Genomic DNA, 68,207 nt, shown 5'->3' with positions numbered 1-68,207 from the left:
TCTGTGCTCTTTCACTCCTCTCTCAGTTCTGTACTCTGTGCTTTTTCACTTCTCTCTCTCAATTCTGTTCTCTGTGCTCTTTCACTCCTCTCTCTCAGTTCTGTACTCTGTGCTCTTTCACTCTTCTCTCTCAGTTCTGCACTCTGTGCTCTTTCACTTTCCCTCTCAGTTCTGTACTCTGTGCTCTTTCACTCCTCTCTCAGTTCTGCACTCTGTGCTCTTTCACTCCCATCTCTCAGTTCTGCACTCTGTGCTCTTTCACTTCTCTCTGAGTTCTGCTTTCTTTTCTCTTTCACTCCTCTCTCAGTTCTGCACTCTGTGCTCCTTGTCTTCTCTCTCAGTTCTGTACTCTGTGCTCTTTCTATTCTATCTCAGCTCTGTACTCTGTGCTCTTTCACACCTCTCTCTCAGTTCTGCACTCTATGCTCTTTCACTTCTCTCTCAGTTCTGCTTTCTTTGCTCTTTCACTGCTCTCTCAGTTCTGCACTCTGTGGACCCTCTTCTCTCTTAGTTTAGCACTCTGTGCTCTTTCACTCCTCTCTCAGTTCAGCACTCTGTGCTCTTTCACTCCTCTCTCAGTTCTGAACTCTGTGCTTTTTCACTTCTCTCTCTCAGTTCTGCACTCTGTGCTCTTTCACTTTTTCTCTCAGTTCTGTACTCTGTGCTCTTTCACTCCTCTCTCAGTTCAGCACTCTGTGCTCTTTCACTCCTCTCTCAGTTCAGCACTCTGTGCTCTTTCACTCCTCTCTCTCAGTTCTGTACTCTGTGCTCTTTCACTCTTCTCTCTCAGTTCTGCACTCTGTGCTCTTTCACTTTTTCTCTCAGTTCTGTACTCTGTGCTCTTTGACTCCTCTCTCTCAGTTCTGCACTCTGTGCTCTTTCACTTTTTCTCTCAGTTCTGTACTCTGTGCTCTTTGACTCCTCTTTCTCAGTCCTGTGCTATGTGCTCCTTGCTTCTCTGGCTTAATTCTCTTGCTCTGTGCTCTGTAACTATCTTTACCAATTCTGTACTCTGTGCTCTAGACCCTTCAATACTTTTTCTGCCTTTACCCCTTTCCACCAGGTTCTGCACTCTGTGCTCTTTTTTCTCAATCTAAATTCTACACTATGTTCCTTCTATCTCTTTTTTGTGTACTCTGTGCTTTATTTCTCAGTTCTACATTATTTCTCGTTCTGCAATCTGTGATCTTTAACTTTCTCTCCTAATTCTAAGCTGTGTGCCTTTTCACTTTTTCTCATAGTTTTTAACTCTGTACTGTTTGCCTCTATTTTCCAGTTCTGTACTTTGTGCTCTTGACATTTGTCTCCCAATCCTGCACTCTGTGCTCTTTGCTTCTTGGTCTTAATTCTGCACTCTGTTCTTCCTCTCATTGCTCTATGCTCTTTGTCTTCAGTCCTGCACTATGCACCTGTACTGTTCTGCCTTCTTTACTCTTGATCAATTCTGTAGTCTGTGTTCTTGAACTTTCTCTCCAGATAATGCACTCTGTGCTCTTCCAATTCTGCACTCTGTGCTGTTTTAGTATCTGTCTTAATTCTGCATTCTCCTCTCTCAATGTTCTGTGCTCTGTGCCCGTCTTTCCTGGTGCTACAATCCGTGCCCTTGTCTTTCTATCCTTCTTCAGCTCCCTACGTCTTGACCTTTACCTCCTGGGTCTGAACAAGGTGCTCTTTCACTCCTCTCTCAGTTCTGTACTCTGTGCTCTTTCCCTTCTCTCTCAGTTCTGTACTCTGTGCTCTTTCACTCCTCTGTCAGTTCTGCACTTTGTGATCTTTGTCTTCTCTCTCTTAGTTCTGCACTCTGTGCTCTTTCACTCCTCTGTCTCAGTTCTGCCCTCTGTGCTTCTTGTCTTCTCTCTCTCTCAGTTCTGCTTTCTGTGCTCTTTCACTCCTCTCTCAGTTCTGCACTCTGTGCACTTCATTTTCTCTCTCAGTTCTGTACTCTGTGCACTTTCTCTTCTCTCTAAGTTCTGAACTCTGCTCTTTCCCTCCTCTCTCAGGTCTGTACTCTGTGCTCTTTCTCCTCTCTCTCAGTTCTATACTCTGTGCTCTTTCACTCCTCTCTCAGTTCTGCACTCTGTGCTCTTTCACTCCTCTCTCAGTTCTGTGCACTTTCTCTTTTCTCTCAGTTCTCCACTCTGTGCTCTTTCTCTTCTCTCTCAGTACTGTACTCTGTGCTGTTTCTCTTCTCTCTCAGTTTTATACTCTGCTCTTTCACTCCTCTCTCGGTTCTGCACTCTGTGCTCTTTCTCTTCTCTCTCAGTTCTGTGCTCTGTGCTCATTGTCTTCTCTCTCTCAGTTCTGCACTCTGTGCTCTTTCACTCCTCTCTCAGTTCAGCACTCTGTGCTCTTTCACTCCTCTCTCAGTTCTGCTTTCTGTGCTCTTTCACTCCTCTCTCAGTTCTGTACTCTGTGCTTTTTCACTTCTCTCTCTCAATTCTGTTCTCTGTGCTCTTTCACTCCTCTCTCTCAGTTCTGTACTCTGTGCTCTTTCACTCTTCTCTCTCAGTTCTGCACTCTGTGCTCTTTCACTTCTCTCTCAGTTCTGCTTTCTTTTCTCTTTCACTCCTCTCTCAGTTCTGCACTCTGCACTCTCTTCTCTCTCATTTCAGCACTCTGTGCTCTTTCTCTTCACAATCACTCCTGTACTCTATGCTCTTTCTCTTCTCTCTCAGTTCTGTACTCTGCTCTTTCACTCCTCTCTCAGTTCTGTACTCTGTGCGCTTTCTCTTCTCTCTAAGTTCTGAACTCTGCTCTTTCCCTCCTCTCTCAGGTCTGTACTCTGTGCTCTTTCTCCTCTCTCTCAGTTCTATACTCTGTGCTCTTTCACTCCTCTCTCAGTTCTGCACTCTGTGCTCTTTCTCTTCTCTCTCAGTTCTGTACTCTTTGTTCTTTTTTTCCAGTCTCTCAGTTCCATACTCTGTGCTCTTTAACTCCTCTCTCAGTTCTGCACTCTGTGCTCTTTGTCTTCTCTCTCTCAGTTCTGTACTCTGTGCTCTTTCACTCCTCTCTCTCAGTTCTGCACTCTGTGTTCTTGACCTTTCTCTCTGTACTCTATGCTTCTTTTTCCTAGATCGGCACTCTGCTCTTTGCTTTTCAGTCTTAATTCTGTAAACTATTGTTTCTCTATTTCTTTTCTGATCTGTGCTCAGCATTCCCAATTCTGCACACTGTGCTCTAGACCCTTTTCTCCTATTTCTCAGTTATGTACTCTGTGCTTTTTCTTCTCTCTCTCACTTATGTACTCTGTGCTCTTTCACTCCTCTCTGAGTTCTGCACTCTGTGCTCTTTCACTCCTCTCTCTCAGTTCTGCACTCTGTGCTCTTTCTCTTCTCTCTCAGTTCTGTACTCTGTGCTCTTTCACTCCTCTGTCAGTTCTGAACTTTGTGATCTTTGTCTTCTCTCTCTTAGTTCTGCACTCTGTGCTCTTTCACTCCTCTGTCTCAGTTCTGCCCTCTGTGCTTCTTGTCTTCTCTCTCTCTCAGTTCTGCTTTCTGTGCTCTTTCACTCCTCTCTCAGTTCTGCACTCTGTGCACTTCATTTTCTCTCTCAGTTCTGTACTCTGTGCGCTTTCTCTTCTCTCTAAGTTCTGAACTCTGCTCTTTCCCTCCTCTCTCAGGTCTGTACTCTGTGCTCTTTCTCCTCTCTCTCAGTTCTATACTCTGTGCTCTTTCACTCCTCTCTCAGTTCTGCACTCTGTGCTCTTTCTCTTCTCTCTCAGTTCTGTACTCTGTGTTCTTTTTTTCCAGTCTCTCAGTTCCATACTCTGTGCTCTTTAACTCCTCTCTCAGTTCTGCACTCTGTGCTCTTTGTCTTCTCTCTCTCAGTTCTGCACTCTGTGCTCTTTCACTCCTCTCTCTCAGTTCTGCACTCTGTGTTCTTGACCTTTCTCTCTGTACTCTGTGCTTCTTTTTCCTAGATCTGTACTCTGCTCTTTGCTTTTCAGTCTTAATTCTGTAAACTATTGTTTCTCTATTTCTTTTCTGATCTGTGCTCAGCATTCCCAATTCTGCACACTGTGCTCTAGACCCTTTTCTCCTATTTCTCAGTTATGTACTCTGTGCTTTTTCTTCTCTCTCTCACTTCTGTACTCTGTGCTCTTTCACTCCTCTCTCAGTTCTGCACTCTGTGCTCTTTCACTCCTCTCTCTCAGTTCTGCACTCTGTGCTCTTTCTCTTCTCTCTCAGTTCTGTACTCTTTGCTCTTTCTCTCCTCTTTCAGTTCTGTACTCTTTGTTCTTTTATTCCCCTCTCTCAGTACCATAACTTGTGCTTTTTCACTCCTCTCTCAATTCTGCACTCTGTGTTCTTGACCTTTCTCTCTGTAATCTGTGCTTCTTTTTCCTAGATCTTCACTCTGTTCTTTGCTTTCCAGTCTTAATTCTGTACACTATTGTTTCTCTATTTCTTTTCTGATCTGTGCTCAACATTCCCAATTCTGCACACTGTGCTCTAGACCCTTTTCTCCTATTTCTCAGTTATGTACTCTGTGCTTTTTCTTCTCTCTCTCACTTCTGTACTCTGTGCTCTTTCACTCCTCTCTCAGTTCTGCACTCTGTGCTCTTTCACTCCTCTCTCTCAGTTCTGCACTCTGTGCTCTTTCTCTTCTCTCTCAGTTCTGTACTCTTTGCTCTTTCTCTCCTCTTTCAGTTCTGTACTCTTTGTTCTTTTATTCCCCTCTCTCAGTACCATAACTTGTGCTTTTTCACTCCTCTCTCAATTCTGCACTCTGTGTTCTTGACCTTTCTCTCTGTAATCTGTGCTTCTTTTTCCTAGATCTTCACTCTGTTCTTTGCTTTCCAGTCTTAATTCTGTACACTGTTGTTTCTCTATTTCTTTTCTGATCTGTGCTCAGCATTGCCAATTCTGCACATTGTGCTCTAGACCTTTTTCTCCTAGTTCTCAGTTCTGTACTCTGTGCTCTCTCTTCTCTCTCTCAGTTCTGTACTCTGTGTTCTTTTGTTCCCCTCTCTCAGTTCCGTACTCTGTGCTCTTTCACTCCTCTCTCAGTTCTGCACTCTGTGCTCTTTCTCGTCTCTCTCTCGGTTCTGTACTCTGTGCTCTTTCACTCCTCTCTCAGTTCTGCTTTCTGTGGTCTTTCACTCCTCTCTCAGTTCTGCACTCTGTGTTCTTGACCTTTCTCTCTGTACTCTATGCTTCTTTTTCCTAGATCGGCACTCTGCTCTTTGCTTTTCAGTCTTAATTCTGTAAACTATTGTTTCTCTATTTCTTTTCTGATCTGTGCTCAGCATTCCCAATTCTGCACACTGTGCTCTAGACCCTTTTCTCCTATTTCTCAGTTCTGCACTCTGTGCTCTTTCACTCCTCTCTCTCAGTTCTGCACTCTGTGCTCTTTCTCTTCTCTCTCAGTTCTGTACTCTGTGCTCTTTCACTCCTCTGTCAGTTCTGAACTTTGTGATCTTTGTCTTCTCTCTCTTAGTTCTGCACTCTGTGCTCTTTCACTCCTCTGTCTCAGTTCTGCCCTCTGTGCTTCTTGTCTTCTCTCTCTCTCAGTTCTGCTTTCTGTGCTCTTTCACTCCTCTCTCAGTTCTGCACTCTGTGCACTTCATTTTCTCTCTCAGTTCTGTACTCTGTGCGCTTTCTCTTCTCTCTAAGTTCTGAACTCTGCTCTTTCCCTCCTCTCTCAGGTCTGTACTCTGTGCTCTTTCTCCTCTCTCTCAGTTCTATACTCTGTGCTCTTTCACTCCTCTCTCAGTTCTGCACTCTGTGCTCTTTCTCTTCTCTCTCAGTTCTGTACTCTGTGTTCTTTTTTTCCAGTCTCTCAGTTCCATACTCTGTGCTCTTTAACTCCTCTCTCAGTTCTGCACTCTGTGCTCTTTGTCTTCTCTCTCTCAGTTCTGCACTCTGTGCTCTTTCACTCCTCTCTCTCAGTTCTGCACTCTGTGTTCTTGACCTTTCTCTCTGTACTCTGTGCTTCTTTTTCCTAGATCTGTACTCTGCTCTTTGCTTTTCAGTCTTAATTCTGTAAACTATTGTTTCTCTATTTCTTTTCTGATCTGTGCTCAGCATTCCCAATTCTGCACACTGTGCTCTAGACCCTTTTCTCCTATTTCTCAGTTATGTACTCTGTGCTTTTTCTTCTCTCTCTCACTTCTGCACTCTGTGCTCTTTCACTCCTCTCTCTCAGTTCTGCACTCTGTGCTCTTTCTCTTCTCTCTCAGTTCTGTACTCTTTGCTCTTTCTCTCCTCTTTCAGTTCTGTACTCTCTGTTCTTTTATTCCCATCTCTTAGTTCTGTACTCTGTGCTCTTTCACTCCTCTCTCAGTTCTGTACTCTTTGTTCTTTTATTCCCCTCTCTCAGTACCGTAACTTGTGCTTTTTCACTCCTCTCTCAATTCTGCACTCTGTGTTCTTGACCTTTCTCTCTGTAATCTGTGCTTCTTTTTCCTAGATCTTCACTCTGTTCTTTGCTTTCCAGTCTTAATTCTGTACACTGTTGTTTCTCTATTTCTTTTCTGATCTGTGCTCAGCATTGCCAATTCTGCACATTGTGCTCTAGACCTTTTTCTCCTAGTTCTCAGTTCTGTACTCTGTGCTCTCTCTTCTCTCTCTCAGTTCTGTACTCTGTGTTCTTTTGTTCCCCTCTCTCAGTTCTGCACTCTGTGCTCTTTCTCGTCTCTCTCTCGGTTCTGTACTCTGTGCTCTTTCACTCCTCTCTCAGTTCTGCTTTCTGTGCTCTTTCACTCCTCTCTCAGTTCTGCACTCTGTACACTTCCTCTTCTCTCTCAGTTCAGCACGCTGTGCTCTTTCACTCATCTCTCTCAGTTCTGCACTCTGTGCTCTTTCACTCCTCTCTCAGGTCTGTGTTCTGTAATCTTTCTCCTCTCTCTCAGTTCTGCACTCTGTGCTCTTTCTCCTCTCTCTCAATTCTGCACTCTGTGCTCTTTCTCCTCTCTCTCAGTTCTGCACTCATTGCTATTTCACTCCTCTCTCAGTTCTGCACTCTGTGCTCTTTCTCCTCTCTCTCAATTCTGCACTCTGTGCTCTTTCTCCTCTCTCTCAGTTCTGCACTGTGCTCTTTCACTCCTCTCTCAGCTTAGCACACTGTGCTCTTGTCTTCTCTCTCTTAGTTCTGCACTCTGTGCTCTTTCACTTCTCTCTGTCAGTTCTGCACTCTGTGCTCTTTCTCTTCTCTCTCTCAGTTCTGCACTCTGTGCTATTTCACTCCTCTCTCAGTTCTGCACTCTGCGCTCTTTGTCTTCTCTCTCTCAGTTCTGCTTTCTGTGCTCTTTCACTCCTCTCTCAGTTCTGCACTCTTTACACTTCCTCTTCTCTCTCAGTTCAGCACGCTGTGCTCTTTCACTCCTCTCTCAGTTCTGCACTCTGTGCTCTTTCTCCTCTTTCTCAGTTCTGCACTTTGTGCTCTTTCACTCCTCTCTCAGTTCTGCACTCTGTGCTATTTCACTCCTCTCTCAGTTGTGCACTCTGTGCTCTTTCTCCTCTCTCTCAATTCTGCACTCTGTGCTCTTTCTCCTCTCTCCCAATTCTGCACTGTGCTCTTTCACTCCTCTCTCAGTTTAGCACGCTGTGCTCTTGTCTTCTCTCTGTCAGTTCTGCACTCTGTACTCTTTCTCTTCTCTTTCAGTTCTGCACTCTTTGCTCTTTCTCTTCTCTCTCAGTCCTTTTCACTTTTCTCTCTCAGTTCGGCACTTTGTGCTCTTTTTCTGTTCTCTCTCAGTTCTGCACGCTGTGCTCTTGTCTTCTCTCTCTTAGTTCTGCACTCTGTGCTCTTTCACTCCTCTCTCAGTTCAGCACGCTGTGCTCTTTCTCTTCTCTCTCAGTTCTGTTCTCTGCTCTTTCACACTTCTCAGGTCTGTACTCTGTGCTCTTTCTCCTCTCTCTCAATTCTGCACTCTGTGCTATTTCACTCCTCTCTCAGTTCTGCACTCTGTGCTCTTTCTCCTCTCTCTTAGTTCTGCACTTTGTGCTCTTTCACTGCTCTCTGTCAGTTCTGCACTCTGTGCTCTTTGTCTTCTCTCTCAGTTCTGCACTCTGTGCTATTTCACTCCTCTCTCAGTTCTGCACGCTGTGCTCTTTCTCCTCTCTCTCAATTCTGCAGTCTGTGCTCTTTCTCCTCTCTCTTAGTTCTGCACTCTTTGCTCTTTCACTTCTCTCTGTCAGCTCTGCACTCTGTGCTCTTTGTCATCTCTCTGAGTTTTGCACTCTGTGCTGTTTCTCCTCTCTCTCAGTTCTGCACTGTGCTCTTTCACTCCTCTCTCAGTTCAGCACGCTGTGCTCTTGTCTTCTCTCTCTTAGTTCTGCACTCTGTGCTCTTTCACTCCTCTCTGTCAGTTCTGCACTCTGTGCTCTTTGTCATCTCTCTGAGTTCTGCACTCTGTGCTCTTTCACGCGTCTCTCAGTTCTGCACTCTGTGCTCTTTCTCTTCTCTTTCTCTTCTGTGTTCTTTGCTTCTCTGTTTCTTTCTTCCCTCAGTTCTTTCTCTCTCTTCTGTGTTCTATGCTCTACCTTTCACTTTTTTTTCGGCACTTTCCCTCTTAACTAGATTTGAACTCTCCCAGTTGTGCACTCTGTGCTCTCGACATTTCTCTCTGAATTCTGAACTCTCTGCTCTTTCCTTATCAGTTTTAATTCTGCATTCTGTGTTTTTCTCCAATTGCTCTGTTCTCTATGCCTCTCTCCCATTTCTGGACTCAGTGCTCTTTGCTTCTCTAGCTTAATTATCTTGCTCTGTGCTCTGTGCCTATCTTTACCAATTATGTACTCTGTGCTCTAGACCTTTCAATACTTTTTCTGCCTTTTCCCCTTTCCACCAGGTTCTACACTCTATGCACTTTATTCTCAATCTTAATTCTACACCCTGTTCCCTCTATCTCTCTGTTGTGGGCTCTTTGCTTTATTTCTCAGTTCTGCACTATTTTTTATTCTGCAATCTGTGATCTTTAACTTTCTCTCCTAATTCTAAGCTGTGTGCCTTTTCACTTTTTCTCATAGTTTTTTACTCTGTACTGTTTGCCTCTATTTTCCAGTTCTGTACTTTGTGCTCTTGACATTTGTCTCCCAATCCTGCACTCTGTGCTCTTTAATTCTGCATTCTCTTCTCTCAATGTTCTGTAATCTGTGCCCGTCTTTCCTGGTGCTACAATCTGTGCCCTTTGTCTTTCTCTCCTTCTTCAGATCCCTGTGCTCTTGACCTCCTGGGTCTGAACAAGGTGCTCTTTCACTCCTCTCTCAGTTCTGCACACTGTGCTCTTTCACTCCTCTCTCTCAGGTCTGTACTCTGTGCTCTTTGTTTCTCGGTCTCAATTCTGCACTCTGTTTCTCTCTTTGTTCTCTGCCTTTTGTCTTAATTTCTCAGTTGTGCACTATGTGCTCTTTTCCTTTCTCTCACTGCTCCACAGTCTTTGCTCTTGTAGTGTGCTCTCACGAGGCACCAGTTCTGTAGGGTTTGGGCATTTACTGGGACAATTATTAATTGTAACAGTAAATCACAAAATGATTCTTTTAATGGCTTTAGAATCCAACCATGCGATATAACTCAAACAACGCACACACACAGGTACTAATACACGAGGATACATTTATTAATACATAGAATATGCATGTAAACCTAATAGATCTTATCGATAGGGTTATCAGAATACAAAAGGTATATATTCAGTCAGTTACGAAGAGTTACATATATCAAGAGGACATATGTTTGGTATATCATTCATTTAGACCGTTTCATAAAGTGAACTTGGTTACAACTTCTACATTAGATACTGAAAACAAGTACATAACTCTTAGGAATTAAATTGATATCAACTGGTTGGGATAACAATTGAATTCTCGAGCTGTAATGCATTGAAGTTGAATACTCATCCAATCTTTGGGGATCCAGATCTCCTGCGGACTCAAAGAAGCAGCTGCAGGCTTGTTGCTGTCCAATCCGCGCTCTCTGGCTCGGTGCCAGGCTGTGCTGTGCGGCTTGCGACGGTGCGCTGTTGATGCTCACTGACCGGCTAGTTAGTTTTGGCTGAAACTAGCAAGAGTTTGTGCACAGGAGAAAAGATGACTGTGGGTCCCAGCAAGTCAGGAAGAGGACCGGTTCGTTCCTGATGAAGCACTAGTTCTGAATACTGATTCAGCTGTCCACAGTTCTGACCTGTTCACGAGGCCTGCTGCTGGTGCTAACCTCGGGTGGATCCTCTGGTTACTCTCTGGCAACCTCCGCTCTAGACTCTTAGAACAGAGGAAAGTTCTGGCACTCGGACACACTGGCCGTTCCGTGGTTGTCCGGGCTGAGTCTCAGGATGGTCAGGAGGCATGCTGCGAGAATGTCCTGCCCTTGGGAGCCATTCTGCTCCTGGCCGTCCTGCCCTGGAATTGTCTCGCACCCCTGGAATTCTCCTTAGAGATTCTCCTTAGAATTTCTCCTACTGGAATAGTCCTAAGAATAGTTCCTGAGCTCTGTGTTGCCTGTTTTTACCTGGAGGAACTTCAGCTCATTCATTGGCTGAAAGTTTCATGGGCATCAGAGTCCCACGTAGGTTACTCGGCCCTACCAGTCCCTGATTGGTTGATCAAGGTGAGATATGAGTCACTTACTCCTGACACTTAGGAATGCAGTCCAGATGTCCATCTGGCACTCCCTAGACAGATAGGCACCAATGGATGACCATTGATCATGATAGCCAGGCTTAGCTAAGTGCATCCCCCTTTGGGAGCTGTCCCTTATCAAAAGAAAACATCTTTAAATCAGCCTGCATGAATAGCTTCTCTGTGGCTGCACCACAGAGATGAAGAGAGATGGGGCCTCATTTGGGAAAGCACAGCAACACTTAATTCTGTCTTATTAACAAGCATTGCCGCTACACTCTTAACATTTTTCTTCCAGCCCTGTGCTCTAGACCCTTGTCTCCTAGCTCTAAACTCTGTGCTCTTTACTTCTCTGTCTTCGTTCTCCGTTCTGTTCTCTTTCTCTCTTCGTTCGGCTCTCTGCGCCCCTCTGTCCCAGCTCTGTACTCTCCTCTATTTGGTCTTTCTCAGCAAATTCTGTACTCTGTGCTCTTTCCCTCCTCTCTCAGTTCTGTACTCTGTGCTCTTTCACTCCTCTCAGTTCTTTACTCTGTGCTCTTTCACTCATCTCTCTCAGTTCTGTACTCTGTGCTCTTTCACTCTCTCTCTCAGTTCTGCACTCTGTGCTCTTTCACTCATCTCTCTCAGTTCTGCACTCGGTGCTCTTTCCCTCTCTCTCTCAGTTCTGCACTCTGTGCTCTTTCACTCCTCTCTCAGATCTGCACTCTGTGTTCTTGACTCTCCTGTCCCATTTTTTTACTCTGTGTTCTTGACCTTTCTCTCAGAGTTCACCACTATGTGCTTTTTCACTTTTTCTCATAGTTTTTAACTGTTAATTTGCTTCTATTTCCAAATGCTATATTCTGTGTTCTTGACCTTCAGCTCCAGATTCTGTCGTCTTTCTGTTCTCTCATATTTCTGCACTCTGTGCTGTTTCCTTCTCTGTCTTAATTCTGCATTCTCTCAATGTTCTGTGCTCTGTGCCCTTCTTTCCTGGTGCCACAATCTGTGCCCTTTGTCTTTCTCTCCTTTTCAGCTCCCTGTGCTCTTGACCTTTACCTCCTGGGTCTGAACAAGGTGCTCTTTCACTCCTCTCTCAGTTTTACACTCTGTGCTCTTTCAGCTCTGTACTCTGTGCTCTTCCATTCTTCTCTCTTGGTTCTGTACTCTGTGCTCTTTCACTTCTCTCTCAGTTCTGTCCTCTGTGCTCTTTCTCTTCTCTCTCTCAGTTCTGTGCTCTGTGCTCTATGCTCTTTTGCTTCTCTCTCAGTTCTGCACTCTGTGTTCTTGACCTTTCTCTCTGTATTCTGCACTCTGTGTTCTCTTCTTTGCTTCTTGTTCTTAATTTGTTCTTTCTATCCCTTCTCTCATGGCTCTGTGTTCTGTGCTCTAGACATTCTGCTGCTTTTTCTGCCCAAGATCTTCGGTCTTTACTCACTCTTCCACCTCTGTGCCCTGTGCTTGATATCTTTCTCTCATAGTTCAGCACCAGGTTCTTGTTTCATGTTCTCAACACTGTACTGCTTGTTTCTGTTTCCCAGTTCTGCACTCTGTGCTATTTTCCCTTCTCTCACTGTTCGGCTCTCTTTGCTCCTGACCTTTCTCTTCCAGTTCTGAACTCTGTGCTCTGTGCCTCTTTTTCCTAGATCTGTACTCTGTGCCCTTTGCCTTTCAGTCTTAATTCTGCACTCTGTTGTTTCTCTGTTTATTTTCTGCTCTGTGCTCAACATTGCCAGTTCTGCACAGTGTGCTCTTGACATTTCTCTCCCCGTTCTGAAAACTCTTTGCTCTTGTCTCTGTGCTTCTTCTCACTGTGCTTTTTGCTTCTCAGTCTTAATTCTGCGTTCTCTTTTTCTCTTTAGTAGTTCTGTGGTCTGTGCCCATCTTTTCCAGTTCTGAAGTCTGTGCTGTAGACCATGTGCAACCTTTTCTTGCCAGTATCTGCACTTTGTGCTCTTGATTCTTCAATGCTGTTTGCTTGTTTCTCAAGGTACCTAACTCTGTACTCTTTTCCTTTATCTACCAGTTCTGCACTCTGTGATTTGTGTCTTGGTCTTAATTCTGAATTCTACTCTTTCTCTCACTATTCTGTGCCCTGTGCCCTTCTTTCACAGTGCTACAATCTCTGCCTTTTGTCTTTCTCTCTCCTTCTTCAGCTCTCTGTGCTCGTGACCTTTCCCTCTCAATTGTGTTCTCTGTTCTGTTTGCATTTCTCTTCAAGAGTCTGTGCTCTTGGCTTTAAATTCCAGTCCTGCACTCTGTGCTCTTTGCCATTTTGCTCCTAGTTCTGAGTTCTGGGCTATTTTTCATTGCTGGACAGTGTCCTTCTCATGACTGGACACGCTGATCTGTGAGTGGAAACACATGTCTGAGACTGGACTGCATAATCTGTGACTGAACACAGTGATCTGTGATGGGACATGCTGATCTCTGGCTGGACACCCTGGTCTGTGACTGGACTCCATGATCTGTGACTGGACACAGTGATCTGTGATAGGACACCCTGGTCTGTGACTGGACACCATGATCTGGTCTGTAACTGGACATGCTGTCAGTGCCATGCTGTACCTCTGTAATGCTGGAACTTACTCCAGTCCTGTGTACCCCTCTGTACGGACATGTGCTCTCCCTGTGTGTTCTCAGAGTGTTCTTGGGGTTCTCCACCATGGGTCTGAACCCCACACTCACCAAGTGTATCTGAGCACCAAATAAACTGCTGTTCTCTCCAGTTGGCGTGTCCCTCTGCTTCCTCTTCATCCCCTGTCCCGGGATGAGCAGGAGAGACTCTCCCATCTGTTCAGAGCAGAGCCCTTCAATCCTGCTGTACCCCCATTCCTCTGGTTGTACCCCCTCTTCACCCCTTGCTGCCGCCTCCTTGGCCAGTGCTCTCTGGAAACGTGCTTGTCATCTGGGGGCTGATTGGAGCGTGCTCGTTGGCTGATGCCTGACTGGGGGTTGATTCCAGCGTGCTCGTTGGCTGATGCCTGACTGGGGGTTGATGACTGTGTGCTCGTTGGCTGATGCCTGACTGGGGGTTGATTGCAGCGTGCTTGTTGGCTGATGCTTGACTGAGGGTTGATGACTGTGTGCTCGTTGGCTGATGCCTGACTTGGGGTTGATTGGAGCGTGCTCATTGGCTGATGCCTGACTGGGGGTTGATTGGAGCATGCCCATTGGCTGATGCCTGACTTGGGGTTGATTGGAGCGTGCTCGTTGGCTGATCCCTAACTGCGGGTTGATTGGAGCATGCTCGTTGGCTGATGCCTGACTGGGGGTTGATTGCAGCGTGCTCGTTGGCTGATGCCGGACTGGGGGTTGATTGCAGCGTGCTCGTTGGCTGATGCCTGACTGAGGGTTGATGACTGTGTGCTCGTTGGCTGATGCCTAACTGGGTGTTGATTGCAGCATGCTCGTTGGCTGATTCCTGACTTGGGGTTGATTGCAGCGTGCTCAATCTCTGATGCCTAACTGGGGGTTGATTGGAGCATGCTAGTTGGCTGATGCCTGACTGGGGGTTGATTGGAGCGTGCTCGTTGGCTGATGCCTAACTGGGGTTGATTGCAGTGTGTTCGTTGGCTGATGCCGGACTGGGGGTTGATTGCAGCGTGCTCGTTGGCTGATGCCTGACTGAGGGTTGATGACTGTGTGCTCGTTGGCTGATGCCTAACTGGGGGTTGATTGCAGCATGCTCGTTGGCTGATTCCTGACTTGGGGTTGATTGCAGCGTGCTCAATGGCTGATGCCTGACTGGGGGTTGATTGGAGTGTGCTCGTTGGCTGATGCCTGACTGTGAGTGGATTGCAGCGTGCCCGTTGGCTGATGCCTGACTTGGGTTTGATTGGAGCGTGCTCGTTGGCTGATGCCTGACTGGGGGTTGATTGGAGCGTGCTCGTTGGCTGATGCCTGACTGGGGGTTGATTGCAGCGTGCTCGTTGGCTGATGCCTGACTGAGGGTTGATGACTGTGTGCTCGTTGGCTGATGCCTAACTGGGGGTTGATTGCAGCATGCTCGTTGGCTGATTCCTGACTTGGGGTTGATTGCAGCGTGCTCAATGGCTGATGCCTGACTGGGGGTTGATTGGAGCATGCTCATTGGCTGATGCCTGACTTGGGGTTGATTGCAGCATGCTCGTTGGCTGATGCCTGACTTAGGGTTGATTGGAGCATGCTAGTTGGCTGATGCCCTACTGGGGGTTGATTGGAAAGTGCTCGTTGGCTGATGCCTGACTGGGAGTGGATTGCAGCGTGCCCGTTGGCTGATGCCTGACTTGGGTTTGATTGGAGCGTGCTTGTTGGCTGATGCCTGACTGGGGGTTGATTGGAGTGTGCTCATTGGCTGATGCCTGACTGGGGGTTGATTGCAGCGTGCTCGTTGGCTGATGCCTGACTGGGGGTTGATTGGAGCGTGCTTGTTGGCTGATGGCTGGATGTTGCCTGCTGGACAGATGAGGGCTGACAGCAGTTGTAGCTGCTGCTTGGCGGAGGGGGTCTCTGCTGTGGAGACGAGGCTTGGGGTGTGACAAGGCTGTTTCCAGCAGTGAGGCGAGTCGAGGCCGCGCTGCCTGTGCTGCTGCAAACTGAAACTGAGAACTTCTGCTTTCGCCCGGCTGCCGAGCAGTGAGACATCACAGCCCAGAGAGGCATCACGGGTCACTGGCTCCTGCAGATTTGCATTGCCAAGAACTCAGCCCTGAGTTTCCATGCATGCACAGAGAGAGAGGGTCCCATCGCCGCAGATAGATGACTGCTTCTCGCAAACATTTACGCACGCCTTCCGAAATCACACCCTGCACGTACCAAACTATCAACACGGAGGCAGAACCCGCACGCAGCTGGGCAGACCGCAGAGGCGTCCGACAGAATGAAACATCCTCTTCCACAGCTCGTCCCCTTCCAGGAGCGACTCCTGGTGCCCCAGAGAAAACAGCCCTGCAGAGCGGCAGACCCCCGGGGAGATCGGGGACACCGGCGGAGAACGAGCCTTTCCAGAGTCACCTACACGGGTCTCGGCCCTGCTGCTGTATTGCCAGAATTGTGTTATGTAGAAAACCCACCCCAAACTGATTGCATTTGTCATTGTTTATTTTGTTTTTGGGATTCGTGAGCTGACTTTCACAAAACCAACAGTGGCTCGAGAGGCCCGGGGTCTGTACAGCGCTTGTACACAGCGCTCTGCGTCACTCTCGGGCGGTGAGAGTTGTGCTGTAACAGGCTGAAAGTGCCCTGGCTGGGCAGCTCAGAAGCTGGAGATCTCGCCCAGCGCCGATAGGACTCCTCCTCGCAGGGGTCCAGGCGCCCGTCGAGAACAGCTGGGAACATCGAGAAGGTCAGAAATAATTGAGATAATCATTTAAACGATGACAGATTTGATCAGGGTGCCCGCAGTGTTAGATGTTCCCCTGAGCTGGCCAGTGAGGTGTGTTCCTCCTCTCCTCCTCTTCGTCGAAACTTGTGCTCAAATCCTGCTGGGCTTTCGCCTGCATCAGGGCTCAACCGCTCCCTCAGGAGGACTCTGGGGGTGTCAGAAACTGAGCGCTCAAGTAAAGGAACAGCAGGGGCATCAGAGCAGACGGCCAGGCTTGTCTGGAACTCGCAGTGTCCTCCTCGCACTGATGGGGCTCAATCACAGCTGCTCAGCTGTGAACAGAGCTGACAGAGGTCTGCAGCACAGTGCTGGAGTATTGGGGTTACAGCACTGCGCTTGGTCAGTCAGAGCTTCACACGGTCAGTCAGAGCTGTCCTTGGTCAGACAGAGCTGCGCTTGGTCAGTCAGACTGCGCTTGGTCAGTCGGAGCTGTGGATGGTCACTCAGAGCTGCGCTTGGTCAGTCAGAGCTGCGCTTGGTCAGTCAGAGCTGTGGATGGTCACTCAGAGCTGCGCTTGGTCAGACAGAGCTGTGGATGGTCACTCAGAGCTGCGCTTGGTCAGTCAGAGCTGTGGATGGTCACTCAGAGCTGCGCTTGGTCAGTCAGAGCTGCGCTTGGTCACTCAGAGCTGCGCTTGGTCAGTAAGGCTGCTCTTGGTCAGTCAGAGCTGTGGATGGTCCGACAGAGCTGCGCTTGGTCAGTCAGAGCTGTGAATGATCCGACAGAGCTGCACTTGGTCAGTCAGAGCTGTGAATGGTCCGACAGAGCTGTGCTTGGTCAGTCAGAGCAGTGGATGGTCACTCAGAGCTGCGCTTGGTCAGACAGAGCTGCGCTTGGTCAGACAGAGCTGTGGATGGTCCAACAGAGCTGTGCTTGGTCAGTCAGAGCTGCGCTTGGTCAGAAACTGAGTGCTCAAGTAGAGGAACAGCAGGGGCGTCAGAGCAGACGGCCAGGCTTGTCTGGAACTCGCAGTGTCCTCCTCGCACTGATGGGGCTCAATCTCAGCTGTGAACAGAGCTGACAGAGGTCTGCAGCACAGTGCTGGAGTATTGGGGTTACAGCACTGCACTTGGTCAGTCAGACTGCGCTTGGTCCGACAGAGCTGTGGATGGTCCGACAGAGCTGTGGATGGTCAGTCAGAGCTGTGGATGGTCAGTCAGAGCTGCGCTTGGTCAGTCAGAGCTGTGAATGATTCGACAGAGCTGCACTTGGTCAGTCAGAGCTGTGAATGGTCCGACAGAGCTGCGCTTGGTCAGTCAGAGCAGTGGATGGTCACTCAGAGCTGTGGATGGTCACTCAGAGCTGCGCTTGGTCAGACAGAGCTGTGGATGGTCACTCAGAGCTGTGGATGGTCACTCAGAGCTGTGCTTGGTCAGTCAGAGCTGAGCTTGGTCACTCAGAGCTGTGGATGGTCACTCAGAGCTGCGCTTGGTCAGTCAGAGCTGCGCTTGGTCAGTCAGAGCTGTGGATGGTCAGTCAGAGCTGCGCTTGGTCAGTCAGAGCTGTGCTTGGTCAGACAGAGCTGTGGATGGTCCGACAGAGCTGCGCTTGGTCACTCAGAGCTGCGCTTGGTCACACAGAGCTGTGCTTGGTCAGACAGAGCTGTGCTTGGTCAGACAGAGCTGCGCTTGGTTAGTCAGAGCTGCGCTTGGTTAGTCAGAGCTGTGGATGGTCACTCAGAGCTGTGGATGGTCAGTCAGAGCTGCGCTTGGTCAGTCAGAGCTGTGGATGGTCAGTCAGAGCTGCGCTTGGTCAGTCGAAGCTGCGCTTGGTCAGACAGAGCTGTGCTTGGTCAGTCAGAGCTGTGCTTGGTCAGACAGAGCTGCGCTTGGTCAGTCAGAGCTGCGCTTGGTTAGTCAGAGCTGTGGATGGTCACTCAGAGCTGTGGATGGTCAGTCAGAGCTGCGCTTGGTCAGTCAGAGCTGCGCTTGGTCAGTCAGAGCTGCGCTTGGTCAGTCAGAGCTGCGCTTGGTCTGTCAGAGCTGTGGATGGTCAGACAGAGCTGTGGATGGTCAGACAGAGTGTGGGGATTGTGTCTCAGATACTTCTTCCTCTTTCTCTTGTTATAATTCTGCTGATCATTCAGCTGACAGTCTTCCTTTTGGGACATGTTCTTTCATTTTTGCAAAATGTATAAAACCAGTTTAAATGTTTAAATTATTGAGAAAAAATGTCATTCACTGCAACACTGTTCACAGGGACTAGAAGAGTCTAGAGCCCTGTGAATGGGCTGTCTGTGTCCACAGGGACTAGAAGAGTCCAGAGCCCTGTGACTGGGCTGTGTCAGTGTCCACAGTGACTAGAAGAGTCCAGAGCCCTGTGACTGGGCTGTGTCAGTGTCCACAGGGACTAGAAGAGTCCAGAGCCCTGTGACTGGGCTGTGTCAGTGTCCACAGGGACTAGAAGAGTCTAGAGCCCTGTGACTGGTGTGTGTCAGTGTCCACAGGGACTAGAAGAGTCTAGAGCCCTGTGACTGGGCTGTGTCAGTGTCCACAGGGACTAGAAGTGTCCAGAGCCCTGTGACTGGGCTGTGTCAGTGTGTCCTCAGGGACTAGAAGAGTCTAGAGCCCTGTGACTGGGCTGTGTCAGTGTGTCCACAGGGACTGGAAGAGTCTAGAGCCCTGTGACTGGGCTGTGTCAGTGTCCACAGGGACTGGAAGAGTCTAGAGCCCTGTGACTGGGCTGTGTCAGTGTGTCCACAGGGACTGGAAGAGTCCAGAGCCCTGTGACTGGGCTGTGTCAGTGTGTCCACAGGGACTAGAAGAGTCTAGAGCCCTGTGACTGGGCTGTGTCAGTGTCCACAGGGACTAGAAGAGTCTAGAGCCCTGCGACTGGGTTGTGTCAGTGTGTCCACAGGGACTAGAAGAGTCTAGAGCCCTGTGACTGGGCTGTGTCAGTGTCCACAGGGACTAGAAGAGTCTAGAGCCCTGCGACTGGGTTGTGTCAGTGTGTCCACAGGGACTAGAAGAGTCTAGAGCCCTGTGACTGGGCTGTGTCAGTGTGTCCAACCCTGATAGAGATGCGATAGCAGTGCTCAGAGGGTGGGAGTGGAAAGTGTGGTTGGGAAAGAACACGTCTCTGTGTCACTCATGCCTGAGCTCTTCCTGTTCGGAGAGTGCGAAAGAGGAAGTACCGCAGCACAGAGCCCCAGACACATGACACTGCGTCCCCTAGAGAGCCCGACAGGGAGAGAGAGTCGCTGCTTGCCAGACCTCACAGGTCTCAAGAGCCAGGAGTGTGAGTATTACAGCATGACCTAGCTCTTACTGCACTAGACACACTGTTCACAGGTACAGAGAGCCAGCAGCAACATGTGTCATTCTCTAACCTGGATATCAGGTAAGACGCCTTCATGCTTTCATGATGAAAATTATCACTGGACTGTGGATCTGTTCTGGTGTGAGACCACTGGACTGGAGTCATTGGACTGTGCATCTGTACTGGTCTGAGATCACTGGACCGGAGTCACTGGACTGTGCATCTGTCCTGGTGTGAGATCATTGGACCGGAGTCACTGGACTGTGTGTCTCTACTAGTGTAAGATCACTGGACTGTGTATCTGTACTGGTATAAGATCACTAGACTGGAGTCACTGGACTGTGTGTCTATACTGGTGTGAGATCACTGGACTGGAGTCACTGGACTGTGCATCTGTACTGGTGTGAGATCACTGGACTCTGCATCTGTACTGGTGTGAGATCACTGGACTGTGGATCTGAACTGGTGTGAGATCACTGGCCTGTAGTCACTGGACTGTGCATCTTTACTGGTGTGAGATCACTGGACTGGAGTCACTGGACTGTGGATCTGTACTGGTGTGAGATCACTGGACTGTGCATCTGTCTTGGTGTGAGATCACTGGACTGGAGTCACTGGGCTGTGGGTCTGTACTGGTGTGAGATCACTGGGCTGGAGTCACTGGGATGTGGATCTGTACTGGTGTAGAGTCACTGGACTGGAGCTACTGGACTGATACTGGATTGAACTGGTTTGAACTTACTGGATTGCAGAACTGTTTTACTGACATTAATCCCGGGTGTCCTGATGCTCTCTGCTGACACTACTGACTCTATATCCCCTCTCTCTCTGTCTCCTAGTAATTGCGTTGCTCGTCCCAGGATTCAGCAGTGCAGGTGAGACGCTGTCGTGCTCATCCTTGCGCTCCTCGACGCTGTGTTTGTGTGTGTGTGTGTTCAGCTGGCAGACTCCTGCAAGAGGCTGAGGCCATGTAGCTCTGCGGTGTAACCTGGTTCGACTGTGTGTGTGTGTGAGTGTGTGTGAGTGTGTGTGTGTGAGTGTGTGAGTGTGTGAGTGTGTGAGTGTGTGTGTGTGAGTGTGTGTGAGTGTGTGTGTGTGTGTGAGTGTGTGTGTGTGAGTGTGTGTGAGTGTGTGTGAGTGAGTGTGTGTGAGTGAGTGTGTGTGAGTGAGTGTGTGTGTGTGTGTGAGTGTGTGTGTGTGTGTGTCAGCCTGCTCTTCTCTTCACTCAGCCTGTGTGGTGTTGTGTGTGAGTGTGTGTGAGTGTGAGTGTGAGTGTGTGTGTGTGAGTGTGTGTCAGCCTGCTCTTCTCTTCGCTCAGCCTGATTTGAGCTTGAATGTTTCTGTATTATCTCCCCCAGCTCGAGTTAAACCTGTCCTGACCCTTGACCCCCCGTGGAAGGACATACTGACCAGAGATAAGGTCACTCTGAAGTGCAAGACATCTCCAATGTACTGGAACTTTCAATGGTACAGAGATGGGAACTTTCTGTCATATGGTGACACGTATACCATACACTCAGCTGAAGTGACTGACAGTGGGAACTACACCTGCCAGAGATCGTACTGGAAAGATACAGCTATGAGTGACCCAGTGCCCATCACAGTGATCGGTAAGATTGTGATCTTCTGTGATACTCAGTCTTTGGCAGTAAGTGACAGTCCGCCTGTCAGTGAGACACAGTTTCTCTCCCTGTGTCTCCTGTCCTGCTGTGTGTGATTATTACTAAGCTGTTCTCCGTGATCTCCTCTCTCTCTCGCTGTGTCTCCTCTCCTGTAGATGCCTCTGTGGTCCTGCAGCTGTGGCCCCAAACTGTGACAGAAGGGGACACTGTGACTTTGCGCTGTCATTATAAACACTGGTTTTCCCAAGCTTTCTTCTACAAAGATGGAATTCAATTCCAGTCCCAGTCCCTGCTAAACAAGAGGATTGATATTGCCTCAAAGAGAGATGAGGGCTCCTACAGATGTGAAATTAATTCTTATAACGAGAGAAAAAAATCAGGCAACGTGAAGCTGTCTGTGAGAGGTAGGTGTGTGCTGTAGGACTGAATACTGAGGTCTCTTCATAGACGAGCTGCAGCTCTTTCACACAGTCGACTTGGCAGAATCAGCCACTAACACACCTCTGGCTTCAGCAGGACGAGGGGTCCAGGTGTTTCTTACAAGAAACAAGGAAGTCCTATAACCTTCACACTGGAGACACATACTGAGCTGTAGTATAAGACTGTGGAGCCTGTTGAAACTGTAACAAGGTTTAGCTCTTACCTGCAAACCTGTTTTTCTGATAGTGCTCCAGGTGGCTGTTTGTCTTGGTGTGATTCTGAGGAGCACAAAAGCAGAAATATTACCTGACTCGATCTGGACAGCAGCAGAATTGTGTTTTTAATTGATCTGTGAGTTGCTTCTTAACTCGGTATCAGCTGTGGCTCATACACAGGCCAGCAGAGAGCAGGTGGGCGTTTCCTTCAATGCTTCCTAGAACTCCCCCTGGTGTCTTGAAACGCAGTTCAGAGCCACTCTGTGGTGCTGTTCTCTGGGTCTAAGAGACTCAGAGCCCTGCAGTGGTTTTGCAGGCACGGGCCTGTCCATACTGTCCCTACGCAGATGGACAGACGAAATCACTTTTCCCCCCCTCTCTCTCTGCAGACTTGTTCCGCTCCGTGTCTCTCACAGCTCTCTCCTCTTCCACTGTCCTGGACGGAGAGCCGATCTTCCTGCACTGTGAGGTCCAGGTGTCCCAGGTGTCCCAGCCAGCTCGCCCTCTGCAGTACAGCTTCTACAGAGGCTCCCAGCCTCTGGCTGTCTCCCTGAGGGAGCCCTGGTACAACATTGCGCGGGCAGAGTTCAGCCGGAGCAACGGCTCGTACTCCTGCGCGGTCCAGCTGTCCAGCAGCAGCAGTGTCTCCAAGAGAAGCGCCCCCGTGAACATCCAAGTACAGGGTGAGAGAGCCGGGAGCGAGCTGGGAGGCATCGGGCCTGCTTAGGGCTTGGGTGGGAATACTGCTGCCTCCCGGGTTCGAGTCTGGGGCAGGTTAGACGTGATGCGTGAGAAACTCCTGTTTCTCTGACCCCCAGTCTGCCCCCGGCTGGTGGAGCGCGGAACTGCAGGGTGGTAATGATCGTGATCATCTCTCAGGTCTCCCTGTCTGGGGTGTGCGCGCCGGGTCCGTGCCCGTGGACGGCCGCGTGCTGGAGGGCGCCGTGCTCACGCTCTCCTGCTCCGTGGATGAGGCATCTGTGCCCCTGTGGTTTGGGTGGCACCGACAGGCCGGCAGGCACACTGAGCGCTTGAACCTTCAGCTGTCCCCCGACAAGAGGGCAGAGATGAAGCTGACTGTAACTGAAGAGCACGGAGGAAATTACTCCTGCTGGGCATCATACGGGCAGGAAGAGCAGGAAACCCTGAGCCAGCCCATCTCTGTCACTGTACTGGGTGAGCACAGCTCATCAGTGTCCATGCACTCCGTGTGAGGAGTGTCTCTGGGGTCTGTATGAGGGTCTGTATTGATCTCTATGTGTGAGGAGTGTCTCTGGGGTCTGTATTAGGTTCTGTATTAATCTCTGTGTGTGAGAAGTGTCTCTGGTGTCTGTATTAGGTTCTGTATTAATCTCTATGTGTGAGGAGTGTCTCTGGGGTCTGTATTAGGGTCTGCATTAATCTCTGTGAGTGAGGAGTGTCTCTGGGGTCTGTATTAGGTTCTGTATTAATCTCTATGTGTGAGGAGTGTCTCTGGGGTCTGTATTAGGGTCTGCATTAATCTCTGTGAGTGAGGAGTGTCTCTGGGGTCTGTATTAGGGTCTGTATTGATCTCTGTGTGTGAGGAGTGTCTCTGGGGTCTGTATTAGGGTCTGCATTAATATCAGTGTGTGAGGAGTGTCTCTGGGGTCTGTATTAGGGTCTGCATTAATATCAGTGTGTGAGGAGTGTCTCTGGGGTCTGTATTAGGGTCTGTATTGATCTCAGTGTGTGAGGAGTGTCTCTAGGGTCTGTTTTAGGGTCTGTATTAATCTCTGTGTCTGAGGAGTGTCTCTGGGGTCTGTATTAGTGTCTGTTTGTGAGAAGTGAGTCTGGGGTCAGTATTAGTGTCTCTATTAATTTGTGTGTGTGAGGAGTGACTCTGAGGTCTGTATTAGGGTCTGTATTAACCTCTGTGTGTGAGGAGTGTCTCTGGGGTCTGTATGAGGGTCTGTATTAATCTCTCTGTGTGAGGAGTGTCTCTGGGGTCTTTATTAATCTCTGTGTGTGAGGAGTGTCTCTGGGGTCTGTATTAGGGTCTGTATTAATCTCTGTGTGTGAGGAGTGTCTCTGGGGTCTCTATGAGGGTCTGTATTAATCTCTGTGTGTGAGGAGTGTCTCTGGGGTCTGTATTAGGGTCTGTATTAATCTCTGTGTGTGAGGAGTGTCTCTGGGGTCTGTATGAGGGTCTGTATTAATCTCTGTGTGTGAGGAGCGTCTCTGGGGTCTGTATTAGGGTCTGTATTAATCTCTGTGTGTGGGGAGTGTCTCTAGGGTCTGTATTAGGGTCTGTATTAAAATCTCTGTGTGAGAAGTGACTCTGAGGTCTGTATTAGGGTCTGTATTAAAATCTCTGTGTGAGAAGTGACTCTGAGGTCTGTATTAGGGTCTGTATTAAAATCTCTGTGTGAGAAGTGTCTCTGGGGTCTGTATTAGGGCCTGTATTAATCTCTGTGTGTGAGGAGTGTCTCTGGGGTCTGTATAAGGGTCTGTATTAATCTCTGTGTGTGAGGAGTGTCTCTGGGGTCTGTATGAGGGTCTGTATTAATCTCTGTGTGTGAGGAGTGTCTCTGGGGTCTGTATTAGGGCCTGTATTAATCTCTCTCACTCTGGTCTCTCTCCCAGTGCCCGTGTCCCCTCCCACCCTCTCTCTCCTGAGCTCCAGCCCCATCCGCACTGTGGGCTCAGAAGTCGTGTTCCAGTGCGTCTGTTCCAGAGGGACCCCCCCAATCTTCCTCAGTGTGTTTTGGGAAGACGGAGACGGTCTGGGAAACATCTCCAAGCTGCCGTCCCAGCAAGTGGAGCCCTCCCAGCCCGTCAACTTCAGCCTGTCCCTCATGAGAGAGGAGGATTCTGGGAGTTACCGCTGCCAGGCAGCCAACGAGCTTTCGGAGCAGCAGAGCAGCAGTGATGCCATCAACATCACGGTCGTAGGTGAATCACTATTCGATAACAGTGTTTTACCATGGTAATATTAGTGTGAGGTAGTTACGCAAGAACACATATAAGTGGTAGCAATAATAACATTAGGAGTAGTGTCTGAATTGCATTGAAGTATTGGAATTCTTACTGGTAACCTGATACTGAGTCAAATCGTTAAAATGTCGTTATTGTCTACAATTACCCAACTCTCTCTCAGTGGCTGTCTCCAGTACTGACCTGTCTCTCTGTCTCTCCCAGTGGTTGTCTCCAGTACTGACCTCTCTCTCTGTTTCTCAAAGTGCCTGTCTCCAGTACTGACCTGTCTCTCTGTCTCTCCCAGTGCCTGTCTCCAGTACTGACCTGTCTCTCTGTCTCTCTCAGTGCCTGTCTCCAGTACTGACCTGTCTCTCTGTCTCTCCCAGTGCCTGTCTCCAGTACTGACCTGTCTCTCTGTCTCTCCCAGTACCTGTCTCCAGAGTGAACCTGTCTGTCTCTCCCTCCACGGGACACCCCGACAGTCCCACCCCGGGCGTGACTCTGCTCTGCTCAGTGCTTGAGGGGACGGGCCCGTACTCTGTCTCCTGGTTTCGGGATGGAGAGAAGCTCAACCTGACCAGCGGGCTGGGGGACCCCTACACCCTGAGCCCTGAGGGCGGGAGGCTGACCTTTGACCCCCTGCACTCCCAGGTCCAGGGCCGGTATCAGTGCAGCGCCCAGAACCGCCTGCTGAGAGGGATACCCCAGTACAACAGCACCCGTAGCAACAGCGTGGAGGTTCGCGTCCCAGGTACTGCGGCGGGGCCGGCAGGGGCCGACGGGGGGCGCTGGCGGGGCCAGCAGGTGTGAACCCCCTCCCTGTCTGTGTTGCAGGGGTGGGGGCCGTCACGGCCGCAGCCGTCTCCGTGGTCCTGATGCTGGCCGTTGCTGTGGCGACAGCAGGGCTGTGGATGCTGTGGAGGAGGAAGAGGAGGGCGGCGGTCGGAGAGGGTGAGTGTGAGACTCCGCGTCCGCTGTGCTCCGGCTCGGAGGGTCCCGGAACTGGCCCTTCCGCCAGCACAGTAACCCCAGTTACTTCCTTAATGGCCTCATGATTCATCCTGCAGCTCCCAAGACAGCAGTGCCACAGGAACCCCACCCCAGAGATGGTCTAGCGCCCCCTGTTCCTCAGATGAGGCCTGGCACCCAGCTGATGGCTGCCGGTAAGTGGAGACAGGCAGAGGGGTGGAACGACAGAGCTCTGTGATTGGTGGAGACAGGCAGAGCTCTGTGATTGGTGGAGACAGGCAGAGAGGATTGGAGGACTGCTGTTGCTGTGATGATCGCCACTGGCGTGACCAGCATGCTGCTGTCTTACAGAAACCGATGGAAACCTCCTGTATGCCATGGTGGACATTAAGAAGAAGTCAAAAGGTGAGCCGTGAGGCTAAATGACAGAATAATTAATTCAGAGGGAGGAGCCAGGGCGTGGAAAGACACCCAGTCGCACCTGAGTCGCACCTGAGTTGCACCTGAGTCAGAGTCAGACCTGAGTCAGACCTGAGTCAGACCTGAGTCAGACCTGAGTCGCACCTGAGTCGCACCTGAGTCGCACCTGAGTCGCACCTGAGTCGCACCTGAGTCGGACCTGAGTCGGACCTGAGTCGGACCTGAGTCGGACCTGAGTCAGTCAGACCTGAGTCAGAGTCACACCTGAGCCACAGCTCTCCAGAACTCCAGAACTCTTCTGTGGATCAGCACTGCCAGGGGTCCAGCTGGGGATCACACAGCTAGGGACTCCCTGCACAATCACAGCCTGACCTCCAGACTGGACTGGACTGGGTGTGAGACTGGACTGGGTGTGAGACAGGACTGGGTGTGAGGTGGACTGGACGGGGTGTGAGACTGGACTGGACTGGGTGTTGGAGTAGAAATGTTGTGTTGAGGATCAGTCTCATCTGAGTGGAGTTGACAGAAACTGACTTGTTTCCTCCCTCTGTCTTTCAGTGAAGAGAGGCACAGACAACACTCAGAACGTAAGTCTTCCTCTGTCATTGTGTCTGTCCGCCCCTGTCCCCTGTCTGTGTGATTTACCAGCTCTCTTTGCTGGATTCTGTGTGTCCTCCGTGCGGACCTCTGTCCTGCCCTGCGTGTCCTCAGTGTGGACCTCTGTCCTCTGACCTCTCTCTCTCTCAGGCTCACGGCCCAGAAGACGCCCTGGAGTACTCAGTGATCTACTCCAAGCTGGCTCCGCCCACCTCCGAGCCTGGCTCCTCCCCTCCCAGTAGCCCCAGCCCGCTGTATGGGAACCTGGAGAGCGTGTACGAGAACGTCGCCTAGCGACGGCCAGAGGATCATGGGACAGCGCCGCCCCCCAGTGTGAAGAGGAGCCCCAGGCTCCGCCCACTCGACCCCGCTGACCCCTCCAGGTCACAACGCACAGGAGAGCACGGGGCTCAGCCCTCACCCCCAGACCTGCCTGCAGTCCCCCAGCAGGGCTGCCAGCCGGGGGTGGCCAGACAGGGACTGGGGTGGACTGGGACTAGACAGGGACTGGGGCGGGACCGGGAGTGGGACTGGGACTGGGACTGGGAGTGGGACTGGGAATGGGACGGGGGGGCACTTGCGAACCACAGTGGTAAAAGGCTGTTCCTCTGGCCAACAGGGACACGGGTTTGGAGTTCTGCTCGGCAGCTACAGATCGGACCAGCAGGCCCGCCCTGCACCTGCCTCAGCGCTGGGGCAGCTGTGTCTCCCAGGGCAGGAGGGCTGGGGGGCTGGTGGGGTGGTGGGGTCTGTATGGAGTACAGTGAGCTCACAAGTGCACTCCAGACCACTGAAACACACAAGATCGATCCTCAGGAGTGCAGCTCCCGCTGACTGGGTGACTGTTGAGTCAGACAGCCAGTCCCCATTGGAATCGTGACTGTTATACCGCCACCCCACCACCGGGGGGCGCTAAACAGATACTCTGATTGTATTCCCATCCATTATTGAGGTGTGAGGGGCCTTTCCTCCTTATCTTTTCCCTTACAGCCTACAAGAACCTGGGGGACACGTGCGCCTGAAACTGGCTCCGTTCTTGTTCGTTTTCCACCACAGAAATCTCTTCCTCTTCCTCGGGGACGCTAGAGAGCGCAGCTGAGGAACTGAGAGGCGAGCGGAGCAGAAAAGCCCCCTTTTAAATGTCAGCAGTGCGAGAGCAGCTGCAGAGTGAAATACTGAGTCAGAAGACTGTTTCTCTTTCCTTCCAGAGAAGCAGAACTAGACGAGAAACTCGCTCAGCTCTGCACGTCTGACAGAGCAGCAGCTCCTCAGGCCTGATGAGGCACCGGACAAGAGCTCAGCGCAGAGGGGAGCTCCTGTCTGCCGTCTCTCACTCGGACCCAGGGCAGCGACAGGTGCTACTCTAGCCCTGTGCTCTTCAGTACATGTCCGATCCCTGTGTCCACTCGGGCGGCTCTGCAGCTCCTCAGACATGCCTGTACAGCCCCTTGAGTTTGAATAAAGAATCCACTGTCCCTCAAAGTGTCCTTTTATTACTTAGGGGCAGATAGGGGCAGATAGACACGAGTGTGTTCCTGTCGATTGCTGAAGCACAGCCCCCTGCACACCGCAGCCTGAAAGATGTGAAGCAATCTGAGTGTCGACTCCACACTGGAAAGGAAACGAGAAACTGGTTCTGGCTGTGGAGTGGTGTCTGTGTGTCGGGAGGCCATCAGGTTACAGAGAATCAGGACACCTTGAGGCAGAACAGGAGTCTGAAGAGGTTGAGACTGAAAGCAATCAATTCTACGCCTGTGCTCAACTGCCTGATTACTGTGGCATTGTAATAAATTGGAGACAATAAAACTAAGAATATTTAACACCACTGACAGTTTTTCTTTACTCTTTTATATTTCTCAAAGCCACAGTACTAGTCAGCTGTGCGGAAATAAAGTAAAATTGCACCTCTTGAGGAGGTTAGAGCAGAGCGATCAGGGACCTGCTGCAGAGAGACCAGCAGACAGATCCGTCTTGTGAGGAAGGCAAAGACACACAAGGTGTCGTCAAACTAATCAGACTGACTGTTCTCACACGGGAGCTGTATCTGCACAGCTGGAATGAGATGTAGGGAGTTTGACAGCTGTACAGATGGGTTTAGACACAAAAATCAATACAGGATAAATTACAAAAGGATCAATACAGCCTTCAGCACATTGTAGAAAGAGGGTGAGTGTAAGAGGGGACACAGACCTTCAGATTTTATCCCTGATCACGGCTTTAAAGAGGAACTGCTAAACTATTTTTATATTTCAGGTTAGACAGAATTTGCAGTGATGGGTGCATTTCAAACATCAGCGAAATTCAAATTTACACAGTAACGTTTAAAACCTCCAATTTACAAAGAAAAATAGATTACATTTCCAGGAATGCCCCACACCAGAGTCAGCAATTCTGAACGAGGAAATAAAACTTCCAGTGACGGGAATCCGGCTCCATTAATCCAGCAGAAATACAGGATTGCTTTCAATTTAGTAGACCAACACTACTTGTTAACTTCGCATGCCGATCGTTGGAACATTTCTGCTGCACAACCGGAACTTATTCGCTCAAACACCAGCACAATGACTAGTGAGCAGGAAGGGCTACTTCACGTCACAATTCCTATGCGAGTTTGCAACAACATTGTGATTTACAGTACTTTCACAAAGTTCATGGTTTTATGCTTACTTTAAAATGTATACATTTTTCAATAACGCCAATGAATGTGTTTTGTTGCCAAGATTTAACAACCGCTCATAGCTGAAAAGTGACAGATCTCTGATCCAGACAGATCAATAGACACACGTGTGACAGGCAGGGACAGATTTCTCCAGGACTGTGTGAAATAAGTCAGACAAACTGTTCTGGACTGTGGCAGACTAGCACAGTTAACAGAATAGTGGCTGAAAGATCTGCAGGCAAACTGCTGTGGAAAACAAGTTAATTTCCTGCCACAGAGCCAGCTTGTCAGAACCAGCAGGTGATGGAGGAAGAAATAAAACTCAGAAGAAAAATAAAATCAGAAGACAAAGAGACGAACACAGGAACTGACCCTCCAGTAGAACATTTGTGATGAGAACATGATTTCAGTCAGCACACTGCACTGAGCCAGTTAGCTTGATGAAAAGACATGTTCAGGAAGACCATTGCGAGAGACAAGTGTTCAGGCACCTTCAGCACAGCATCCCACTGAGGCTCAGGGCCATGAGCTGGACTGGGTACAGATGACATCGCGGTCAGTGGAGCACAGCTGGAAACTGAAAAGGGTTTCATTAGAACAGCCTCCATAGACACGTGTAGCAGTGTCTCCGCCTGGCGGCCACACTGTGAAATGTCACCTTCTGACATCGCTTTTCACAGTGTTACTGCAACTTTAAATGTCGACATTTGAACTGATTTAGACAATATTACATTGTTCGCTTAGTCTTTTAACATTAAAATATTTATCCTAGATTGTTTTTCTAGGCTGCTCTATATATTGGTCATGTTTAAGACTTGAGTTAAAATTTTAAAATTTTGATCTGTCGGCCGTAAGCGTTACAATATAATTATGACTTTATGCTCGAATGTGTCCTGGGTAAGACTATTTTACAAATGTTATTAACGTGTTTAGGAATCAAAACTGCCATTATTGTGGATCATCCTACAAAAATACAATTGATGTGTGAATATGTGGACATCGGAGATGTCTTTGGATATTAACTTTAAAAAATAGAAATTAAAAAAGTTAGAAATAATTATGAGTAATAATATGAAGCCTATGGATCAAGCTAGGAAGGAGTTAGTAGTTCAGGTGGGTAGCTGCGTCAGCATGCGTAGGCTGCAAAGGAACAACTAATAGGTTTATTCCATGCTGAAAAAAAGAAGAAAGAGAACACAACGTTTTGGCCGTGGAGCCTTCTTCAGGTGTGAGGGAGACAGGGCAGTAGGCAAAGTAAAGTAGCGGGAGAACAAAGGCTGGGAGGGAGGAGGAGTGAGAGGCGGGAGCAGGGGACAGAAAGAGAGGCCAATCAAGAGGTGTGAAGTCAGAATGGGTGCAGAGAGGTGTGAAATGAAACTTCCAATGAATGGAGAAAATTTAAAAGAACAATAGTCTGTCATTAAGGGAAGGGAGAATGTGTGATCCTAGCTGCAGAATAATTTTGGTCTCGGTGGTCTTTCTGATGTATGAGTTCGGAAAACCGTCTTTGAGAACACAGACGGAGAGATTAGAGTGGTCGTGGCCGTCAGAGGTGAAATGAGAAACAATGGGCTTGGAGAGATCTTTAATCTTCACAGCCCTGACGTGTTCTCTGAAGCGGTCTCCGAGTCTCCTTCCTGTTTCCCCAGTGTAGATGGCTGGGCATTTACTGCATGAGATACAGTAAATAAGGTTGCTGGAGGTACAAGAAGCCCTCTGGGTGATGCGGAATTGTCCTGAGGGGCCTTGAATGAGTGTGGTGGTGGCTGTGTACTTGCAGGTGATACAGCGAGCTCTGTTGCAAGGGAAAGTGCCTGGTGTGGATGGTTGCTGAGGACGGTCAAGGGAGCTGTGAACAAGAAGGTTGCGCAGATTAGGTGGTCGGCGATATGAGATGATAGGGCGATCAGAAAAGAGGGCCCCTATGGAGGGATCATCCTGTAGGATGGAAAAGTTGTGGTTAATGGTCCTGGGGATAGGAAGTGTGTTGGGGTGGTAAGGAAGCACCAAAGGAATGCGGTTGTTATGGCGGGAGTTCCTGATCGGGTTGATGGTCCCAGGGGTGTTTTTGGCTCGGGCAAGAGCCCTGTCAATCACACTGCTGGGGTATCCTCTGTTGGTGAAAAACGAGCACATTTTGAGGGCTTGGTTCTCGAAGTCTATGTCATCGCTGCATAGTCGTTGTAGCCAAAGGAACTGTGAAAAAGGAGAGTTTTTAGTGTTTGGGGTGAAATGAGCTGTACAGGAGGTAGCTGTGTGAATCCGTGGGTTTGTAATAAACTGAAGTGGAGAGTCGGGGGCAATTGATGGAGAAGTTGATGTCTAGAAACGAAAGAGCAGTGGAAGATATGTTAACCGTATATTTGAGGGACAGGTGGAAGTTGGTGAAATGGTGCAGGAAGAACTGGAGCTGATCGTTGGAGCATGTGGCGAACCGACACAGTCATCAATGTATCGCTTTTATAGGTCAGGGACATAGCCAGGGTAGGAAGCGAAGAAGGAGTTATTATTGAGCAAAAAGAGATATTTAATCGGTGGCGCCTTTCTTTGTGAAAAATCCGAGGCGGCTTTTAGTGCTGTAGATGTAAACTGTTGCTGTTTGTCTCGTATTTTGTTTGTCACATGAAATCACGGCACTCCGTAACACGAGTTGCTGTGGAAACTTTATTTCTGCTTCAGACACGTTGAGCCTCATTGATCGTGAACCTTCGTGCAGATGAAGATGATGATGAAGAAGACGATGATGGCGAGACCCTCGTGTGTCAGAGCGCGTCTTCTAACTGTTACTGGAGAAACAAGACTGAAGCTCAGACCTTTCCAAAGGCTGAGTCCCTGAGCTGTGATCATGAGGACCAGCTGGACAGTCCACTGTTCACTCCACAGACCTGAGGAAGGAGGTAGGCAGGACAAGAGCTCGTCTTTAACAGAAGCTGTGAGAACTGAGGGGAGATTTTACTTTATTTATAAATTTATTGGGATTGTACATTTTATGAATGGGCTCTTGTTGTGTTAAATGTGCTGTATATTGTGTTGTGTCTTTTACCTGCCTGCATAAACACTTTCCCCTCTGGGACAATAAAGGAAGAAAGAGGAGTCCAGTCCTGGAGGGGTCAGTGTGTGTCTGCAGCAGGGCTGTCCAGTCCTGGTCCTGGAGGGGTCAGTGTGTCTGCAGCAGGGCTGTCCAGTCCTGGTCCTGGAGGAGGGGTCAGTGTCTGTGGATGATCCAGGTGTTTTTATATCAGCAGCAGCTGAAGAGCTGGGAAAAGGTGTTTGTTTGGTCCAGTTAACCCAGTAACCAGCTGGTTTAGCTCCACTCTGTCTCCTCTGTAGCTCAATACTGTGTACATGAGAGATCTAGAAGACAGATACAGATTACTTGTTTATCTGTGTGAACTGAAAAGTTAGTTATATTACTATTATATATTTTGCAAGCCCTAGAATAGATATAGAAAGAATACAGATTGTGGTTTCATCTTTATTTAAAATTAATTCCCTGAATGTCATCATTTAAATGTTATTTATTCCAGAAACTTCATTGAATATTTATAGACAGAGACATCATGTGTTGAATATCTGTTTCATATATGTTACTTTATATATTTACCTGTACAGATCTTACACTCAGTCTCTGCTGGATCTCTTCAGTTTGCTGTGTGTTATGTTTGTATTGTCTCTCTCTGTTCAATCTTATAACTGCTATCATGATGTGGAATAGTGTTGTCAGTTGTTGTGTTGAAAGGAGATGATCTCTGTTGTAGTAAACTGTGTTGTGCTCTTTGATCCCTCTGTCTGAGCTGCTCCTACACTGCTGTGGGTATTTTCTCAGGGACGGCCTCTGGAGAATCTGTACCAGCCTCAGGAATGGACACCAATATCAGCTGACTGTTCCTTCACTCCTTCATTCTGAATATTCACTACACTAATGTACTATTTTAACATCATAAAACACTGCTGAGCAAACTTTTAGTCACTTGTTTTAATCTTATTTTTGTTCTTCAATTAAACATCAGGTTGTGAACACCTCTTCCATGCTCTTGGGTTTTATTTCCAGTGTCTGTGAAGGAAACTGTGGTCTTCGTGTTGATGAGAGAGCTCTCTGCTAGTCATTATACCGAAGAGTTTTGGGGGAACTTCTGATATGAGCTCTGTGCCTTGTGAGGGGTGAGATTTTCATGGAGAACAGTGGAAAGGTGAAGCCTGATTGTCCACATTTATAATTCAAGTCTAATTCCATCATACTGTCAAACTCCGAGCTGCTCAATACACACAGATGGAGTCACACTGACTCACTGCAACACCTTTCACAGTGAAGCAGAGTCCTGTGCAACAGGCAGGACTGACAGCCCCTCTGAACACTGTACAGGATCACAGCAGCTCCAGATCACTGCAGGATTCAGCGCAGCTCCAACTCTCCTCCATCTTCACAAACATTATCAATTCACTTCATCTGAGCTGCAGTTGTGCAGTGGCTCCTGCAGTCCAGCTGTGCTTCTGCTCTGTCTTTATTACAGAAGGGGGTCCTGCTCTCAGCTGGGTTTTTTTTTATTTTTGATTTTTGCAGACCTAGGTTCTATCCCACAAAGATGCTTTTGTAAAACCCGAAACACAATAGATGAGGAGAGATACTACTTTTAGTATTTAGTTTCATTTACTGACATTTTGCCAGATAAGTTACTCCAGAATTGGCAGGAAGTATAGCTCACACTGCTGAACCCCGACTCTTCCACATCTCCTCGGAGCCCCGGGTTCAAGACCCGCCTGGCTCGGCTGATATTTTTCTCTCGGGCTGAACTTGCGCTTCTCCGATTGGCTGCTCTTACACCCACCTCTTCCACACGCTGATTGGACATTATTAACACTGAACCCCGCCCTTCAGCACAGCCACACCCCGTTTCAGTCACCATACTGACGGGACGCGTTCCCTCAGCAGCGCGGAGCGTCATCCTTCCCCTGCCGGGCTGCGAGTGTCCTCGGGCGCCGGAGCTCTAATCGAGGCCGGGGATGGAGGTTGCAGTCTAGGCCTCAGACCAGCGGCTCCCGACTCCCGACCACGACAGCCCGGTGCCCGGAGACTGTAGCGCTGCGAGCCGCTTGGTGTGGCTGCTCACAGGGGGACCCGATTCACGGCTCTCTACACCCCTGTACCCCACCCTTCCACACCCCAGAATAATCAATTAACCAATTTACACTTACAGCAGTTTATTACCGCAAATAAGGGTATAAAGCATAACACAATTACACTATGCAGCCAGGGGAGACCAGCAACACAAGACAAGCAGGTAAGAGCTCGGAGTTCAGCCCTGAGCAGCAGCGCAGCGACAGTCATCAGACAGGAGTGAGGAGCTGCGCTGGCGGAGGGGCTCAGGGAATCACTCGGCAGTACAGCGCAGCTCGCTTTGCGCTACACGGGCTCGTCCCACTGTCGGGAAAATGAATTTGGAATAAAAAGGGCTCAAGACCTGCAGACTGTGTTCTTACTGTCACGAGAAATGCTCGCCCGCTTTAATTTCGATTCGGATTTAGGAACCATATGAAGTTTGATTAATTTCAACGTTCAATCACTACACAGGCGTCAGGAAGTTGACCAAGACGTGGTTTGTTCACATCGCGCTGCAGCGCCGACAGAAACGCGGTCTGTTTGTCTGAGCTGGGTTGTGCTTTTTAAACGCTACTCTCACCAGGACAATGGTTGTAAATTTTAACTCGGTCTGGGTCAGTCTTGGCTTTTTAAAAATAACTTACAAATCTAAGGAATGTGTATGAGCCGAGGTCATGCAAAGCGAGGTGTGCTGTACAGTACTGCCACCACATCTGTCCCGGGACAGTGCGGGATACTGAGCACTGGATCACTGAAGGGGCTCTAGCCTGTTGTACAGTTAAAACCCGAGTGCAGAGCACTCCACTGAACAGGGTGTTACTACTAATCAAGTGCTTCCCATAACGAGATATAGTTCTCAGTTTGCCCCTGAGCACAGGTCCCTCAGTTCCACAGCAAATCATGTCAACCCCCTGCACTGTTAAATACAGGAAAACTCGTCCTAGATCTGCACCCAGTACCCCCAGCAATGAGCCACAACTTTACAGTCAAGCACTGTTTATTCATGAACAGGAGACGATGAATAACAAACAGAATAAAACATACAGTTTATTTTTGGAATTGCATACATTTGATCATATTCAAGCACAGCCAGTTCAATGCTGTCATTTCTAGTGACAGTAAAGACTGGGAAACATGTGGGTGAAGCTGCCTTTGAGCCAGTAACTGCCTGCAGTCTGGACACAGTCAGCTCAGTATTCTTAGCAGCTCAAGTTGTCTATTCTTGTGGTTTTGATTTTCTTCAGCCTGTAAAATGCTGCTCTGGAGGATTTAAATGTGGAGACTGGCCTGGCCAGTACAAGACTGTCCACTGTTTCCTCCTGCTGACCTCCTGACTGAGCTGTTCCTGCAGAAGACGGTGAGGTGTAGCTGACAAATCCAGCAACAAGTTCAGTGTTCTGGTTTTACATCTTAAATGATCTAGAATATTATTGATATTTCTAGACAATTACAGAATATGCCTGAGGAATTGTACATGTCAGACTTCCACATTAGTGCAGATTACTTCAGTGCTGCAGCTGTAGTGAAGGAGTGTCAGTGTGATGTCAGGGTGTGGGGGTCTAAGCCAACTCACCCTGTCAATCAGATTCTCCTCAATTTGGAAATCATAATCTCAGTCCTTTTTAGAGTGTGGATGAACAGCAGGAATAGTGGTGAATTAATCCTCATCATGTCATGTGATCTGACATATTGGGACACATCCATATTACATACATTTCAGAGTGTAAACCAGTAAATGAGCTCACTATACTCAGTGTCATCATTGAAGATGAGGTATCGCTTGTTCTTGAGATGCTTTTACTTGAAGTCACTGCTTTAGCATGATACAGAGTTGGATTGAGATGTGCAGACACACTTGACCTGTTTGTTTTCTCCGGATGAGCTCTTTGGTTGCACTGACTGGATGCTTTGGGTCATTGTCATGCTGCATGGTGCAGCACTGTCCATTAAGTATGGAAGCCTTTTTCTGCTGTAAACTTCAGAGATCACTCTGCTGCTGCCATCATTAGCTACATCCTCAATGAAGATGAGTGACCCAGTCTGAGACATTCCTGCATCCCTAGGCTATGACATTCCCTCCACCAGGCTTCAGCATGTGCTCAGAGGACAGAAATGACAGGTTCAGGTGTGGAGAAAGAAAGGAGCTGCAGATGCTCCAGAGAACAGCACCTCCTGTGAGAGTCATGGCCTGGCCTGAGGAGATTATGAGGAGACTCCTTCACCTGTCTGTCTCCATCAGCACTAGTGTACTGGGTCACTGAAGCTCAAACCTGAAGGCTGTGGACTCAGAGCTGAGAGCTCCAGCAACACCTCAATGTCCTCTGACCTCAGATGGAGATCACATGTACAGGAGTAGGATTAGAGGTGGTGTTAGTTAGGGACCATACATGTCATCTACATCTCAGCTCAGAGGACACACATCAAATATTCAGGTGTTGTAGCTTTGAGTCAGTTTATAATGCAACCAAGGAGGTCATCAGGAGAATAACTGTAGAAACACCTTAACTTGTTGGGTCTAATGCCTGGATTTCAACCCTATTGACAGAAGGATAAACAATTGAAGTATGACCACCTGAAGACTAAATAAGAACTTGGTGGCAACAGCAGAGCATCTCAGATGATTACAGAGGGCAGTGAGCTCAATGGGTCTCAGACCTCAGACAGTTACTGTCTCACAGGGATATACAAGCACATCCTCTTCTACACTCTGAAATGTATTTAAAGTGAATGTGTCCCAGTAATGTCAAAATAGAAAGTTGAACATTTTTTTTATTCTAATATGATCAAATGTATGCAGAGAATTACCACAGAATAAAACCAGGATAATATTTCTGTCCTGATCAAGAACAAATTGCTTGACTGTAAAGTTGACTCATTGCAGTAATGATGGAGGACACTGTAGCTTTCCAATGAAAACCTGCATTTTCCAGTGTCCCATAGTATCAATAGACCTTGACAGGAGGGGCTGACAGACAGGGCCAGTGACATGAATTAATGTGCTTTGTTCATATTCTGGGCTGTTAGAATTCTTCCACTGGACCATGAAAAAGATCTGAGTGTCTTGGGGTGGGAGTGCAGCTGAGGCTGTTGGTGAAAGGAGATTGTTCAGCTGTAGGAAAAACCTGCCTGTTTGAATGTTCTCCGAGTGGAGAGGAGTGTCAGTGTGGGAGCTGCAGAGGAACAAGTAGGGGAGAATTCCACACTGAGAAGAACATTTATTCTGGCTCTGGAGTTTTCTTCATGTGTGAGACAACAGCTACAATTGTCCTTAACACTGTCACTGCAGAGTCCTGATATCTGAATCATGTTCACATACTAACTGCAGGATTCAGACTCACTCCACATCATCAGAAAACATGTCCTTCCCCTGCGACAGTCGAGTTCACCCCAACACAAGCGCAGAAGTGGTTTGGATGCTGTCAGAAAGCAGGCGAGGGGCAGGAACCATTAACATTCATCACAGGAGAGTGTATTAACCAGAGAAATTAAACTGGTTTAGTAATGAGTGCTGAGAATGAGGTTTAATAATTTGGGCAGGATGTGGTGAGGTAATGGCTTGAGCACAGGTGTAAAAGTTATTGCTTTCAGTCTCAGAGCCTCTTCAGACTCCTGTTCTGTTTCTGTGCAGCCTGATGGCCTCCCAACACACACAACTCCACAGCCAGAACCATTTTCTTGTTTCCTTTCCAGTGTGGAGTCGACACCTGCTTGTTCCTTATTTGTGTTCCCCGTGAGCAGTGTTGCCTTGAGGTGAATAAAGAGCATGAGTGGGCAGTGTAGTGTCAGTGTGGGAGCCCATCTTGTCTCAGGGTATTGCAGTGTGAAGGTGGGACCTTGATACTGGAATCAGAGCTACTTGCAGCCTCTCCAGTCCACTGCATTACAGTGTAGCTGCACCCAGTGCTGTTGCATTGATAATTAGCAGGATCAGCAGTAATTAAGCAGCTGGTTGAATCAGATTACTTCAGTGGAGTGCACTGGGAGGGCTGCAAGCTGAGTAGCTCCGAATAAAACTAAATTTGTCCTTTTAATTTTTAACTGTCCCTGTTAGGAGATTTTTGGTCTCTTGTGTCCCTGTTTGAAAACTCGCTGTTTAGCAGCAGAGACGAGCAGCTCCGGGATCCGCCGCCCCTATTGGCCGAGTCTGAATGAGAAGGCAGGTGCGGTCCGTCTGCAGTTAGACTTCAATCCGCGGCTGTTTAGCGGTTCCGACGTCAAATTTACCGTTTAGCTGGAGAAGGATTCTGGGCTGTCGGCTTTTCGCGGTCCGAGTGGAAAGTGTCATGAAATGGGGCTTGAGAAGTCAATGAATTTCGCAACTTAATTTTGTCGGAGCTGCCGGAAAGGCCGTAGGACGTGTGGCTTCAACTCTGCGGAGAGAAACGTGGTATTAAAATCGTGCTTCAGCTTCTTTTAACTGCTTGTGTTGTATTTTGTTATTTACTTGTTTAATAAGCTTTTTCTCGTTTGTATTCCAGGCTTCTGCAGGATCCTGGCGCGGCTCCGGGCTTTAAACGGCGGCTGTCGGGTCCTTCTCGGCGTGGAGACCTGAGCGCAGACCCACCCGTGTACCGAGTGACCGGAGCTCCGCGGCGGATTCACAGGCGAGTCCGAGTCTCTTCTTCCTAGAGGCCGAGAGAGACCCGGTCAGGAAAACGCAGCTTCAAGGCTCGTTTAGGACTGAAAACCACTTTCACAGGGACTTCGTCTCTCTTACCGGTATCGACTCACTGTGCAGCTGCAGGTCCGGCTGGGTTTTCTTTCTCCGGAGCCGGTTTGCACGAAGACGCGCCGACCGGTCTGTTTGGCTTGAACTGGGGGAAACTGGTAACTCCAGTTACCGGTAACTGACCGCAGAAAACTGGAGCCCAGCCGTGTGAGACCCGGTGTGAAAACCGAAACCCCCGGTGTGAGGAGAGAGAGAAACCGCTTACCTTGCTCTCGAAACGCCGGCTGTCCTGCTGTAAAGGTTAAAGCGAGAGAGTTAAAACATTTGAAATGCATTTCTCGTAGAAAACGTTTTTGCTTTTGTTAAAACCTGTAAAAAAATTAATGCATGTTTTTTTTTCCGGCAGCCGAGCAAAGCGCCTGTACCGGGAGAGCAGCGGGGTACCAGCCGCCTCTCCCCCAGCCAGCGAGCCGCCGGAGTCCCCCCACCTCCCCTGACCCCAGCCTGCACGGGCCTGGAGCACAGACACGCCCCTATTTATAACGTGAACCCCTAATGAGCGCGAAAAGGACAACAAAGGTAGCAAAATAAGAGACACCGGGGACCGAGATGGAAATGTGTGGATACCTGCTGAATAACACTGCTGTATAGTGTCATTGTTTTATGTTCTATATCATCATTTGCTGTAATAAACTGCTGAGTGTTAATTGGCTAATTGATTATTCTGGGGTCTGCGGGGTGGGGTACAGGGGTGTAGAGAGGCCTGCGTCCTAGACTGCAGCCTCCATCCCCGGCCTCAATTAGAGCCCCGCCGTCGGAGGACACTCGCAGGCCGGCAGGTGAAGGATGACGCTCCGCGCTGCTGAGGGAACGCGTCCCGTCACCATGGTGACTGAGAAAGGGGGTGTGGCTGTGCTGAAGGTTCAGTGTTAGTGTCCAATCAGCGTGTGGAAGAGGTGGGTGTAAGAACAGCCAATCGGAAGAGCGCAAGTTCAGCCCGAGAGAAAAATATCAGCCGAGCCAGGCGGGTCTCGAACCCGGGGTGGAGATGTGTAAGAGTCGGGGTTTAGCAGAGTGAGCTATACTATCTGTCGAATCTGGGAAAAAATGAAAATAATTCTGTTCTCGCAATTCTAAAAGTAGTATCTCTGCTCATCTCCTGTGTTTCGGGTTTTACAAAAGCTTTTCTTTGCGGGCTTGAACCCAGATCAGCACCAACCGCACATCAGTCTGGGGATTTGAACCCGGACTCTCACCACCGCCCGGAGACCAGCGCGCTACACGACGAGCCACAGCGCCGCGCGGATTATTCAGAGCCGCCAAATATAAAAGTTTTAAAACTGCGATTTACCCCACAGCTGAGAGCAGGAGCCCCTTCTGTAATAAAGACGGAGCAGAAGCACAGCTGGACTGCAGGAGCCACTGCTCAACTGCAGCTCAGATGAAGTGAGTTGATGATGTTTGTGAAGATGGAGGAGAGTTGGAGCTGCGCTGAATCCTGCAGTGATCTGGAGCTGCTGTGATCCTGCACAGTGTTCAGAGGGGCTGTCAGTCCTGCCTGTTGCACAGGACTCTGCTTCACTGTGAAAGGTGTTGCAGTGAGACAGTGTGACTCCATCTGTTTGTATTGAGCAGCTCGGAGTTTGACAGTATGATGGAATTAGACTTGAATTATACATGTGGACAATCAGGCTTCACCTTTCCACTGTTCTCCATGAGAATCTCACCCCTCGCAAGGCACAGAGCTCATATCAGAAGTTCCCCCGAAACTCTTCGATAGAATGACTAGCAGAGAGCTCTCTCATCACCACGAAGACCACAGTTTCCTCCACAGACACTGGAAATAAAACCCAAGAGCATGGAAGAGGTGTGCCTCTAGTGGTCATGTGAAGTGCTGCAGCCTGGAGCCCTGTGACTGGACAGCTGACCCACAGGGGCTCAGGAGAGGGAGTCGGGCCTGAAGCAGAGAGCCAGCAGTGTGCTGGAGCCCAGCCTGTCTGAGAGGGAGGAGACAGGAGCCCTGCAGGTGAGTGTGGGGCTGTGGCCCAGTCACCCTGCTGCTGGTGGGACTGGTGTGGGGGTCTCTCTGCACCAGGAGCCCAGCTGGTGTGGCAGCTGCTGGTGCTCTGGACAGGACTGGCTCCAGCCTGCAGGGTCCTGAGCTCAGGGCTGTGGAGGGGCTGGCCGGTCCCAGGTCAGGGTCAGCAGGGGGAGAGGAAGGAGTCTGCTGTGAGCCCAGGGTCTCCAGTGCAGTGGGGAGCTCGGAGCCCAGTGTCTAGAAGTGGTGTGGGAGTATCTCTGTGTCCCAGAGAGGAGGGTGGACAGTGATGCCCCAGTGTCTTGGGGGAGAGAGTAGTGACCTGTCCAGCACAGAACCTGCTGGGTCAGGAGTGACTCTCTGCATGTGTTGCCCCTTAACTTTTTTATTTAAAAAAAAACCTTATGGCTGGTATCATCTGCCTGTTTAAGTCTTGACATTTCTCTTTTAATCCTTCTAATTCCCCAGTGCAGTCCTGATGCTGTTGAATAACCTCCTCTCTGGCTGAAGCTCCAGCCCTGTAGAGTCTTTGTCCTGAGTCAGACTGTTCTCTCAGTTGTCAGCTGTCCCTGCTGTGATCTGAAAGTGATTTAATAAACTTCTACAGCTCTTGCCTCACTGGCTCCAGGTCTTCTTTCCTCAAGTGGGGTCCTCTGATCACAGCCCCTCTGCCAGCAGCCAGGGGGCTGGTGCTGGTTCTGGACAGAGCCCTGTGCTGGGAGCTCTCCAGCAGGGGCCCTGGAGCAGCTTGGCTTTCTCCAGCAGCACTGACTGCCCAGGCCCTGCTCACCCAGCCTGGCTCTAACTGCCCAGGGAGCAGGAGCTGAGGTCACTGGTCCTGATGGGCAGCTGTGCCCCAGATCAGTAATCCCCTCCCCCACACTGACCCCCAGCCCATCGTGACCACCTGGATGCTGTGTGCTCTGGACCACAAGTCTGTCTCCCCTGGAGCAGCTGAGCCCAGATTCTCCTGCTCCTGAACTAAAATGGCCCCCACACACAGGGGTGCTGGGTGCCCCCAGTAGGTTACCACACTCTGAGCTGGCCCCTCACCCCCAGGGGTGGGAGCTGTTTCCTGACTCACCTCTCTGATAGAGTAGACAGAATTCCTCACCTTCCCATTGCTACTCCTGTGTGACTCCTCCTTTCACTGTTACACAGTGAGCAGACTGGGAGACACAAAGGGGCAGAGAGAGACAGGAGGTTGTCACCTGTCCCCAGAGAGTTGTTCTCCAATCGAAGTCACTACAAGTCTCAGTCCAGTCCAGCCTGGAGAGTCTCAGACTGCTCTGTCAGTGTCAGTGGAGGCTGATTATAATCCCAGTGAAGAACTAACCCAGCTCCCAGTATAATAACACTCAGTAAACAAACAAATATAAAACATGAAATTATATTTTGGCTAACTGCTTACAAAAACTACACACATTCACTTCGAAGATTAATTTATTATTAAAAAAGTTCTACCAGCTATCTTCCCTTTTCATGTTATCAGTAAAGGTTCATGACAAGCAAGGTCAGCTGGGGGCAACACACACACTTCCAGTTCTCCAGTAGGACACTAATGAGGCTGAGAGCCAGTGAGTGATGCAGGCGAAGGCAGAGGGTCAGTGTGCAGGGCGCTGGTGAACATCACAACCGTGTGATCCTCACTCCAGTGTCGCCCACAATGAGTCTTGCCATGGAGGGGTGAATCTGCAAGAGACAGACAGAGGGTCCAGATTAGCCCCGATACTCCCTACACACTCTCCCCAGTTACACCCAGCTCCACTGAGCAGGACCAGCCTGACCCCTGACCCCGGCTCCACTGAGCAGGACCTGCCTGACCCCTGACCCCTGCTCCTCTGAGCAGGACCAGCCTGACTCCTGACCCCAGCTCCTCTGAGCAGGACCAGCCTGACCCCTGACCCCTAACCCCAGCTCCTCTGAGCAGGACCAGCCTGACCCCTGACCCCTAACCCCAGCTCCTCTGAGCAGGACCAGCCTGACCCCTGACCCCTGACCCCTGCTCCTCTGAGCAGGACCAGCCTGACCCCTGACCCCAGCTCCTCTGAGCAGGACCAGCCTGACCCCTGACCCCAGCTCCTCTGAACAGGACCAGCCCGACCCCTGACCCCAGCTCCTCTGAGCAGGACCAGCCTGACCCCTGACCCCTAACCCCAGCTCCTCTGAGCAGGACCAGCCTGACCCCTGACCCCTGACCCCAGCTCCTCTGAGCAGGACCAGCTGACCCCTGACCCCCGACCCTCTCACCTGGGCCTGCAGCGGGCCGTAGGGCACGAGCTCTCCGTCCACGGTCAGCGTGCCGCGGGGCGAGAGGGGCAGCAGGCGGAAGGCGCGCGCGGGCGTGTGGCAGACGTACGGCGAGGCGATGCCCAGGTGGGCGCCCCTCTCCATGGCCAGGAAGAGGCGCAGCAGCGTGGCGCGCGACACGCCCGCGCGCACGAAGGTCAGGTGGATCAGCCCGTCGTCGAAGCGCGCCTGCGGGGCGGCCAGCAGGTCGGCGCCCAGGTGCGTCTGGTACAGCGCCAGCACCAGCACGAAGTCACCCTCCACCGTCACCCAGTCGCGCGCCGGCAGCGGCTGGTCCAGGGGGGGCAGCAGGCCGTCCAGGGGGGCGGCGGGGCCGGGGGGGGGCGCGGGGGCGGCGTGCCGGGGGGCGCCCGCGGGCTCCGCCAGCTCGAAGGTGAAGGAGGAGGGCGGGGAGCGCAGGGAGGGCGAGGGCGAGGGCGAGGCGGGGGAGTCGGGGGGGGGCGGCAGGGCGAGGGGGGGCGGGGGGGAGGGCTTGACGGCCGTCCCGTTCTGGGACCGGGGCAGGGGGGACGGACGGACGGACAGGGGCTCGAGGGGAGTGGGGGAGGAGGCGGCTGCAGATTCGGGGTGCTCCTGATCTCCCCGGCGGTGTCTGCATCGACACAGGGAGGGCGACCGAGGGCAGGAGGCGCTGTCTGTCTGTCCGGGCTCGCTGCCTCGGTGTCCAGACTCGCTGCCTCGCCGGTGTGACTCGCTGCCTCGCCGGTCTGACTCGCTGCCCCTCTGTCCCGACTCGCTGCCTCGCCGGTCTGACTCGCTGCCTCGCCGGTGTGACTCGCTGTCTCGCCAGTCTGACTCGCTGTCTCTCTGTCCAGACTCGCTGCCTCGCCGGTCTGACTCGCTGCCTCGCCGGTCTGACTCGCTGCCCCTCTGTCCCGACTCGCTGCCTCGCCGGTCTGACTCACTGCCCCTCTGTCCGGACTCGCTGCCTCGCCGTCCGCCCTCCCCAGCCTGCTGCTCCTCGACCCCCGAGCCGCCGCCCCCCTCCGACCCCGAGCTGCTGCGGGCCTCAGCCTCGCGGTCCTCGGCCAGGCTGCTGGCGCGGGCGACGCCCCCCTGGGCCGGCCGCGGGCGCGGGCGCTCGGCCTCGCGGGCCCGCCGCAGGCTGCGCTGCTCGCTCAGGCCCAGGTCGGACACGGTGCGCAGCAGCGGCGCGTGCGCCAGGCCGCCCAGCCCCTCCGTGATGCTGCGCGACAGCGGGCGGCGGTGTGGCGGGGGCGTGCCGGCCGGCGAGGCGGCGGGCGGCAGGTAGGACAGGCGGCCGCGGTAGGAGCGCAGCGAGGCCAGCCGCACCAGCGTGCCCAGCGTGAAGCGGGCCGAGCCCAGCCCGCGGTACCGCTCGCTCTCGATGTCCACGTCCGACACGAAGCCCCACGCCACCGACAGGAAGGAGAAGAGCCGCCCGCCCGGCCGCGACCCCGCCTTCGGGGCCCCCGGGGTCGTCGTCACGGAGACCAGGTCCATGGGCCGCACCCCGCCCTTGCAGAGCAGGAAGCAGCAGTTCATCAACAGCGCCTCCCGCAGGCACATTTCATAACTGCAGGAGAGAGAGAGGAGCTGATTCAACACACTGAGAGAGAGGAGAGAGGGGGGGGGAGAGGAGAGAGGAGAGTGAGGGAGGGGGGGAGAGAGGAGAGAGGAGGGGGGGGGGGGAGAGGAGAGTGAGGGAGGGGGGGAGAGAGGAGAGAGGAGAGGGGGGGGGGAGAGGAGAGTGAGGGAGGGGGGGAGAGAGGAGAGAGGAGAGGGGGGGGGGAGAGGAGAGTGAGGGAGGGGGGGAGAGAGGAGAGAGAAGAGGGAGGGGAGAGAGGAGAGTGAGGGAGGGGGGAGAGAGGAGAGAGAAGAGGGAGACGAGAGAGGAGAGAGGGGAGAGAGAGAGAAAGAGGGGGGAGAGAGGAGATGGAGAGAGAGAGAGATGGGGAGAGAAAGAGAGGGGGAGGGGGGGAGAGAGGAGAGAGAAGAGGGAGACGAGAGAGGAGAGAGGGAAGAGAGAGAGAAAGAGAGGGGAGAGAGGAGATGGAGAGAGAGAGAGATGGGGAGGCGGGGGTGACAGAGAGGAAGCAAGAGCAGTGTTGACAGTTATTACCCTGCATGGTGGTTAATCGCCCCAGCCAGGGCATTTCCTGAGCCACAGGGCAGGATGCCCAGTGGAGTTTTTATCGCCTGCTCCCAGTCTGGACGCTCCATCAGACCGTTAATCACCTGAGAGAGAGAGAGGAGGAGGGTATTAACACAATTACACAACACAACACAGACTGAGAGACTGAGGGAGAGAGGAGGAGGGTATTAACACAATTACACAACACAACACAGACTGAGAGACTGAGGGAGAGAGGAGGAGGGTATTAACACAATTACACAACACAACACAGACTGAGAGACTGAGGGAGAGAGGAGGAGGGTATTAACACAATTACACAACACAACACAGACTGAGAGACTGAGGGAGAGAGGAGGAGGGTATTAACACAATTACACAACACAACACAGACTGAGAGACTGAGAGACTGAGGGAGAGAGGAGGAGGGTATAAACACAATTACACAACACAACACAGACTGAGAGACTGAGGGAGAGAGGAGGAGGGTATTAACACAATTACACAACACAACACAGACTGAGAGACTGAGGGAGAAAGGAGGAGGGTATCAACACAATTACACAACACAACACAGACTGAGAGACTGAGGGAGAGAGGAGGAGGGTATCAACACAATTACACAACACAACACAGACAGTTGGACAGGCAGGTGGACACTCAGGGGGACAGGCTGGCTGACCTCGTGCAGCAGCCCGTCTCCGGACACGATGACGATGCCGTCCCACTCGAACAGGGAGATCTGGCGGACCAGCTCGCGGGCGTGGTTCTGTCGCTCTGCAGGAGACAGGCGGCAGGGCCGGCGGTCAGCAACGAGGTGTGGTCAGGACTCTGTGGTCAGTGAGGTGTGGTCAGGACTCTGTGGTCAGTGAGGTGCGGTCAGTGAGGTGTGGTCAGTGAGGTGTGGTCAGTGAGGTGCAGTCAGGGCTCTGTGGTCAGCAAGGTGTGGTCAGGGCTCTGTGGTCAGCGAGGTGTGGTCAGGACGCTGTGGTCACTATCATGCGGTCAGTGAGGTGTGGTCAGGACTCTAGGGTCAGTGAGATGCGGTCAGCAAGGTGCGGTCTGTGAGGTGTGGTCAGGACGCTGAGGTCACTATCATGTGGTCAGTGAGCTGTGGTCAGGACTCTGTGGTCAGTGAGGTGCGGTCAGTGAGGTGTGGTCAGGACGCTGTGGTCACTATCGTGCGGTCAGCGAGGTGTGGCCGGCGACTCACCTGTCTGAATGAGGTTGTAGCTGATGCCAGACTCGCGGATCATGGGCAGGATGTGAGTCTGGCACAGCTCCATGGCCTGGCCACGCCCACTGAAGGGGTTGACCAGCAGCAGCAGCCGGCGAGGACGAGGCAGCAGGCTCCGCGAGAACTCTGCAAGACATCAGAGCGCTGACTGTCCACTATCCACTGCTGTCACTGAACCAGCACGCTGTACCATCCACTGTCCACTGCTGTCACTGAACCAGCATGCTGTACCGTCCACTGTCCACTGCTGTCACTGAACCAGCACGCTGTACTGTCCACTGTCCACTGCTGTCACTGACCAGCACGCTGTACCGTCCACTGTCCACTGCTGTCACTGAACCAGCATGCTGTACCATCCACTGTCCAATGCTGTCACTGAACCAGCACGCTGTACTGTCCACTGTCCACTGCTCTCACTGAACCAGCACACTGTACCGTACACTGTTCACTGTCCACTGCTGTCACTGAACCAGCATGCTGTACCATCCACTGTCCAATGCTGTCACTGAACCAGCACGCTGTACTGTCCACTGTCCACTGCTCTCACTGACCAGCACGCTGTACTGCCCACTGTCCACTGCTGTCACAAAACCAGCACGCTGTACCGTCCACTGTCCACTGCTGTCACTGAACCAGCATGCTGTACCATCCACTGTCCAATGCTGTCACTGAACCAGCACGCTGTACACGGGCGCGCTGTCCGGCTGTTGTCACCTGTCTCTGCGGACACGGGCGCGCTGTCCGGCTGTAGTTACCTGTGCTGGCGGACACGGGCGCGCTGTCCGGCTGTTGTCACCTGTCTCTGCGGACACGGGCGCGCTGTCCGCCTGTAGTTACCTGTGCTGGCGGACACGGGCGCGCTGTCCGCCTGTCGTCACCTGTGCTGGCGGACACGGGCGCGCTGTCCGCCTGTCGTCACCTGTGTCTGCGGACACGGGCGCGCTGTCCGCCTGTAGTCACCTGTGTCTGCGGACACGGGCACACTGTCCGCCTGTAGTCACCTGTGTCTGCGGACACGGGCGCGCTGTCCGCCTGTAGTCACCTGTGTCTGCGGACACGGGCGCGCTGTCCGACTGTAGTCACCTGTGTCTGCGGACACGGGCACGCTGTCCGCCTGTAGTCACCTGTGTCTGCGGACACGGGCGCGCTGTCCGGCTGTAGTCACCTGTGCTGGCGGACACGGGCGCGCTGTCCGGCTGTAGTCACCTGTGTCTGCGGACACGGGCGCGCTGTCCGGCTGTAGTCACCTGTGTCTGCGGACACGGGCGCGCTGTCCGCCTGTAGTCACCTGTGTCTGCGGACACGGGCGCGCTGTCCGGCTGTAGTCACCTGTGTCTGTGGACACGGGCGCGCTGTCCGCCTGTAGTCACCTGTGTCTGCGGACACGGGCGCGCTGTCCGGCTGTAGTCACCTGTGTCTGCGGACACGGGCGCGCTGTCCGGCTGTAGTCACCTGTGTCGGCGGACACGGGCGCGCTGTCCGGCTGTAGTCACCTGTCTCTGTGGACACGGCCGCGCTGTCCGGCTGTAGTCACCTGTGTCTGCGGACACGGGCGCGCTGTCCGCCTGTAGTCACCTGTGTCTGCGGACACGGGCGCGCTGTCCGGCTGTAGTCACCTGTCTCTGTGGACACGGGCGCGCTGTCCGGCTGTAGTCACCTGTGTCTGCGGACACGGGCGCGCTGTCCGGCTGTAGTCACCTTTGTCTGCGGACACGGGCGTGCTGTCTGGCTGTAGTCACCTGTCTCTGCGGACACGGGCATGCTGTCTGGCTGTAGTCACCTGTCTCTGCGGACACGGGCGCGCTGTCCGCCTGTAGTCACCTGTGTCTGCGGACACGGGCGCGCTGTCCGGCTGTAGTCACCTGTGCAGGCGGACACGGGCGCGCTGTCCGGCTGTAGTCACCTGTCTCTGCAGACACGGGCGCGCTGTCCGCCTGTAGTCACCTGTGTCTGTGGACACGGGCGCGCTGTCCGGCTGTAGTCACCTGTGTCTGCGGACACGGGCGCGCTGTCCGGCTGTAGTCACCTGTGTCTGCGGACACGGGCGCGCTGTCCGGCTGTAGTCACCTGTGCTGGCGGACACGGGCGCGCTGTCCGGCTGTAGTCACCTGTGCTGGCGGACACGGGCGCGCTGTCCGGCTGTAGTCACCTGTCTCTGCGGACACGGGCGCGCTGTCCGGCTGTAGTCACCTGTCTCTGCGGACACGGGCGCGCTGTCCGCCTGTAGTCACCTGTCTCTGCGGACACGGGCGCGCTGTCCGTCTGTAGTCACCTGTGTCTGCGGACACGGGCGCGCTGTCCGCCTGTAGTCACCTGTGTCTGCGGACACGGGCGCGCTGTCCGCCTGTAGTCACCTGTGTCTGCGGACACGGGCGCGCTGTCCGGCTGTAGTCACCTGTGTCTGCGGACACGGGCGCGCTGTCCGGCTGTAGTCACCTGTCTCTGCGGACACGGGCGCGCTGTCCGGCTGTAGTCACCTGTCTCTGCGGACACGGGCGCGCTGTCCGGCTGTAGTCACCTGTCTCTGCGGACACGGGCGCGCTGTCCGCCTGTAGTCACCTGTGTCTGCGGACACGGGCGCGCTGTCCGGCTGTAGTCACCTGTCTCTGCGGACACGGGCGCGCTGTCCGGCTGTAGTCACCTGTGTCTGCGGACACGGGCGCGCTGTCCGCCTGTAGTCACCTGTGTCTGCGGACACGGGCGCGCTGTCCGGCTGTAGTCACCTGTGTCTGCGGACACGGGCGCGCTGTCCGGCTGTAGTCACCTGTGTCTGCGGACACGGGCGCGCTGTCCGGCTGTAGTCACCTGTGCTGGCGGACATGGGCGCGCTGTCCGGCTGTAGTCACCTGTGCTGGCGGACACGGGCGCGCTGTCCGGCTGTAGTCACCTGTCTCTGCGGACACGGGCGCGCTGTCCGCCTGTAGTCACCTGTGTCTGCGGACACGGGCGCGCTGTCCGCCTGTAGTCACCTGTGTCTGCGGACACGGGCGCGCTGTCCGGCTGTAGTCACCTGTGTCTGCGGACACGGGCGCGCTGTCCGGCTGTAGTTACCTGTGCTGGCGGACACGGGCGCGCTGTCCGGCTGTAGTCACCTGTGTCTGCGGACACGGGCGCGCTGTCCGCCTGTAGTCACCTGTGTCTGCGGACACGGGCGCGCTGTCCGGCTGTAGTCACCTGTGTCTGCGGACACGGGCGCGCTGTCCGGCTGTAGTTACCTGTGCTGGCGGACACGGGCGCGCTGTCCGGCTGTAGTCACCTGTGTCTGCGGACACGGGCGCGCTGTCCGCCTGTAGTCACCTGTGTCTGCGGACACGGGCGCGCTGTCCGGCTGTAGTCACCTGTGTCTGCGGACACGGGCGCGCTGTCCGCCTGTAGTCACCTGTGTCTGCGGACACGGGCGCGCTGTCCGGCTGTAGTCACCTGTGTCTGCGGACACGGGCGCGCTGTCCGCCTGTAGTCACCTGTGTCTGCGGACACGGGCGCGCTGTCCGGCTGTAGTCACCAGTGTCTGTGGACACGGGCGCGCTGTCCGGCTGTAGTCACCTGTGCTGGCGGACACGGGCGCGCTGTCCGGCTGTAGTCACCTGTGTCTGCGGACACGGGCGCGCTGTCCGGCTGTAGTCACCTGTGTCTGCAGACACGGGCGCGCTGTCCGCCTGTAGTCACCTGTGTCTGCGGACACGGGCGCGCTGTCCGCCTGTAGTCACCTGTGTCTGCGGACACGGGCGCGCTGTCCGGCTGTAGTCACCTGTGTCTGCGGACACGGGCGCGCTGTCCGGCTGTAGTCACCTGTGTCTGCGGACACGGGCGCGCTGTCCGGCTGTAGTCACCTGTGTCTGCGGACACGGGCGCGCTGTCCGGCTGTAGTCACCTGTGTCTGCGGACACGGGCGCGCTGTCCGGCTGTAGTCACCTGTGTCTGGGGACACGGGCGCGCTGTCCGGCTGTAGTCACCTGTGTCTGCGGACACGGGCGCGCTGTCCGCCTGTAGTCACCTGTCTCTGCGGACACGGGCGCGCTGTCCGCCTGTAGTCACCTGTCTCTGCGGACACCGGCGCGCTGTCCGACTGTAGTCACCTGTGTCTGCGGACACGGGCGCGCTGTCCGCCTGTAGTCACCTGTCTCTGCGAACACGGGCGCGCTGTCCGGCTGTAATCACCTGTCTCTGCGGACACGGGCGCGCTGTCCGGCTGTAGTCACCTGTGCTGGCGGACACGGGCGCGCTGTCCGGCTGTAGTCACCTGTGTCTGCGGACACGGGCGCGCTGTCCGCCTGTAGTCACCTGTGTCTGCGGACACGGGCGCGCTGTCCGGCTGTAGTCACCTGTGCTGCTGGACAGCGGTGCGCTGTCCGGCTGTAGTCACCTGTGTCTGCGGACACGGGCGCGCTGTCCGGCTGTAGTCACCTGTGTCTGCGGACACGGGCGCGCTGTCCGCCTGTAGTCACCTGTGTCTGCGGACACGGGCGCGCTGCCCGCCTGTAGTCATCTGTGTCTGCGGACACGGGCGCGCTGTCCGGCTGTAGTCACCTGTGTCTGCGGACACGGGCGCGCTGTCCGGCTGTAGTCACCTGTGTCTGCGGACACGGGCGCGCTGTCCGGCTGTAGTCACCTGTGTCTGCGGACACGGGCACGCTGTCCGCCTGTAGTCACCTGTCTCTGCGGACACGGGCGCGCTGTCCGGCTGTAGTCACCTTTGTCTGCGGACAAGGACGCGCTGTCCGTCTGTAGTCAACTGTGTCTGCGGACACGAGCGCGCTGTCCGGCTGTAGTCACCTGTGTCTGGGGACACGGGCGCGCTGTCCGGCTGTAGTCACCTGTGTCTGCGGACACGGGCGCGCTGTCCGGCTGTAGTCACCTGTCTCTGCGGACACGGGCGCGCTGTCCGCCTGTAGTCACCTGTCTCTGCGGACACCGGCGCGCTGTCCGACTGTAGTCACCTGTGTCTGTGGACACGGGCGCGCTGTCCGCCTGTAGTCACCTGTCTCTGCGAACACGGGCGCGCTGTCCGGCTGTAATCACCTGTCTCTGCGGACACGGGCGCGCTGTCCGGCTGTAGTCACCTGTGCTGGCGGACACGGGCGCGCTGTCCGGCTGTAGTCACCTGTGTCTGCGGACACGGGCGCGCTGTCCGCCTGTAGTCACCTGTGTCTGCGGACACGGGCGCGCTGTCCGGCTGTAGTCACCTGTGTCTGCGGACACGGGCGCGCTGTCCGGCTGTAGTCACCTGTGCTGGCGGACACGGGCGCGCTGTCCGGCTGTAGTCACCTGTGTCTGCGGACACGGGCGCGCTGTCCGGCTGTAGTCACCTGTGCTGGCGGACACGGGCGCGCTGTCCGGCTGTAGTCACCTGTGCTGGCGGACACGGGCGCGCTGTCCCGCTGTAGTCACCTGTGTCTGCGGACACGGGCGCGCTGTCCGGCTGTAGTCACCTGTGTCTGCGGACACGGGCGCGCTGTCCGCCTGTAGTCACCTGTGCTGGCGGACACGGGCGCGCTGTCCGCCTGTAGTCACCTGTGTCTGCGGACACGGGCGCGCTGTCCGGCTGTAGTCACCTGTGTCTGCGGACACGGGCGCGCTGTCCGGCTGTAGTCACCTGTGCTGGCGGACACGGGCGCGCTGTCCGCCTGTAGTCACCTGTGTCTGCGGACACGGGCGCGCTGTCCGGCTGTAGTCACCTGTCTCTGCGGACAAGGGCGCGCTGTCCGGCTGTAGTCACCTGTGTCTGCGGACACGGGCGCGCTGTCCGCCTGTAGTCACCTGTGTCTGCGGACACGGGCGCGCTGTCCGCCTGTAGTCACCTGTGTCTGCGGACACGGGCGCGCTGTCCGACTGTAGTCACCTGTGTCTGCGGACACGGGCGCGCTGTCCGGCTGTAGTCACCTGTGTCTGCGGACACGGGCGCGCTGTCCGGCTGTAGTCACCTGTCTCTGCGGACACGGGCACGCTGTCCGCCTGTAGTCACCTGTCTCTGTGGACACGGGCGCGCTGTCCGGCTGTAGTCACCTGTGTCTGCGGACACGGGCGCGCTGTCCGCCTGTAGTCACCTGTGCTGGCGGACACGGGCGCGCTGTCCGGCTGTAGTCACCTGTGCTGGCGGACACGGGCGCGCTGTCCGGCTGTAGTCACCCGTGTCTGTGGACACGGGCGCGCTGTCTGGCTGTAGTCACCTGTGTCTGCGGACACGGGCGCGCTGTCCGGCTGTAGTCACCTTTGTCTGCGGACACGGGCGTGCTGTCTGGCTGTAGTCACCTGTCTCTGCGGACACGGGCATGCTGTCTGGCTGTAGTCACCTGTCTCTGCGGACACGGGCACGCTGTCCGCCTGTAGTCATCTGTGTCTGCGGACACGGGCGCGCTGTCCGGCTGTAGTCACCTGTGTCTGCGGACACGGGCGCGCTGTCCGGCTGTAGTCACCTGTCTCTGTGGACACGGGCGCGCTGTCCGGCTGTAGTCACCTGTGTCTGCGGACACGGGCGCGCTGTCCGGCTGTAGTCACCTGTCTCTGTGGACACGGGCGCGCTGTCCGCCTGTAGTCACCTGTGTCTGCGGACACGGGCGCGCTGTCCGGCTGTAGTCACCTGTGTCTGCGGACACGGGCGCGCTGTCCGGCTGTAGTCACCTGTGTCTGCGGACACGGGCGCGCTGTCCGGCTGTAGTCACCTGTCTCTGCGGACACGGGCGCGCTGTCCGGCTGTAGTCACCTGTGTCTGCGGACACGGGCGCGCTGTCCGGCTGTAGTCACCTGTCTCTGTGGACACGGGCGCGCTGTCCGGCTGTAGTCACCTGTCTCTGTGGACACGGGCGCGCTGTCCGGCTGTAGTCACCTGTCTCTGCGGACATGGGCGCGCTGTCCGCCTGTAGTTACCTGTGCTGGCGGACACGGGCACGCCTCTCAGCAGGCACTCCACGGCAGCGGCCCAGCGCTCGGCCTCGGCGCGGCTCTCCGCCAGGAAGGCCCTGACCTGCCTGCGGCGCCCGGCCCCGCCCCCGCGCCGGCGCCGCGGCGGGGGGTACCAGTACAGCAGCAGCAGGGGGGGCGCGGGGGCGCGGGGGCACTGGCAGCCCAGCAGCTCGGCCAGCGGCAGCAGGGTGCGGGCGTCCCTGCCCGGCCGCGGGCGCAGGCGCTGCATGTGCAGCTGCGTGGGCGTGAGCGTGAGGGCGTAGCCGGCGGCCGCGCTGCCCGACGAGCCGGCCGAGCCCTGGAACTGGCCGTGCAGCAGCGCCTCGCAGGGGGGGTCTGGACAGCGCATGGCCGATCTGCCAGGGCCGCGCCGGGCATCAGATCAGGGGCCGCGGCTCATGCCAGCCTGACCTCTCCGAGCAGTCCCACAGTGCCGTGCGTCTGCTTGTCCAGTCCGGGGGATCGGGTGAGATTTACTGAGGAGTCAGCACTGTCGCTGCGTCCATCTGCAGGCTGTCCAGCTCGTCTGGCTTCTCATCTCATCTCCCTGCAAAACATTCAGAGCAGCAGTCAGTGTCCAGAAGAGTCTAGAGCCCTGTGACTGGGCTGTGTCAGTGTCCACAGGGACTAGAAGAGTCTAGAGCCCTGTGACTGGGCTGTGTCAGTGTCCACAGGGACTAGAAGAGTCTAGAGCCCTGTGACTGGGCTGTGTCAGTGTCCACAGGGACTAGAAGACTCTAGAGCCCTGTGACTGGGCCGTGTCAGTGTGTCCACAGGGACTAGAAGAGTCCAGAGCCCTGTGACTGGGCTGTGTCAGTGTGTCCACAGGGACTAGAAGAGTCCAGAGCCCTGGGACTGGGCCGTGTCAGTGTGTCCACAGGGACTAGAAGAGTCCAGAGCCCTGTGACTGGGCTGTGTCAGTGTGTCCACAGGGACTAGAAGAGTCTAGAGCCCTGTGACTGGGCTGTGTCAGTGTCCACAGGGACTAGAAGAGTATAGAGCCCTGTGACTGGGCCGTGTCAGTGTGTCCACAGGGACTAGAAGAGTCCAGAGCCCTGGGACTGGGCTGTGTCAGTGTGTCCACAGGGACTAGAAGAGTCTAGAGCCCTGTGTCTGGGCTGTGTCAGTGTGTCCACAGGGACTAGAAGAGTCTAGAGCCCTGTGACTGGGCTGTGTCAGTGTGTCCACAGGGACTAGAAGAGTCTAGAGCCCTGTGACTGGGCTGTGTCAGTGTCCACAGGGACTAGAAGAGTCTAGAGCCCTGTGACTGGGCTGTGTCAGTGTCCACAGGGACTAGAAGACTCTAGAGCCCTGTGACTGGGCCGTGTCAGTGTGTCCACAGGGACTAGAAGAGTCCAGAGCCCTGTGTCTGGGCTGTGTCAGTGTGTCCACAGGGACTAGAAGAGTCCAGAGCTCTGTGACTGGGCCGTGTCAGTGTGTCCACAGGGACTAGAAGAGTCCAGAGCCCTGTGTCTGGGCTGTGTCAGTGTGTCCACGGGGACTAGAAGAGTCTAGAGCCCTGTGACTGGGCTGTGTCAGTGTGTCCACAGGGACTAGAATAGTCTAGAGCCCTGTGTCTGGGCTGTGTCAGTGTCCACATGGACTAGAAGAGTTCGGAGCCCTGTGACTGGGCTGTATCAGTGTGTCCACAGGGACTAGAAGAGTCCAGAGCCCTGGGACTGGGCTGTGTCAGTGTGTCCACAGGGACTAGAAGAGTCCAGAGCCCTGTGACTGGGCTGTGTCAGTGTGTCCACAGGGACTAGAAGAGTCCAGAGCCCTGTGTCTGGGCTGTGTCAGTGTGTCCACAGGGACTAGAAGAGTCTAGAGCCCTGTGACTGGGCTGTGTCAGTGTCCACAGGGACTAGAAGAGTCTAGAGTCCTGTGACTGGGCTGTGTCAGTCTGTCCACAGGGACTAGAAGAGTCTAGAGTCCTGTGACTGGGCTGTGTCAGTCTGTCCACAGGGACTAGAAGAGTCCAGAGCCCTGTGACTGGGCTGTGTCAGTGTGTCCACAGGGACTAGAAGAGTCCAGAGCCCTGTGTCTGGGCTGTGTCAGTGTGTCCAAAGGGACTAGAAGAGTCTAGAGCCCTGTGACTGGGCTGTGTCAGTGTCCACAGGGACTAGAAGAGTCTAGAGCCCTGTGACTGGGCTGTGTCAGTGTCCACAGGGACTAGAAGAGTCTAGAGCCCTGTGACTGGGCTGTGTCAGTGTGTCCACAGGGACTAGAAGAGTCTAGAGCCCTGTGACTGGGCTGTGTCAGTGTCCACAGGGACTGGAAGGGTGAATGGGCTGTCAGTTCACTCAGGCACTAAAAGAATAGTTTCTTGAGTTTTAAAAATAGAGTCCTTTGTCTGTGTGCGAAGAGAACAGACTGTTTAGGAAACAGGAGAGGGAGCACAGGGCCCTGCCTGCTCTGTTCAAGCTGGGCGGGACACAGCTGCCACAGCCTGCCCTCACTTCCTGAGCCGCACCGAGACAATACCCTGCTCCACAGGCACCTGTTCCCCAGAGAGCAGCAGGCACTACTGGACACTGTGAGTGGTGGGAGTAGGGAACAAGCTGAGACACCCAGGCCGCCCTTTATACAGGGGTGTGAAACACACACACATACTGACACACATACACATCCTGACACACATACAACCACCTTGACAGAAACACACACACTACTATACACACACACCCCCGAAACACATAGAAACACCTTGACATACATCCACACACACACCCTGATGCACACACACACACTCTAACAAACACACACTCACCCTGACACACAGGGGCCGCCTGCAGACTCAGCAAGCCCAGGACGCAGAGTCAGAGATCAGGGCTGTCAGTGCAGGAGATAAGCTCTTATCTCCCAGAGCCTCCTCACCCCTCTGAAGGAGCTCCAGAGTCCACGAGCAACGTGGAAGAGCGGACTGGCAGGAACAGTGAGCCTGTCTCTCAATAATAATATTACAGTGTGTGATCTCCTGTCCCAGCCTGAGGAACAGTGAGCCTGTCTCTCAATAATAATAATACAGTGTGTGATCTCCTGTCACAGCCTGAGGAACAGTGAGCCTGTCTCTCAATAATAATAATAATACAGTGTGTGATCTCCTGTCCCAGCCTGAGGAACAGACAGTGAGCCTGTCTCTCAATAATAATAATAATAATAATAATAATAATAATAATAATAATACAGTGTGTGATCTCCTGTCCCAGCCTGAGGAACAGACAGTGAGCCTGTCTCTCAATAATAATAATACAGTGTGTGATCTCCTGTCCCAGCCTGGGGAACAGACAGTGAGCCTGTCTCTCAATAATAATAATACAGTGTGTGATCTCCTGTCCCAGCCTGAGGAACAGACAGTGAGCCTGTCTCTCAATAATAATAATAATAATAATAATAATAATAATAATAATAATAATAATAATAATAATAATAATAATACAGTGTGTGATCTCCTGTCCCAGCCTGAGGAACAGACAGCGAGCCTGTCTCTCAATAATAATAATACAGTGTGTGATCTCCTGTCCCAGCCTGAGGAACAGACAGTGAGCCTGTCTCTCAATAATAATAATACAGTGTGTGATCTCCTGTCCCAGCCTGAGGAACAGACAGTGAGCCTGTCTCTCAATAATAATAATACAGTGTGTGATCTCCTGTCCCAGCCTGAGGAACAGACAGTGAGCCTGTCTCTCAATAATAATAATACAGTGTGTGATCTCCTGTCCCAGCCTGGGGAACAGACAGTGAGCCTGTCTCTCAATAATAATAATACAGTGTGTGATCTCCTGTCCCAGCCTGAGGAACAGACAGTGAGCCTGTCTCTCAATAATAATAATACAGTGTGTGATCTCCTGTCCCAGCCTGAGGAACAGACAGTGAGCCTGTCTCTCAATAATAATAATACAGTGTGTGATCTCCTGTCCCAGCCTGAGGAACAGACAGTGAGCCTGTCTCTCAATAATAAAATACAGTGTGTGATCTCCTGTCCCAGCCTGAGGATCAGACAGTGAGCCTGTCTCTCAATAATAAAATACAGTGTGTGATCTCAGATGATGTGAAACGAGGAAACGGCTCAGATCCACAGCGCACCGGGATCACCAGGGCGGCCCGACGCCCGCCGGTCCGGGCTCGGTTCTGGCGCCGGTACAGAGACGGACTCGGGCCCGGGAGACCCGGGGACACCCTGGTATCCGCGCCGCCTGCCCCGCGATACCGGTCACCCGTGGAAATTCCCCCAGCTCCGCGGAAACCACCCCCCAGAGCCGGCTCGGCCGTCCGCTCGCCCCGCGTCCACTCCCGGCCCGCCGTGAGTCCCGCTCTCGCTCATCTGCAGGCGGTTTAGGTTTTTTTTCCCCGCTTACCTCCTGTCGTCTCCTCTCGCCGCCCCTGCTGTCTCTTCTCCGAGCTCCGCAGACTGTCCAGGAGCAGCGCCCTCACCGGGGCGGGCCTAGCCGGGAAAGCGGCGGCGGGATTGACCAATAGGACGGGGGCTTGGTGACGTCACTGGTCGCGCTGCCCAATCAGCGCCCAGTGCCCCAGGGCGACGCGGATGTTGGGGAAGCAGATGAAGCCGCGCCAGGAGTCTTTCCGCCAAACTCCTGAGTTTCCCGCAGGACTTCTCCCGTCTCCGCGGGTCTCGCGAGAACACCGTTTCGGTGAAACTGGGACTTTCCGAACAAGATGCCGTCTCCTGCAGTCAAGAGCTCCCGCTCTCCTGCCGCTGGGCCTGATTCCAGCACAGGTTCATCTGCACATGTCTGTCGCTCACACTCCGGGTTTTACTCTCCCAGTAACAGTCCCAGTCTGGATCCAGTCCGGGTTTTACTTCACCAGTCCGGACCATTGGAAGTGTGATCCAGTTCGGGTTTTACTTTACCTGTCCGGATCCATTGGAAGTGTGATCCAGTCCGAGTTTTCCTCTGACGAATTGATATTTGACGTCATATCAATGCGACTGGGCTGCCAATCTTCTCACGTGTTTTTTTTAACTGTTTTATTAGAACAACAAATATTATATTTTAATAAATTGTATTCTAATATGTTACACACGGGGGTATGTAGCCGCACCGCTGGGGCTCGAACCCTCCACGGGGACCCAGCCGGTTGAGCTGCTGTCCCAGCGCAGGCGCTGACGTCACCGGCCGCACACCTGGGCCGCTACACTGGACACGACAGAGTCAGTGAATTAGGTCTCGTTCTGTTTCTCTATTCATGCCAGAGGTATAAGAAATGTTATAAAAATAAAAGCGTTTTTTTTGTTTTGTAAAAAAGTGAGGGCTGATTTTTATTTCATACAGGAAACGCATGCATGTCAATCGGATATGCACTTTTGGAGGAATCAGTGGGGGTGATATTTGGCTTTCCAGTGGTACTAATCACTCAGCCGGTGTTGCTGTCTTGAAGGAGAACTTTTAAGGGGAACATTCTTCACAGTAGTATGCGTCATTCTTGGAGATGGATCATTTTAACAGTTGACATTGAGGGGAAACAGTTTATGCTTGTTAATGTATATGCCACCAATAATAAAATACAAAATAAACTTATTTTTCCGGAACTAGAAGATAGTATAAAACAGGTTTAAAATAGGTTTTCGGAAGCTAAAATAATCGTGCGTGAAGATTTTAATACAGTGTTTGATGAGAGTTTGGATAGATGGCCTCAAAGGGTTAATCATAGAGGTGAGTCTTCATTTGGAAAATCTGTGCTTTGGTTTGGGCACAAATGATATCTGGAGATGTTTGAACCTGGGATTAAGTCAGATTTCATGGAGTAAGCGAGATTTTTCTAAACAGTCTAGAATTGATATGTGGCTTATTTCAAAAGAATTGGAGAATTTCACTACCGATGTCTATATGAGTCCTGCAGTTTTGACTGATCAGAAAGGTATATTTTTGTCGATTAATACATCTGGATCTTTAAAAACCAAAAAATGTAGTTACTGAAAATTTTACAAAACTCTTTTGGAAGATGACCAGTTTGTTTAGGATGCTCAGTTAATTATTAAAGATTATCATGGAAAGGCATTACAGAACAATTCTTTCTGCAGTTATTGGGAATTTATTAAGTATAAAATTAGGGAGTTAGCTATTAAAAGGAGCAAAGTTCTAGTTATGTCAAAAAGAAATAAAGAAGATACTCTTATTAAAGATATAATTGAATTAACTCAGATCACTGATTACAGTCAGGAAGAAAAAGACAAATTGCATCTTTTGCAATTGCAATTAGATCAGATTTATGAAGAAAAAGCTGAAGGTGCATTTATACGATCAAGAAGAAAGTGGTTGGAAGAAGGGGAAGAAAATACTAAATATTTTTATAATTTAGAAAAAAGAAGTTTAGAATATAAATTGATTGACAAGTTAAAAATTAATGGCAGCATTACAGATAATCTCAAAGATATAGCTTTATATGTTACTGATTTTTACAAAACATTATATTCAGCAAGACAGAACAAGTCGGATATGGATGTCTTCCTGCATTCCATAAGAGAAGCTAGATTTATAGATGAGGAATTCCGTATACAGTGTGATCAACAAATTACTAAGAACGAAATAAAGATAAACATTGATAAATTAAAAGACAATAAATCCCCTGGGAATGACGGCTTATGTAGTGAATTTTGTAAATTTTTTCAAGATTTGTTAATTTATTTATTTTTTGGTGTTTTTGAAGAAGCTATACAAAAAAAAAAGAAATGCCACCTTCTCTGAAACAGGGAGTGAGCTCTCTTATTCCCAAACCTGACAAGGATAAGCTAATATTAAAAAATTGGAGGCATATATAACTATGTTGAATAATGATGCAAAATTATTAGCTTTGATATTTGCGAATAGATTAAAGAAAGGGTTGGTCAGATTATTGATGAGACACAATCTGGTTTTATGAAAGGCAGACATATTTGCAATAATATCCATTTAATTCTGAATCTGATAGCGATCTTATAGAAGATGATAGTTATATTTTATTTTTGGACTTTTATAAAGCTTTTGATACAGTAGAACATACATTTATTTTTAAGTGTTTTTAATTTTTGTGGTTTTGGCAAATATTTTCAGAATGTTGTTAAGACTCTTTATAATGGGTGTAATAGCTCAGTCAGATTACACAATGGTACATCTCCGAGATTTGAAATTGGCAGAGGTATTAGGCAGGGATGCCCAATATCTCCTTTTCTCTTTTTATTAGTAAATCAGACTTTGGCTCTTCATATTAATAATAGCATTATGGAAGGCATCATCTTGGGAAGAGAAATTAAGATTTGTCAACTAGCAGAAGATACTGTTTTTCTTAAGAATAGTAAAGAGGTCTCTAAAGCAATTGAGGTTTTAAATGTGTTTTCCATCAGTCTCAGGACTGTCTGAATATTGACAAGTGTGAACTGTTTTCTCTTAAGGATTCTAATTTAGATGCAATAGTGAATATACCTGTAAAGGAAGTGGTTCGTTATCTGGGGATTATAGTCTGTAAAGACCAAGATGAAAGATGTAAATTAAACTTACACCTATTTTAGATAAAACTAAAAAAGATTCCAGTCTTGGTTAATGAGGGACCTGTCGTTGGCAGGTGGGGTTCTACTGTCGAAAGCAGAGGGTCTCTCTCTTTGTGTACGCCTCGCTTTCACTGAATGTGCCTTCTGATGATGAGTTTGACAAACTATTATACAACTTTATTTGGAAGAATAAACCTAATTAGGAAACACCTTCTGTGTAAACCAAAAAAACAAGGTGGCATGAATGTTATAGACTTTTATATGTCAAATGTAACATTTAAAATTGTTATTCCCGTGTCGGGTGTGTGTAACCGGTCTCCAGTGTGTCGGGTGTGTTTAAGTGGGGCGGGGAGCTCTTGACGTCATGTCCGGGGAGCGGACTGGCCACGTGGTTCCGGTCAGTCATGGACGCGCTGAGGCAGAGAGAGTCTTCACCCCTCCAGTGGACCGGCTCCAAGTCCCACTCCTGTGTCCAGACCCTTCAGTACGGAAGCTTAGCGCCACCAAGAAAGAAGACGCCTTTAACCGCGGTAACAGCCCATCCAAACGCAGTCATTACTTTGTGAACAATATTGCCGAATGTATTATTGTACCGCTGCTCTGTGCGAACGGGTTGAGCCCCAGCAGCAGCGCTCGTCTCCCCCACGGGTGAATTGGCGCGTCCCGCTGCTGGAAACGGCAGACACGACGCCTGCTGGAAACGGCGCAGGTTGTGGCTTTCTGCCTCCTCTTCGACCACTGATCGCGCCCCCCGGCCGCAAGACCGATACCCACCGCTCCTGTCCGTCCGCCCCGCACCCAGATCCCGTCCCCACAGGACGCGGACACGAGTGTGCAACACGGGCCGGAGCTCAGAGCGACACTGCCGGGAGGGGGCGCTGGCAGCGCCGTGTGCTCTGGGGTACCCCCAGCCCCGGAGAGACGGAGACACAGAGAGAGGCAGAGGCAGGCTGTGTGACAAGCAGGTTTATTTCCCAGACTTTGCGGACAGAGGCGCTCAGTTCTTGTACCCACGGCTGGCGCGCCGGCCACGAGCTCGCTCGAACTTCCTTCCCTTGGAGCGCACGTAGGGCCTGCGGGGAGCAAAGGGGTCAGAGGTCAGGGTTCAGCACAGACAGTCCCACACGGGCGCTCACCCCAGCAACACAGGTCTGCTTTCAGATTTTCATGAGCCCGTTTAAAATTCTTGTGATTAATTACCCATTCCAATGAATAAAACCTTCAAATATTTCATGAGCACAGAACAGATCCACGTCGCAGATCTCTTGTTTACTGCTTTGCTGAACAGCCCGCAACAGAACAGCAGAACAGAACCCTTCTGGTTTGGACACTGTGGGTAAACGATCAGGGCTGCTGGACTCCTGTGGGCGCCAGTCTGCGCCACAGTTCTGTCCCAGTTATATACGCTTCACTTCAGCAGAGAGGCTGGAGATCTTTCAATCAGATACTTAACCCAAGACTGCAGACAGACTGCAAACCTGTTTTGTCCATTATGAAAATCATCTGGCTTTGATGCCACTTTTGTTTTCTATTTGGTGTTTCTAGTTTTCAATCATGTTCTTAGCTCTGGCTAAATACGTTTTGAAATGAAATTGCTAAACATTTTCTATAGGACAAAAATATCTAATCATTAAGCAATTTTCCTGTTAGGTTGTATTACTCTGGAGCAATTTTATTAATGTTATCTCACTGATTTGCTAGTAGTATTCAACACACTGGGCTCAGCAGGAGTGACGTTTGACTCATTATTGTTTGTACCGTTTGTCACAAATCTGTCACCGTACAACTCGCCGCGATCACCGACGACCGGCTCTCGGACCAGCCAGGTTCGGCTCTGTACAGGTTCTGGAGATCTGGTCTTATGCTCGCCCCAGTATCGGCGAGGCGCCATCATGTGCTCAGCACCGCGCACGGGGCGACGAGCTGCCCCTGTCCGTCACCCCCAGCTCAGCTCGAGGGGGTGACCGACTCCCACTTTCCCAGACCCGTGCCAGCACCCCGAGGGGACCCCTCACACTGGGTCACCGCGGGGTTCAAGGGAACGGACGTCACCACCACCCCGCCTCCCCCAACCCTGGACAGAAAAGCGGGGCTCACTTGGTGTGGCTGTGGGGGGTCCCGGTAGCTTTGCCGAAATGCCTGTACACCTTGCGGGCCTTGCGGGGTCCTGGGGGAGAGAGGAGCGCAGAGCAGAGGGTCAGGGCTGCGGGCGGAAAGCGGGGCGCGGCGGAAAGCGGGGCGCGGCCGGCCGAGCTCACCTGACAGCAGCACGGTGCCTTCGCCTTTGGGGGCGGCCAGGGCCAGCTGGTCGAAGGTCATGACCTGGCCGCCGGTCTTGAGGATCCTCTGGCGCGCCCCGTCAGTGACGCGGAGGGCACAGATCTGCGGGGGCAGAGGGACAGGTTGAGGCCGCGGGGGGGGTGGGGCGGGCGGGACGGCGGCGCAGCTCGCAGGACGGGCCGCCCTACCTTCAGCTTCGGGATATCCAGGATCCGGACGTCGTCCGTCACGGTCCCCACGATCACGGCCGTCTTGTTCTCGCGGCCAGCCAGCTTCATCTTCCGGATCTGCCACACAGGGAGGGGGCAGTCAGCGCAGGGCGAGCGCAGGGCCGGGGGGCAGTCAGCGCAGGGCGAGCCGGGGGGCCGGGGGCAGTCGGCGCAGGGCGAGCCGGGGGGCCGGGGGCAGTCGGCGCAGGGCGAGCGCAGGGCCGGGGGGCAGTCAGCGCAGGGCGAGCCGGGGGGCCGGGGGCAGTCGGCGCAGGGCGAGCCGGGGGGCCGGGGGCAGTCGGCGCAGGGCGAGCCGGGGGGCCGGGGGGCAGTCGGCGCAGGGCGAGCCGGGGGGCCGGGGGGCAGTCGGCGCAGGGCGAGCCGGGGGGCCGGGGGGCTGGGGGGCAGTCGGCGCAGGGCGAGCCGGGGGGCCGGGGGGCAGTCGGCGCAGGGCGAGCCGGGGGGCCGGGGGGCAGTCGGCGCAGGGCGAGCCGGGGGGCCGGGGGGCAGTCGGCGCAGGGCGAGCCGGGGGGCCGGGGGGCAGTCGGCGCAGGGCGAGCCGGGGGGCAGTCGGCGCAGGGCGAGCCGGGGGGCCGGGGGGCAGTCGGCGCAGGGCGAGCCGGGGGGCCGGGGGGCAGTCGGCGCAGGGCGAGCCGGGGGGCAGTCGGCGCAGGGCGAGCCGGGGGGCAGTCGGCGCAGGGCGAGCCGGGGGGCAGTCGGCGCAGGGCGAGCCGGGGGGCAGTCGGCGCAGGGCGAGCCGGGGGGCAGTCGGCGCAGGGCGAGCGCCGGGCCGGGGGGCAGTCGGCGCAGGGCGAGCGCCGGGCCGGGGGGCAGTCGGCGCAGGGCGAGCCGGGGGGCCGGGGGCAGTCGGCGCAGGGCGAGCCGGGGGGCCGGGGGGCAGTCGGCGCAGGGCGAGCCGGGGGGCCGGGGGGCAGTCGGCGCAGGGCGAGCCGGGGGGCCGGGGGCAGTCGGCGCAGGGCGAGCCGGGGGGCCGGGGGGCAGTCGGCGCAGGGCGAGCCGGGGGGCCGGGGGGCAGTCGGCGCAGGGCGAGCCGGGGGGCCGGGGGGCAGTCGGCGCAGGGCGAGCCGGGGGGCCGGGGGGCAGTCGGCGCAGGGCGAGCCGGGGGGCCGGGGGGCAGTCGGCGCAGGGCGAGCCGGGGGGCCGGGGGCAGTCGGCGCAGGGCGAGCCGGGGGGCAGTCGGCGCAGGGCAAGCGCTGGGCCAGGGGCAGTCGGCGCAGGGCGAGCCGGGGGGCCGGGGGGCAGTCGGCGCAGGGCGAGCCGGGGGGCCGGGGGGCAGTCGGCGCAGGGCGAGCCGGGGGGCCGTCGGCGCAGGGCGAGCCGGGGGGCCGGGGGGCAGTCAGCACAGGGCCGGGGGGCCGGGGGCAGTCAGCACAGGGCCGGGGGGCCGGGGGCAGTCGGCGCAGGGCGAGCCGGGGGGCAGTCGGCGCAGGGCGAGCCGGGGGGCAGTCGGCGCAGGGCGAGCCGGGGGGCAGTCGGCGCAGGGCGAGCCGGGGGGCAGTCGGCGCAGGGCGAGCCGGGGGGCCGGGGGGCAGTCGGCGCAGGGCGAGCCGGGGGGCCGGGGGGCAGTCAGCGCAGGGCGAGCCGGGGGGCCGGGGGGCAGTCGGCGCAGGGCGAGCGCAGGGCCGGGGGCACGAGGAGGACTCACCAGGCGAGAGAGGGACAGCGGTGGCCGGTTGGTTCGGCTCATGAAGAGGCGCTTCAGCACGACCCTGTTGAAGGGAGCATTGGAGCGGCGAGCCAGGAACCTGTAGAGCTGAGACAGGAAGAGGAGGGGGGTCACACAGACACCCACAGCGTCGAGGACAGACAGGCAGGGCGGCTGATGCGTCTAATCTGGAGAAGGAGGCTGGTGTTTCTAATCTAGAGAGTGACAATGACCTGCTGTTGGTTCCAGGCACTGTTAGGCAGCAGAATTTGGGACACCCAGCCCAGCTTGAGAACTTTAGTGCTTACCGGGGAGAAATGCGTTTTTAACTCGCTGCTCAGACAGCTCACTTCAGCATGATTTACTGCCTTGAATTAATGAATTACAGGTTGTCAGGGCACAAACAGCTCAATTCACCCACATCAACCCCAACACCCCAAAACTGGCCCGCTGCACCCCCAAGTCTCACCTTGACCAGAAGCCTCAGGTAGATGTCCTCACTCTTGGGCTCCTTCCTGTGAACCTTACGGTCCTTGTTGTGTCTGATATCAACTCCCTGAGCATGGAGAGAGAGGGGTTAATACAGACACACTGACTGGACACTCCAGTACATGAACACTGCACTGAGAGAGAGAGAGGGGTTAATACAGACACACTGACTGGACACTCCAGTACATGAACACTGCACTGAGAGAGAGAGGGGTTCATACAGACACACTGACTGGACACTCCAGTACATTAACACTGCACTGAGAGAGAGAGGGGTTAATACAGACACACTGACTGGACACTCCAGTACATGAACACTGCACTGAGAGAGAGAGGGGTTAATACAGACACACTGACTGGACACTCCAGTACATGAACACTGCACTGAGAGAGAGAGGGGGGTTAATACAGACACACTGACTGGACACTCCAGGACATGAACACTGCACTGAGAGAGAGAGGGGTTCATACAGACACACTGACTGGACACTCCAGTACATGAACACTGCACTGAGAGAGAGAGGGGTTCATACAGACACACTGACTGGACACTCCAGTACATGAACACTGCACTGAGAGAGAGAGGGATTCATACATACACACTGACTGGACACTCCAGTACATGAACACTGCACTGAGAGAGAGGGGTTAATACAGACACACTGACTGGACACTCCAGTACATTAACACTGCATTGAGAGAGAGAGGGGTTCATACAGACACACTGACTGGACACTCCAGTACATTAACACTGCATTGAGAGAGAGAGGGGTTAATACAGACACACTGACTGGACACTCCAGTACATGAACACTGCACTGAGAGAGAGAGGGGTTCATACAGACACACTGACTGGACACTCCAGTAGATTAACACTGCACTGAGAGAGAGAGGGGTTCATACAGACACACTGACTGGACACTCCAGTACATTAACACTGCACTGAGAGAGAGAGGGGTTAATACAGACACACTGACTGGCACTCCAGTACATGAACACTGCACTGAGAGAGAGAGGGGTTAATACAGACACACTGACTGGACACTCCAGTACATGAACACTGCACTGAGAGAGAGGGGTTAATACAGACACACTGACTGGACACTCCAGTACATGAACACTGCACTGAGAGAGAGAGGGGTTCATACACACACACTGACTGGACACTCCAGTACATGAACACTGCACTGAGAGAGAGAGGGGTTCATACACACCGACTAGACACTCCGGTACATGGACACGGAGAGATTAATAAGAGTTAATACAGCGCACATGGATATTGCTCCTCTGGTGACGGTCTTGGGGGCAGAGCTGTGGCTCTGTGGTTGGGAGGTTGCTGGTTCAAATCCCGCGGCCGGCAGAGAAATCCTACTCCATTGGGCCCCTGAGCAAGGCCCTTAACCCCAACTGCTCCAGGGGCGCCGTATAAATGTCTGATCCTGCGCTCTGACCCCCAGCTTCTCACCCCGTGGTCTCACGGAGAGCAAGCTGGGGTCTGCGAAAAGACGATTCTAATACAAGACGTTGTATCTGGCCAATAACGGAATCGGATCTCTGTGTTTGGTCTCCGCTGCCCCCGAGTGACACCGGACAGGAGCACCGGCGTCCGGAGTCCCACAGAGACCAGGGGGAGACTTTCGCAGACGTCCAGAGAACAGTGAGCCGGACACGACACCGGTCCGGCCCTCTCTCCCACACCCGCAGATCCACCGAGCGACCCGACATCGGACTCCCAACATCTCCCACTAAACCTCCCAGCTGCGCGCTAATAACGCCCGCAAACTAAAGCCACAACTCTCCCATCACCGTAGCGCCCCGGCCTGCCAACAACAGCCCGCTAAATACACAGATGAATGCGGATTTCGCCCGACGGCGCGGCCGAACCAGAGAAGTAAACGGCACCCACCATCTTGGATCCGAGGCGAAAAGGGAAGGCGGTCTCTCGCGCTCTCGTGATAAAGCCGCACTCGGCGTCTACGTCACGTGATAGAGACCCGCCTCGCTGATTGGTTCGTTTCTGTCCGACATGTTTAGTGAGGGAAGGGAAAACCGGAAGGGGTTACAGCGTGCTTTTAACCATTGTTTGTTAAGGGAGCCATGTTTGTTAAGGGACACGCGTAACGTTGTTTGGGAAGAACATGTTTATTAATAATAATAATAATAATAATAATACTTAATTATTATTATTATTATTATTATTATTATTATTATTATTATTATTATTATTATTGTTTACACGTATATAGCGCTTTTCTGGCGTTTGTCATTCAAAGGAGCAAGTAGCGTTGTGTTTCTTTTCTTCGCTTTTCACTATGGAATAAACCTTCACTTGTTCCTCTGTGGTCTACGCATGCTGGCGCAGCTCCCTCCTTGAATATGTTGACAATTCGTCTGCTGTAGAATGTGAGGATTTGACTTTCTGATGAGATGTGATTTTGATACCGCAAGTATTCTTACACGCCAAATGACTATATTACCATAACTTCACTCCTCGTAATACTATTATATGGAACAGCAGATATATCTTGCTACAAAGAGAATATATTATGGATACTGGTTAAATAAGGGTCAGTCAGAGGTTAATGGAGAATTTAATCAATATCGTGATTATGTTCAAAAATATGACACTGAATGTCATATGGAATTTAATGAAATTATAGATGCAATTCCAAATACTCTTTTGGCTTTGTTTAAAAAACTCACATCTTATAATAATATAATTCCCCTACTAC

General features: G+C 52.9%; 3 protein-coding genes and 2 long non-coding RNA genes across 9 annotated transcripts in view; 2 read left to right on the top strand and 3 right to left on the bottom strand.

Annotated features, from left to right (window-relative positions):
- Window positions 1–18,845: 18,845 nt before the first annotated feature.
- LOC102687321 (Fc receptor-like protein 3) lies at window positions 18,846–28,167 on the top strand. 2 transcript variants are annotated; one of them, XR_011183234.1, is made up of 14 exons: window positions 18,846–19,243; window positions 20,002–20,037; window positions 20,521–20,772; window positions 20,940–21,188; window positions 21,809–22,102; window positions 22,299–22,595; window positions 24,024–24,332; window positions 24,784–25,107; window positions 25,191–25,307; window positions 25,424–25,519; window positions 25,677–25,730; window positions 26,304–26,332; window positions 26,493–27,697; window positions 27,850–28,167. XR_011183234.1 is itself a non-coding variant. In XM_069182841.1 (13 exons), the coding sequence occupies exons 1-13, from the start codon at window positions 19,216–19,218 to the stop codon at window positions 26,634–26,636; spliced, it is 2,229 nt and encodes a 742-aa protein (XP_069038942.1). In that variant the 5' UTR covers window positions 18,846–19,215; the 3' UTR covers window positions 26,637–28,167. The 2 variants fall into 2 exon arrangements, 1 of the variants encoding a protein (XP_069038942.1); XM_069182841.1 differs by having other exon boundaries at window positions 26,493–28,167.
- A 10,221-nt stretch (window positions 28,168–38,388) lies between these two features.
- Window positions 38,389–38,899, bottom strand: LOC138224670 (uncharacterized). Its single transcript, XR_011183114.1, has 3 exons — window positions 38,817–38,899; window positions 38,544–38,724; window positions 38,389–38,469 (listed from the first exon to the last, which is right to left on the bottom strand). It is a non-coding gene; the product is annotated as an uncharacterized lncRNA (long non-coding RNA).
- Window positions 38,400–39,475, top strand: LOC138224671 (uncharacterized). Its single transcript, XR_011183115.1, has 2 exons — window positions 38,400–38,486; window positions 38,578–39,475. It is a non-coding gene; the product is annotated as an uncharacterized lncRNA (long non-coding RNA).
- A 2,756-nt stretch (window positions 39,476–42,231) lies between these two features.
- sphk2 (sphingosine kinase 2) lies at window positions 42,232–57,807 on the bottom strand. Of its 3 annotated transcripts, XM_069182659.1 has the most exons (8): window positions 57,704–57,807; window positions 53,313–53,895; window positions 46,425–46,574; window positions 45,894–45,988; window positions 45,200–45,315; window positions 43,932–44,653; window positions 43,057–43,763; window positions 42,232–42,498 (listed from the first exon to the last, which is right to left on the bottom strand). In XM_069182659.1, exons 2-8 carry the CDS (start codon window positions 53,695–53,697, stop codon window positions 42,436–42,438), a joined length of 2,238 nt encoding a protein of 745 aa, XP_069038760.1. In that variant the 5' UTR covers window positions 53,698–53,895; window positions 57,704–57,807; the 3' UTR covers window positions 42,232–42,435. The 3 variants fall into 3 exon arrangements, with proteins under 3 accessions (XP_069038760.1, XP_069038759.1, XP_069038761.1); XM_069182658.1 differs by having other exon boundaries at window positions 43,057–44,653; XM_069182660.1 differs by lacking the exons at window positions 53,313–53,895; window positions 57,704–57,807 and adding an exon at window positions 47,204–47,217 and having other exon boundaries at window positions 43,057–44,653.
- A 3,975-nt stretch (window positions 57,808–61,782) lies between these two features.
- The window catches only part of rpl18 (ribosomal protein L18), a 7,286-nt gene continuing 861 nt past the window's right edge, over window positions 61,783–68,207 (bottom strand). The window contains exons 2-8 of one of the 2 annotated variants that reach the window (XM_069182657.1): window positions 67,382–67,492; window positions 65,456–65,542; window positions 64,987–65,094; window positions 63,300–63,398; window positions 63,090–63,213; window positions 62,929–62,998; window positions 61,783–61,904 (exon numbers count right to left, since the gene is read on the bottom strand). In XM_069182657.1, the coding sequence (XP_069038758.1) occupies window positions 61,829–61,904; window positions 62,929–62,998; window positions 63,090–63,213; window positions 63,300–63,398; window positions 64,987–65,094; window positions 65,456–65,542; window positions 67,382–67,384 (567 nt within the window). In that variant the 5' untranslated portion in view covers window positions 67,385–67,492 and the 3' untranslated portion in view covers window positions 61,783–61,828. Of the gene's footprint in view, window positions 61,905–62,928; window positions 62,999–63,089; window positions 63,214–63,299; window positions 63,399–64,986; window positions 65,095–65,455; window positions 65,543–67,381; window positions 67,493–68,207 lie in introns of those variants that run through there. The other variant, XM_069182656.1, reaches the window with a different exon arrangement.

Source organism: Lepisosteus oculatus, chromosome 23 (genome assembly GCF_040954835.1).
Source record: "Lepisosteus oculatus isolate fLepOcu1 chromosome 23, fLepOcu1.hap2, whole genome shotgun sequence".
Lineage (NCBI taxonomy): Eukaryota > Metazoa > Chordata > Actinopteri > Semionotiformes > Lepisosteidae > Lepisosteus > Lepisosteus oculatus.
Note: the sequence above shows the minus strand (reverse complement) of the source record. Positions and strands in the feature narration are given on the sequence as shown.

Coding starts and splice junctions, on each gene's coding strand:
- LOC102687321 (XM_069182841.1), top strand. CDS start 19,216: ATGTGTCATTCTCTAACCTGGATATCAG. Junction 20,038..20,520: donor CCCAGGATTCAGCAGTGCAG/GTGAGACGCTGT, acceptor TATCTCCCCCAG/CTCGAGTTAAACCTGTCCTG. Junction 26,333..26,492: donor GCACAGACAACACTCAGAAC/GTAAGTCTTCCT, acceptor TCTCTCTCTCAG/GCTCACGGCCCAGAAGACGC.
- sphk2 (XM_069182658.1), bottom strand. CDS start 53,697: ATGCGCTGTCCAGACCCCCCCTGCGAGGCGCTGCTGCACGGCCAGTTC. Junction 45,989..46,424: donor CTACAACCTCATTCAGACAG/GTGAGTCGCCGG, acceptor TGTCTCCTGCAG/AGCGACAGAACCACGCCCGC. Junction 45,316..45,893: donor GAGACGGGCTGCTGCACGAG/GTCAGCCAGCCT, acceptor TCTCTCTCTCAG/GTGATTAACGGTCTGATGGA.